Below are 62,682 nucleotides of genomic sequence, written 5' to 3' on the forward strand. Positions count from 1 at the left end.
AGAATCCATTTATTCATGCATAGTAATTTTATGATCTCAATATCTATGAACGTGGTTTTTAAAAGAATTAGTTTCGATATCTAAAAATGATTAACGGCACAACTTGTTGCTCGTTTACTCGTTACATATATGTAAAACTTTTTTTTATTGATAACAAGTTAGTATTAAAGGGAAAAAAAACTGTCAATTGGGAATAGCTCAATTGGTAGAGGCATAGGTGTTGTTTGTTTTTTCTAAAAAACCACTTCTGACCATTTATTGTTGCGCCGCGCAGCACACGTGCAACATTTGGCCCTTCGCAACTATTTGTTTTTCAGAAGACCTTTGTCTTAAAAATAGTTGCGTGTGTGCTGCGTGGCGCAGCACTTTACTCTCTACTTCAAACCTCTTCACACATTACTTTAGCTTATTGCAGCAGTCTGCAGAGGTTAAAAAACAAACAAACTTTTTATTACATGTTGCAGCCGTTTGGTCCCCCTCTTCTGCTACAGAGGGTTGCAGAGGTGGTCCGCAGACTTCAGGCGTTTTCACTTCGAAAAAACAAACGGCACCATAGTCTCTTAGTTTACAAGAATGGGAATACTAGGGTCCGATCTTTGGTGCTAACAACAATTGGAATATTAACACTAACACCTAACCAGTCAGCCTGTTGTTCAAAAAATGAAAAAAAAATTAAAAAAATTTTATAATTGATTATGATTTTTACTAGGAACCCATGATGAATCTGATGTGGATTATACGTTCCTACATGCTTAAAAAAATCATGTTTAAATTTTAGTTATCATAAAAGAAACACAAGACTTTTATCATTAGGAATTTGATACCCTTCAAAACCCTAATCACTGATTTATCAAATTCAAATTCTGATGAGAATTGGACAAAGCAAGACTTAATCTCGTTAATGAGTTGTATAAGGCCTCTATAACTTGTACAATTGATTGTGTATACAGTAATTGATTCAAACTATTGTCATCTAAGCTATTTGTCGTAGTTGTTGATTCATAAGTTAGTGCAAGATGTAATTCCATATTTTCTTGTGAAATTTGTGGTTGAAATTGATGATTTTAGTGGTAATATACCATTGGAATAAATTTCAAACGATTTTGGAAATTACAACAATCACGAAAGACTATAACATCGCATCTTCATAGTGAATGTTTAAAACGTAATTCAATTCGTAAAAACATATTACAGTGTATTTATATGTGTATTATATCTTTAGTAAGTTTTTTTGTACGTACTGAATTTTATTTATATATATTTAAATATGTATTTAATAAGTATAAATACATATATATTTTATATAAAACAATGTATACAATAAATTATGAAAATACTTATTTATATGGTTTATATAAAAAGATGCTTTTTTTTGCATATATATGATTTATATGACAAAATATGTCTTAAACGAAATAAATAAATATTTTTACATATTAATACGTATAAATACATATAGATAGGTGTGTGTGTGTGTATGTGTGTGTGTGTGTGTGTGTATATATATATATATATATATATATATATATATATATATATATATATATATATATATATATAAGGTCCGAATCCGATGATGACTCCAATTTCGGTGAGGACTACGAGGACAATTCTCGACCAATCTACTTCATTGAGGGTAGTTTTGTCACAAAATAATCTAAATGGGCTGGGAAAAATGATTGTGTCCTTGAACTATGTTGAACACCAATCCAAAATCACCATCTTATTTTTCGCCTTCAACTGAGTTATGTATTGAATCATACAACAATCAATTTTCTACTAAAACAATTTGCAGTTCTAATTCAATCAGGTTATCTTCCTCCTATAATTGGAACAATTTTTGTTAGATTGATTACAGTAAGAACCTTAACTGCTAACATATGTTATGTTTTTTTTTTAATTCGACTTCTCAACTAGCTATTTAATTGACGAACTTTTTGTGTTTTTTCTGAAAATCACGTTCTTTCATAATGATGTTGAATATGATTCGATGCAATTGTTGCTTGAAAAACATGATTTAAATTATTGTTTCTTTCATCTACTCTAATTTTTATTTTTAGCTTAAAAATCAATTTTCATCATATTAATAATATTAATCTAATAACACTAGTCGTTTTTATATTGGTTTATATGCAAGAAGATTTCGTGTGAAACTTTGAATTAAAAAGGTTACCAAATTATATTTGATGACATTTTACAAGTGTTTGGTGAAATACCTAAGAGAGTTAAATATTTTTTGTGACATCCTCATTTTCACGGCCAGAAAAGACCGATTTGTTTATGCTTTGTTTAAAAATCAGAGTAACATTTTAAATAAAAGAGTTGCGGAATTTATTCCCAAAACGAAATATGATAAAGATTTATCAAAGCATTTCCGTAGAAATGAATTTCATTAAAAGACTCGGGATGTCATGTTCGATACAGGTCAAAAGCATAAACAGTACAACATAAGCCTTACTACATTACTTTGTATTTACATGCCTATAATCCCTTATCTCTCATCCAAACATCTATGCTCATGCGCCACTACCTGTAATACAAGAAACTGAGTGGGTCAGGCTTGGGAGCCTGGTGAGCACATAGGGTTTTCAACCCACAATAAATAAGTTTATTAACTTTATCAAACCAATCAAACCCGATTACCCCTTCCCGTTATCCTCACTTTACGTCCCTAAAACATCTAACACAAGGGACCTAGTCTAAGGACTTTCATCGGGGTGACAACACATGCTTCGGGGGTTCCTCAGCAATTCATGTCCAATAAGGCAACCATGTGGGGGATGGAGTACTGCTGGTGAGCACACAGTTCAAATAAACACCTACAGGTTGCGAGCCTACTAGCGTTCCACTGGACTATCTAGAATAGTCTGTGGTCGTCATCTATACTCCGCTAGATGATTGGATCATCAATAACATCTATAACGAGGCCTCTCATTATTTTATTTTGTCACACAACAACTATTACATCTACCCATGTTTTACCCATCACATTTTGTAGATATAAAATACATATATAGTTTAAATCATTAAAAACATGTATAAAATCGTTCATCCAGCATAGATAGCAAGTATACAGATAATATGCACACGTAGCACGTAATTTATATAAAATACTTCATATCTATGTGTAAGATGAAAGTAACTATGCACTCACCTGTTAAGGTGGTGATTCCGAACTCGGACAACGCTTCGTTATCTCAAAACAATTTTCCCTTGACAAAACCTAGAATCAATACCACTAGGGTTTAGTCTAACGTTAACCGCGACTAATTAATAGTCTAGCTATTATTAATATTATATAAGCGTTAAACAACACTCTTATATAACTCATAATAATAGCCCAAATAATTATTTTAAGGTCCTAATTGTTGGATTAGTGTCTAAGTCCATAACTATTTTGGTATGTACTTGACCCGATTGTGAGCATGGTCCTTTTGGGTTGCCTTCACCATAGCAATATGTAGGATGAATTAAGAAGAGAAAGGTTTAATTATGATTTATTAATATATTATGAGAATAATATGTTAAAGGAGAAATCATATTGTTTAATTAATATTAGTCAAGAATTAATTAAGAATTGATTTTGTGGCTAAAAGAGATTAATTAAACTTAAGGGGACTGAATTTGTAATTATAAGATAATTGCAATTGGGATATGGATCACCTAATAATATAGGTTGGACGAATTCTATGGGAAGCCCATAAGGAATTCGTCCAAGGGATATTCTAAAGGGGTCCATGGGCTGCTTAGGGCCTAAGCAGTCAAATTAGGGTTTCCTAAGTGCAAAACCCTAATAGCCTAAGTATATAAGGAACCCTTAGGCACCAAAAACATGGCTAATACTGGGATTAGGGTTTCCAGCCGTTTTTGGTGTCTACTCTCTCTTCATTCTTCATCCTTGTTGCTTAGTGGTGTTTGTGACTCCATTAGAGGTACTACACTTGTGGTACTTGCTTTCAAAGCTAAGGAGATTCAAGGAACTAGTTGTTATTACTATATAACAACAAAAGGTATGTAATCTATTCTTCTATGTGGATTTCGAAAATAGTAGTAGCATGACAGGTTTCTTTTTGCGTTCATAAAGTTGTATAACTAATAGTGAAAACATAGATCCAACTCTAGGGTTGCATGCACACATAGGATTGTTTGTACAAAACCCAACAGTGGTATCAGAGCCATTGGTTTTTGTTTTCAATTAGTTTTCTATACAAAAGTATGAATTTGACATATTAGGGTTTATAGCCAATAAACCCTAAAGGCATGATTTTCGAAATTAGGGTTCATAAACCCTAAATTTCGAAATTTGGTTAGGGTTTCCCAAATCCTTTCCTTAGCCTCCAAGATTTCGAATTCTAGGGTTATCCAACACTAGGATTTCGAAATTGCCTCCTTCCCAAAGATAAGATCCTAAATTTTAGGGATTTGGATAATGTAACATCCGGATTTTTAGAGGTATTATGGTGTAGGTTAATCTTGTTATTAAAGGAGGGACTCGACTAGTTGAGGGTCCAACTCGCCGAGTCGAGTCGGGTTTCTCCCGTGGATTTAATGAGTGGACTCGACGAGTCCGAGGAGAGGGACTCGCCGAGTAGGCACTGATTAGAGAAACCCTAATTTCCGGGGTTTGGGACCTATTTAAAGGCACTTATAGCCTCATTTGCGGCCACCATTTCCCTGGAAGCAAACCCTAAAGGTCATTTGAGCTAGAAAGTGAGAGAGAAGCTATCTTGGGATTTTTAGTGCATCATTTGAGAAGAAGAGAAGGAGATCAAGCAAGGATCAAGAGGGGGGAAGTTGGATCCAGTGATAGATCGTCCAGAGCTTCTGAGGAAGGTAAAAGTCTACACCTTTCTCATTATTTTGGTTAGATCTCATGTGTTTGGAGTTCTAGGGCTTTTACCACCTTTGGTTTGGGACTTTGAGTAAAATGGATTAGCTAGAAGCCTAGTCCTCAGATCTGGACCTTGTGAGGTCCCTAGAGTCCAAAGGTCTCAACTTTATTCATCCAAATGAGGGTTGTTGTGCTTAACACCTTAAGAAGGGCTTGATTTGGCATTTTGAGGCATTTATGCCATGCATGAACGTAAAGGTCGAGACTTTATGTGTCTCTGGTGTCTTAAAGGGCTAGATCTAGGGTTTGGAATGAGAGATCTGACTTTGGACGTCTGAATGAGGAATCGACCGAGGGGACTCGTCGAGTCCATGAGTTAACTCGACGAGTCAGTGAGGGTTTGTCCTGATGAGCTTGAGCATGCGATAGCTCAACGAGTTGGGGGTCAACTCGACGAGCTGAGCTGGACTGTCACGAGATTTCTGAGGAAAGTAAGTGGACTCGACGAGTCGCAAGGGTGCACTCGGCGAGTCGGGTCAGACATGGACTGTTGACTCGAGTTTGACTTCTGTTGACTCTGGGGTTTGGTCAACATGAGTAATGGAGACCATGGAGGGGTAAAATGGTCTTTTACCCAATTCAAGAGTTAGAGAAAGAAGAATAGCCCTCATTTATTGGGGTCGTGTGAAGAGTATTGATTAGAGATATTCATCTTTTGTGCTAGGCGGAGGCTAGTTCGAGTTTCCGGTGCGAGGGTATTTACTTGCTGCTTGTCAGGTGAGTCTTCTCACTATACTTTACCTTGAGTGGTAAATAGAGTTATGTGACAGAGTATCTTGTATGCTATGTATGTGATGTGTTGCACTGCATTATTTCTATGTGATTTATGCTGTGTGTATTCCAGAGTTTACAGAGTTAGGACCGGAAGGTCCACAAAGTTAGGACCAGAGGGTCCACAGAGTTAGGACCAGAGGGTCCACAGAGTTAGGGCCAGTGGGCCCACAGAGTTATAGCCTCGAGTGGCTAATATGTGTTATATGTGGTATTTTGGGGAACTCACTAAGCTTCGTGCTTACCGTGTTATGTGTTATGTGTTTCAGGTTGTTCTCAGGAATCGCGGGAAGGCACCGGCTTGATTGTACACACCAGAGAAGTTTTGAGGATCCTGGATTTTTAATGGAGTTGTGTTTTGTAATTTGATTAAACGAGATTTCCATACAATTTGTTATGAAAAGTATGCGATTTTAAAATGAAAAATCTGTTTGAAAAATTACGGTGTTACAGATAATGCCATATCTTTTAATTATCTCTTAATTGTTTAAATATGATAATTAAAGATTTTGAATTATCCCATCCCAAATTTTCGAATTTTAGGGGATAAAGGGATTAGGTTAAATTAATTGTTTAATTTAAATAGATAATCCTCCAAGATTTGATAATTCAAATTAATTGTTTTATTTTGGATAATTATTAAATCGATGTTTTAATATTTAAGATTTTAAAATTAAAAGGTTTTAATTTTCGAAAATTTTAAATATAATTAAAACCCTAGTAATTTTTGAAAAGTTCAAATTACACCCTTATGGTTTTATTAATTAATTAAGGTGTATAATTAAAAGAGATTTAATAAACCCATAAAGTTTTGGTTTACATTTAATTAAATTAAAAGTATAATTTATTAAATTAGACCACCTAGTATTTTAAAAGTGTAAAATACACCCTATACTATATATAACATAAAAAGTCTAATATTATATATGTATGAGTAAACAGTCAGTCTTACTGTTAGTAGGCCTCATTCACGAAGCTGGTCTATAAGGGGTGTTTAAGGAAATTGCCTATAAAATGGCGATTGAATGGGTATCCACTCTTGCCCACCGCACTCTTGACTAGTGGAGGGTCGTTAGCCGAACGGGTAGGATATGACGAAACCTTCCATTATAAGTATAATGAAGTACAAAGTAACTACATGCTTTACAAATTCCCAAATTCTAGTTACTTTAGGCAAAATGTGAAATTGTATGCTAACCCATGGAATTACACTTCACACCCTTGCCAAACGTTAGTGGAGCGCGCGTGGTTAACCGGCACACTAATTTGGGGTTGACATTGGTTGTGAAGGGTGGCTCGATGTTTATCATAGATCAATGGAGCGTGTGTGGTTAACCGGCACATTGATTAGGTGATAGTAGCATTGAGTGCATCACGTAGATTCGTATGGTTATTCACACCCTGTTTGTGATCCTCTGCATCCCAGTCGCAAATTTGAAGGGCATAATCGAGATTAAACATGCCATTGAAAAGTTCAATGAATCTCAAAAGATCTAGGAGTTTCAATTCATTTAAAACTTAATTTCTTTTCGTTTTTCATGGTGGAAATTGGTAAGTCATCATTTACCTACCTTCAAATATTTTGCAACTAGATTACGGCATCCCTCTTCTAGGTTGTAGAGTATTGTGTTGGATCCTAGCTTTGATGTTTCATTTGGGTGTTACATCAAGGATTCTTATCAACCAACTTGAATTTTCTCCCGTTTTGTAGATGTCTAAATCTTACAATGGTCTTCCCAAGTCCCTTGGAACAAGACTTCCAAATGAAGATGACGTTCCACGATACAATCAAGGAAATGAGAGTCATGCTTCACTTCCTCCACCTCCTCCAATTATTCTCCCTAACCCACAAGTTCAAAGGCTTGAAAAGTTCAAGCTCACTCAAGCCCTATTGGCAAGTACACACAAAGATGGGAAACCTGTGTGTGCACACGTCTTGGAGATAAAGTCACACATTGACAGGTTAAGGATGTTGGGTGTCGAGATTTCAGGTGAGTTGGCTGTTGACTGGGTTCTTCAGTCGCTTCCTGAATCATATAGTGAGTTCGTTAGAGAGTACTATATGATGGACTATGACGTGGCCCTCATTGATTTGACCTATTTGCTTATAGCTGCTGAATCAGAAATGATTTGGCGTGCTGATGAAGCAAATTTGTCTGATGAATCAAACTCCCAAACTTCAATGGACATTGAAAATGGTGACATTGGAAATCCAGAAAAGGTAAATTCTGAGATAGTTCCTTGTGCCATTCCAAAAGAGTCCATTTGCTTCTACTGCCAAGAGAAGGGGCATTGGAGACGAAGTTGCCCTGTTTACCTGAGAGATCTAAGAGATGGGAGAGTGAAGACGTATGGCTCTACTTCAGGTAAAATCCACTAACTAACTCTGTAAGTTCCTATTTTTTGATTCTTGATACATGATGTGATAAGATTACATTTTGATGTTTTGCAGGATCGAAGAAAAGAGAGGAAGCTTAAGGAAGAAGCGTGCTGAATCTGATCATGAAGAAATTGATTCTTGATTATGTTATTTGTGGAAATGTCGAGAATTTGCCAAATAAGGGAAGATTCTCATCGCCCAAGTTTCAATTGGACAGAAACTTGGAATCATACAACTTGGTTGCGTGATGAATGAGAAACTTCATATTTGGAAATTAGACTAATTCTTTGACAAAGTGTCAAGAGAAGGACTAGGAGATCGAGTACACTAGGTTGTGCGTTGATCAAGTTCCCCACAAGAGTGATAAAGATATTCTTCATGATTTACTAAAGTTTAGTAAATATGGTTATACTTATAAGATTAAGTATAATTATGAGTTAATTGAAAGAGTTTCAATCAATAGCAGAACGAATAAGAAGAATCAAGTAGGCAGAAAGATAAAAGTTTCTCTATTCTAAGAAGAAGGGAGAGTACCTTTTATTGTGTTTTATGATAAGTCTTAATGATTAAGAACTATTTCTCAATTGGTCCTCTAAGTGAGTCTTAGTGCATTTGTATGTCTAAGAAGAGGAATCGAGAATTATGGAAATAGCTAAATCAATAAGTCAATCATACTTCGTTCCAATATCAAGTCTTCAGAGTCATACTCCAAGATTGTGACTTGAGTGACAAGTCTTAAGTAGGTTTATAACACTCGTCAAATGTGGAATTTGGAAAAGTTTTCTTATTCTTGCACATTTGAAATTGGTAAGTTGTGATGTCTTGGATAAGACAAAGACCAACTAGGACCAATTGTGTGAAGTGTTAAACTTGACAAAAGGCTGCACTAACTCTTGAATATTTGTTTGTCAAGAAATGTTTCTTGACAAGAGAATCTTATATGTCAAGGAGTCAGTGGGAGTCTTAATGGTCTTGAAAAGATTCAAGAACAAATCAAGAGTAAACCTAGTTAATCATCACTAGCGCACGACTTGAGGTTTATAACCTATCGTGTTGACATTATTTTGTTTCTGTGCCATTCCAATTAAGCTAAATATGTATGTGAGTTCTATGAGTTCTCATTTGAATACATAAAGACAAAGCACCTTGATCAATGGAAAGTACATTGATATGTAAGGGTGAGTTACTAAACCAATTGGAAGACATGGTGGGCACTCGTGTTACCATGAGGCAAGAAATCAAGATTGAACAAGTTCAGTCCATATGGTTTTGGATTTGTCGCAAACCTTCGTTTTGACAAATTCACATGGATAGGAACACATACACCATAAAATCTGAGTGTCATAAGATTTATATCCTTCATGAAAATGATTGTGAGGAAATGCTTTCACTAAGAGAGATTTTAAGAAGACAACAATTGTGAAAATTGTATTCTCAAATTCGATTATGATTAGGGCATCCCTCTTCATAGTTCGAATTGTGAGATTTGACAATTAGTCTGAACATCTGGGACTTAGTAACATAAATTCTGAATTGTTTAGACACACATGTGAGCTATCTAAGGCAAAGGTGTATGAGCTTAAAAAGCTTAGATAAAGGCTTATCGAAGCATCAAGTATTAGAAATATGAACTTAAGGAATTCAATAAGCATTGTTTTCTGGAAGTTCAATTGCTTTCTGAATACATGTCAAAGCTAGTGGGAGCATAATTGTTATGCTGGTAAGAAAATAATCATCATGTTAGTGGGAGCATGATTATTATGGTAAATATTGCAAGTTAGCAATATTAATTATAGAAAACAAAGATTCACTTTGCAAAGTTGCAAAGGTTGAAAAGTTGTTTTGCTATAATTAAGGGAGAGAATATTATACTTCGTTTCAAAATTCTAAAGCTTAGATCGAGAAATGTTAATAAATTTAGTCAAGGATACATAGTGCATTCTTAAAATTCGATTATGATTACGGCATCCCTCTTCATAGTTCGAATTGTGGGAACATGACACATAAAATATTATGGCAGAAGGATGATAAAGTATCATGTCTTTATGTGAGACATTATGCATCGTGTCCAATACGCTTCGGGTATAGGATCGATTGCATACGCTATAATATTTGACCATTCTAAAATTTTCCAAATGCCTAGCGCATTAAGAAGGAAAAAGGACTAGAACGGTTTTGGCTAAAATAATCAAACAACTATCAAAGGATGATCTAAGGTTCGCCAAGGATTTGTTGCTTGTGCGTAGTTGGAAGTATAGTGTTGGATGGACCAAATCGACATTATTATGAATAGATAAGATTCTATTAAGAATGAGTTGCCATATGTCAAATATGGAAATGTTTCCATATCGGGAGTTGGAAATTGAGAATTTATGTCTAGATTAGAAAATTTTATGCAAAAGGATGTTCAAATGAATGTACTTTGAGTGAGAGACATCACATATATAGAATTGTTTGTAACAATTTCTGATAGAGACCCTGTAATTTCATTGGCCAAGTCCTGGTGACGTTTGTGCTATGACTTTGCGAAAGGATCATTACATAAAATGTTAGAATCTAACATATTTTAGTAGTGGCGAGAACCTTGTGTTCTTACACTAACGATGAGGATTAGGAATTGTGAAATGAGTATCATTGGAAAAGTTTTCAATTGATCTATTTCACAAAGCATGGACCATAGGAAACAAAGTGTGCATGCTTGGAGCATGGGACAATTATTGTTGTAATTCAAGTAATAAGTTGATTTTCTGAAACAGTAAGCAATGAATAATGAGTAATCAATATGGTGTTTAAATAAAAGTGTTTTATTTACGCTCAAAAGTTTTGGGACCATATAGGATTAATATTATTATTGCGTTTCACTCTGCATGTTTTGACTTCCAGAATAACTGGGTTATTCGAACCTCCACAGTCGGTCATATGATGGAAGTAGGTATGAAGGAAGATTGTCATGAATCTGTCTGTAGATTGTCTAAAGTGTTTAGACATAGCACAAGTTTGCTGCAGAGTTCATGAGTGCTTTGATAAGATTAAAGTATTGAATTAAACCCACGCTCACTTGAATCACTTCATGGTTTTATCACGAGTGATTAGTGAGACGATACCATTGTATATTCTTGAAACCAAGACGTGTGAGTTGTTATTTGCTGGTCGGTTGCACATTGATGATAAGTAAACGCACCAGTAACTTGGTGTTATAAAACTTATTGTTGTGTGTGATTCGATTAGTAGGTGCAAGCAAGCATTTGAGTCGAAGTTTATCCATTCCTTTTACCCAAAGTGGGATAAAAGCGATATATGTGGGCCCCTCGATGATTTAGTGATGACACCTAAGCGCTTGGCCAAGCCGGGACTAAGTTGATGTGTTCAATTGTAGTCTGTTGTCAGTCATCATGAATCGGAAGTCGGGAAACAATACTTAGACAGAGAGAATGATTTAAATCCATGTCTTGTGTCTATACGATATCTTGTAGAATGGAGGAATATATGATCCCTTATCCAAAGGACACGTGTATCTGATAAGATCAGAGTTGACAGCGGCTTTTGAAAGCTACGATTGCTGATCAGGTTCTGAAGTTATGCAAAATAGTTATTAGACTTATCCAAGTGGGAGACTGTTAGATTAGTGTCTAAGTCCATAACTATTTTGGTATGTACTTGACCCGATTGTGAGCATGGTCCTTTTGGGTTGCCTTCACCATAGCAATATGTAGGATGAATTAAGAAGAGAAAGGTTTAATTATGATTTATTAATATATTATGAGAATAATATGTTAAAGGAGAAATCATATTGTTTAATTAATATTAGTCAAGAATTAATTAAGAATTGATTTTGTGGCTAAAAGAGATTAATTAAACTTAAGGGGACTGAATTTGTAATTATAAGATAATTGCAATTAGGATATGGATCACCTAATAATATAGGTTGGATGAATTCTATGGGAAGCCCATAAGGAATTCGTCCAAGGGATATTCTAAAGGGGTCCATGGGCTGCTTAGGGCCTAAGCAGTCAAATTAGGGTTTCCTAAGTGCAAAACCCTAATAGCCTAAGTATATAAGGAACCCTTAGGCACCAAAAACATGGCTAATACTGGGATTAGGGTTTCCAGCCGTTTTTGGTGTCTACTCTCTCTTCCTTCTTCATCCTTGTTGCTTAGTGGTGTTTGTGACTCCATTAGAGGTACTACACTTGTGGTACTTGCTTTCAAAGCTAAGGAGATTCAAGGAACTAGTTGTTATTACTATATAACAACAAAAGGTATGTATTATATTCTTCTATGTGGATTTCGAAAATAGTAGTAGCATGCCAGGTTTCTTTTTGCGTTCATAAAGTTGTATAACTAATAGTGAAAACATAGATCCAACTCTAGGGTTGCATGCACACATAGGATTGTTTGTACAAAACCCAACACTAATAATGTTACTATAATTAATTAGAAGCTATATTAAAAATAGTGTAGGCGTAACTCACTTACATCGGGTTTTATAGAAAACTGGGCTTTGCTTGGAGCAGCGTTTCCGAAATGAAAGACCCTTTTTCTCGGGACTCCGGGAGCCTCGGGGCTTCCTTCGGGTGCTAGGGGTTTACCTATACTTTGGGGGGGGGGGATGGGGGGTTAGGGGGCTTAGAGAGAGAAAGAAGTTAGAGAGAGAAGTGGAAAATGTGCATGGAACTCGACAACCTCGCAGCCCTTTTATAGGCGCCAGCCTCGGACGTACGCTGGGCGTAGTCCTTGGCTACGCGGGGCGTACTTCAGATAAGGGTGCCAGGTGGTGCTCTTCGGATAGGGCTACGTGTTCACTTCTCGGACCACACAAGACCGAAGTACGCTGGGCGTACCTGGTTCTGGACGCTGGGCGTAATGCGAGGCGACGTGTCGTTCATCCGAAGTGAGGCGTAATCAGCAAGCGACAGCCTAGATCATGCCACGTCACCAATTTCGCATCAGTCTCGCAATTTTCCTTTCCGACTTCTAAAAATCATAACTTTTGCATACGAGCTCCGTTTTCGACGTTCTTTATATCCACGCGTAGGCGGGAACGTACTCTACAACTTTTGTTTAGACTCCGTCGACTAATTTTGAATTTATTTTAAATTTATATTTTTAAATGGCCGGGACAGGATTGGTCCGTTAAAAATTCATAACTTCTTCATCCGACGTCCGTTTTCGTCTGTCTTTTTATCGTTACGCTACTATTAACGAGATCTTCGATTCTCGTTTAGGTTGTGTCGGCTAAAAATTGTTCGATCTAATATTCGAACTTCGGGTTGTACACTGCTAAGCCGAAACTTCGAAAAATCATAACTTCCTCATACGAAGTTAGACTTGGGCGTTCTTTTTATGGACGCTCTCGGTTTAACATTTTCTACGACTTTCGTTTAGATCGCTAAGGCTAAAAGTCGCTCTATCGTAAATTCACTATTTACGCTTCCTGGTGTCGTGCCGGTTCCGTCGCGAAACTTCGACGGGTCATAATTTCTTCGTTATAACTAGGATTTCGACGTTCTTTATATCCCCGGAATCCTTGTTTCGACCAATACAACTTTATATAGAGATATCGGGTTTATCTCACACTTTAATTTTGACGCTTATTTTTATTCTTTATTTATTACACATTTATAAATAAGCATATAAAGGCACATAATTCACATAATACTCAAATATTTCATCTTTATTATCTCAAAAAAAGTTACAATAGTTGACCTAGACTATTACATCATCTGATAATGCTTAGCCCCGAAAACCGGGCGTTACATTTTTATAGTGATGTTCATATTTCCTAGTTCACATTTATGATTAGTGAGTGTCTTTTTATTTTAAGTTGTTCAGTTTATGAAAGTCCTTAACCCATTAAGCTTTCCATGAACATAAGTCTACTTGTCTCCCATGCTTTACAACCCATGCATTGTTTTCCTTATTTTAATCAAAAGACCATGACTTCTTACCCTAGCAAGAAGCCATATTTTTAACTAAAAGAATAGAGAAAGAGTTTAAATTTTATAAACCTAAGTTTTATAAAATATAAACTTTGTTTTTAGGTAAAAGACAAAAGTATTTAACTAGTCCAAAAAGTTGTGCATGACTTATTAATTCATACTTTATGAAATAATGTGGTACTTGTATTGTAAAATAATTATTTCCATTAAATAAATATTTTCCCAATTTATTATAAGAGTTTATGAATATTTATTAAAATCAACTTATATTAAATAATCAATTGTATCAAGCTGTTGTTAGTGTGACCCTTAGTATCATATGTTAATTAACAATATCATTCTAATATGACTCTTGAGCATATTAGATCTTTCAACTTCATGTTACTAAAGTTGTTAAACAAACTGTTAAGAACGTTATAAGGTTTACCAAAGAATTGGTTGCTTGTGGACAGTTAGAAGTATGACATTATTTGTAAAGGACCATAGTGACACATTCTGGATTGAGATGATTTTTTATCAGAATGTTGGTCATATGGGAATATAGAAATGTTTTCCATAATAGGAGTTGTTTTCTAAATCTACATGTGAGTTGGAACCTTTAATGCAAGAGAGGTGTTCAAGGAGTGTATATTGAATTTGAAACTTGGTTCAGTCTTTGTGACTCTAGAGCCTCGACATCACAGGATGTCAACACATGTAAAGTTGGAATTCCATTACATCTTAGATAATGATAAAGAATTTAGATTTGTGAAATGTGCGTCATTGGAATAGTGTCCAGTGGATCTGTTCACAAATGAAGGACCATAGAGAGACATAGTAAGCATGTTCGTAACATAGGCATGACTGATGTTATCTAATTCAAGTGGTTAGTTGATTACTCGAAACATTATACAATGAATAAATTCTTAATCACTATGGTGATTAAATAATATGAATTGTTTATATTCAGTAAGTTTGAAACCATAGTTAATTAATTTGTTATTATGTTTCGCTTTCCATGTTTACTTCCCTGAGTAATTTTAATATTATTCAAAATTCCACAGTCGGTTATACTTTTGGAAGTAAGTAGTGAATAAAGATTGTCATGAATTGATTGTAGATTGTCGATTGAGGTTAAAATATTGCAATTGGAATTGCTACGATACTCATGAGTACTTTGAAAATAGATATTTTAAGTATTGAATAAACTCATGTTTAGATATTACTTCATGGATTTTATCACGAGTAATTCTACGACGATAATATCTATTATTTTAAGCGAATATATATAGTTCGTAGTTTACTAATCGGTTGTGCATTGGTTTACCCAAACGCATCTCGTAACTAGGTGTTATAAAGAGTAGTTTCATGCGTGATTTGGTTAGTAAAATGTATCATTATATAGTCAAATTAATTCTTTCCTTTTACCTTAACAGGAAAAGCGATATCTTTGCCCCCCCTCTTATTAATTTGATGCCGACATCTGAAGTACTTGGCGGATGTAACGTCCTGAAAATCATGCCATAAATTTTTTTGTTTTAGATTAATAAATCTTTATTGCAAATCTTTCCCATAAAACCAAGGTAATCAAGATTTAGCAAAACATCATCAAATCAGTGTAATTCACAGAATACGGAAACATGTGGTGTGTGCTCTGCAATCATCTCGAGCTCTTCCAATTGAAAATCGAAGTACCATAAACATAAACTGAAAACCGTAAGCACAAAGCTTAGTGAGTTCCCCAAAATACCATACAACATACAACCACAGATTATCATGCACATACATATAGTTTCCATGGGCTCCCCCATGGTCTTTATCTAGTATGTCATGGACTCCCCTATGGTCTTTACCTGGAATGCCATGGGCTCCCCCCGTAGTCTGACATCTAATTTCCACGATGTAGCATTCTGTTTATTTAATAAATAAATAGATAAAAATTGATGAACGAATAGTCGCACTAAATCTATATTAATTAGTAGATTATTGGTTTCGGGGAGCCAAATGATATATTTTAGACTTTCGAGGGTTAAAGTGTAATTTCGGGATTCATGTTGTGAAGGATTTTGAAGTCGGGGGCTGCTTGGTAATTATTAGGACTTAAATTGAAAGGATTTGAAGACTTAAGAAGGTTGATTGGTAATTTCAGGATTTGATTGTAAGGATTTTCAGAAGGAGGGTTTTAAATGGTAAATTAAGGATTTATTTTGAAAGAAATGGGGCAAGGAGGGACTATTTATGTTATTATGGGATTATGTTTGAGAACCGGGTATATAACCCATGCTATCCCCGTCACCTTGCAACCATAACCCTAAATCTGATGCAGCCGCCACCCCCTCCCTAACCTTCGGCCGTCACCACCCTTTCACTCTCGTTTTCCCGATCAGCAAGGCCACTAGCGACATTTTCTACGACCGGAGACATCGAGGGTTGCCGGGAACGTAACCATCATCCGGGAGATCCACCGAGAGCTGGAGGCGGAGCGAGAGTGAAGGTGGGTCGTGGACCACCGGGTTACTGCTGCCGTGTGCCGAAATCATAGAAGACCGCCGTTGTGCCCCATCGTCGAAGTCATCCAGCTCCTACCTCCTTGGCTGTTGAAATCGGAGAACCACCGTTAGGGCGTCGTCAGTCGGGACATCGTCATTCATGTCGTCGCTACTGTTGTTCACGATTCGTTGTATGCCGGAGACCATGAGAAGAGTGTTGAGCAGGTGTTGTGGTCGTGGGAGGGGCCGATCGGACTTGCTGCATTTGGGTTTCGTTGTGGTCGTCCGTCGCCGCCGTTAGCCGTTAGCTATCGCCGTTAGTCATGGTTGTGGCCACTAGGGCTGCTGTTGCCATCATCATACACCACCAGGTGGGTGGCTGGGCTTATCTCGCAAACAGAAGAATGTGTGTCATGTGTGTGTGGTTGTCTTGGCCGGAGTCACATTAGGGCCACCACCACTACCGTGAGGTGGTGGCTGCCACTCTCTACCACCGTCTGCCGCCAAAAAATGGTTGTGGGTGTAATTATTGGAAGTTTATTTTGGGACATTGTTTGTATTGTGGTAATTTATAACCGGAATAATAATAATAATAAGCTTATAACCACCACCGTATGGTGGTGGCTGCCGCCACCGGCCGCCGTGTCGGGTGACGGTGTGCCTAGTTTGTATTGTGACTCGTTTGGGATGTTTGGACAAAGGGAGTAAAACCCTAATGGACCTAATAAACCTTAATTGACATAATGAAACCCTAATGGACCTAAGGACTTAGCTTTTGGGCCTAATTGGGTTGTGATGGGTTGGAAACCCTAATTAGGGTTTGGAAAACCCTAATTTTGGAAACGTGTATTTGGATTCGTCGGGACTCGCGTTTGAACCATTGGATTTGGGATTATGAATTGATCCCGACCACACTATATGATTGACCTAGTAGATTTATGGACTTAATGAATTAAGTCCTTAATGGGTTAAGTAGGAACACTTAACCCTAATCGTCATTTCATGTGAAAAACCCTAATTGGGTTTTGGGTTCTTATTGGGCTATTTATTGGATCAAGCTGCTATGGGCCTTTGTAGGCCAATTGGGAGCATACTTATGGATTAAGGGAATTATTGGGCCTTAGGAAAAGACCCATTAGAGAGGCTTGGGGGCCCAATTTGGAAAATTGGGCCATAGGTAGGCTATAATTGGGCCTTAAGGATTATTAGCTATTGGGCCATCAGAATGCCAATTTTTTGGTCTAGAATAGTTGGTTGGGCCTTAAAAGTAGAGGTTTGGGCCAAATTTGGAAAATTGGGCCATATGTTGGGCCTTGGCTGACTATTGGGCTTTTGGGCCTTCAGGGTGTGAGTTTGGGCCTTGGATTTGAACCAAGCTAGGTAAGGGGTAAAATGGTCCATTTACCCCAAGTGTGGATTATGGTTGTATATTGGAACCCGATTATTAATTGGGTATCGTTTGATGATTGACAGCTCGGGAACCTGTCAACCAGCAGCTAGAGTTTTATCCACGGGACTTCAGCAGTGCCAGGTGAGTCTTCTCGCCATACCAATGGGTTTAAGGCACCAAGGTCGGCCCATTTTATGTTATGTGGTACACTAGATGTAGTAGAGATATGTGGTATAATAGTTAGCTTTATGCTAAGTGGTATGCTAGTGATTATATGATATTTGCATGGAAGACCCCGGGGGAGCCCGTGGCAGTTGGATATAAGACCATGTGGGGGAGCCTATGGCATTCCTAGGTAAATACCATGTGGGGGAGCCCATGGCAGGATGGTATAAGACCCTGGGGGGAGCCCACGACATCCTTATATGTTGGTATGCATGGCTTATGTGGTAGAGATAGCTTGTATAGCTAATATGATATGTGGTATGTGGTAGAGATAGCTTTTATAGCTAATATGATATGTGTTATGTGGATTGTGTGTGGGGTATGCTATGGGGGACTCACTAAGCTTCGTGCTTACGGTTTATAGTTTTGGTTTCAGGTATCATCGATTTGGAAATGAAGGGCTTGGATTGATCGCAGTGCACACACCTATAATTTACGTATATGTTTTACTTAAGGACGATTTGAAATGTTTGAAATAAATGGTATCAATGTTTTAGCTATATTAAAAAATGAAATTTTTACCCTTGATTTTTGGGTCGTTACACACGGGCTCCCCCTGGGGTCTTCCATGCAAGTATCACATAGACAACTAGCATACCACATAACACGTAATGGGTTGGCATTGGTGCCTTCGACCCATGGATATAGTGAGAAGACTCACCTCACACTGCTGAATCATACAGAAAACCATTGGTTGCTGGCTAAAAGATCCTCGAACTATCAATAACAAAACAACACCCAACTAACAATTAGGTTCCAATCCATAAACACAACTCCATATATGGGGTAAAAAGACCATTTACCCCTATCATAGCCTTGTCCAAAATCATGACCCAAACTACAATTTAAAAGGCCTAAAGGCCAATTAATCAACCAATGACCCAAATTTCCAAATTAGGCCCAAACATCTTACATGGTCCTTACCTTAAGGCCCAACCATTCTTTCTAGTCCAAAACACTTTGCATTCCGAAGGCCCATTAATAACTCAAACATTCAAGCCCAAAATGCCAAAAACTACTCCTGCCCCAAATCATGGCCCAATTTTCAAAATTGGGCCCAAATCCCTTCGTGGGCCTTCTCGTAACCACTATTAGACCAAAACCTAATGGCCCAACAGGGCCCAAGACAAATAATTCCAAAATATTGCCCACGTCGACGCCCAATAAGCAAAATTCCTCACTGACTGAGTATGCGGGGCGTACTCAGCTGTACGCTAAGCGTACATGCTGTTTGGCTTGTACGCTGTGCGTACGGACTTGTACGCCCAACGTACTCCTCCATTGAGCAAAAACCTTTATTAATATCTTAATGCTTGATCCCATAAGTCCAGACCACATATCCACTTCTAAATGAACGTGTAGAACCATAAAGTCACTAACTTGGTGACTTTGCATGCCCCAAGAAGACCCAATCTCAAAGAGTAGCATTCTACTTTCATGAAAAGGACCCAAACTCAAACATGGGTGTCTTTAGACTCTAAAGGTGCCAAGTTTATAGACCTTGAACCTCAGAAACACTAAGATAGACAACTCAAAGCTTATAGAGTGGAATCAAGACCACTAGATCTCATTCTTGGGACCAAATGAACCAAAACTCATAAATGATAGATCTAAGACATAAAAGATAAAATTCAAAGCTTTTTACCTCCAACAAACTAAAAATGAGACACATAAGCAACATCTATATGCTCTTATTTGATTCCCTTCTTTGCACCAAACTCCATCTTCTTGGAAATGGACCAAACACACCAAAAAGGGACACCATAAGCTCAAAATGCCACCATGAAGGCTTAAGGACGACTTCTAGGGTTTTAGAGGGGGGAGGCTGACTTAGAAATGAAGAAAGAGGCTAACATTAAGCTTATATAGGGTATAACCCTAAAATTAGGATTTTTCAACCTGCCCCTCGTACGCCCAGCGTACGAGGTCTCACACCCCGACCCAACTTCTCACCTACGCTGCATGTTCCTCCTGCTACACCTCGCGTAACTCCCTTTGCCTTGGTACGCCCTACGTACCACCTTGGTACGCCCCACATACTAAGGTTTTCCCCCAAACCCTAATTCATGCGAAGACCATAACTTTCTCGATACAGTTTCGCATCCGACCATCCTTATATCCATGAAAAGGTATCGAGACGCTCAACACTATTATCAATTCATACTCGCCATAAGATATCCCAAACGAGAATCCACTTTCCATAAAATCTCGTGCTGACAAATTACCGAAATGCCCCTTTGACCCAAAACTCATATTGAATCCTCGAGCAACCAAGATACATTATCCAACTCCAACTGTGACAACTGACAAATTTCGTGTTAAGCAAGGTTTTAAATGTATCGATGTATAAGCACAACCACTATGTAACCTTGTTGCAATAAAACTTTGAAATCCAAAAGGGCATTGTTTGTATAAGTATATATATGTATATATATACTTTGAAAATCATATTCGTAATAAACACTTAAAAGTCAAATAGTTAGGATTTGATGCATGATTTATGCTATGTCTTTGCGATTTTAGTTTTGGGGACCCAAGAACATGAGATTTCGGTTGTGGTGGGCCAAGATCACATGCCTAGTCCGAAAACACACCAAGGTCAAAACCACTGGTACCGAAAACACCATTTGTGGAGGGATTAGGACCGAAATCACATGGTGTACAAGGTGATTTCGGTCATGCCTTGGCCGAAATCATCAATTTGATCCTTCCTAAGGTGATTTCGGTGGGAATAAAGAGATAAGAAGTTGACTTTATGACTTGATGCTTCACCCTTTTCCCATGCAAAACAATACCCAACATATATCAACGCAATTAACCAACAGTTAACCAAGCAAATATCCCATCAAATTCTACTCCATATCTTTGGACGAGATCACCTCCACAAACCCCACCATTTCCAGTTTACTTCCTGATACTTCATATTCTCTCAAGAACCAAGTCCAAATAATCTTCCAAGTTCAAAATCTCCACGCTTGTTCTTAGAATTTGGTAAGTATTTTATTCAAAATCTAGTGTATTTATACACTTTCATGTTAGTTTCATCTTATTTACACATATTATTATGTGTTAAAACTCTTAGGATAATATCACCTTCAAAGAGTTCATCAACCACATTCAAGTGTTTAGGCTTGGAAATCTTCACATCATCTCTTCAAAACAACCCACAAATCCACTCAAGGTGAGTTCATACCCCCACATTTTTTAGTTTTTCATGTTTTTAGGGGGGGGGGATACAAGTAAAGTATAGTTTTTACACAAATACTTACATACTTCATCTCTATGGTAAATGTAAAACATTATTTGCATGGAATATGGTTACCACTAGACTAGTTTGTAAACAGTTATTTGTGATATATTAGTTTTGAAAATGCAAAACTAACAAAACAAAACATAAATTTTTGTTATCTAATCATAAGGAAAGTTATGATTTCGAAAATACAAAGATTTTTGGGACTTTTTACCAACATATAGCTTTTCTAACAAAAAGGAGTACATTCTAGTTATTTCCTTATTTTGTGGGGTACAACCCAAAAATATGAGGTTTGACCTTACATTTTGACACTAGACAAGATCACTACCATGTATTTATATAAATGATTATATAAATAGTTTCAACAAACAAACAAGATAAACTATAACTCGTATAGTTTGAGAGTCACAAACATTACATTATCATTTCAGGAGAAACTTATAATTATTTAAAGGTATAATTATTGCATTTACAAGAAAATGATGTTTTCAGTTCACGTAAATCGATTGATACTCGTTGTGAGACATTTAGTTTCACCGTACCTACCAGAGTACACACTAAAGTCCTGAATTATAACCAGAGTCTCTTGTAGGGAGAGCGTGACACTTGTGTATAGATCTATACGGGATTGACAACCTCGCACCTAAACTGTTAGCTACAGTTAGACCGGCGGGTCAGGGGTGACAAATGTCGTAACAGTGCCGACGCCTGAAGCACGTCGTTCAGGCCACTAGTCGCATTAGTATGTTATAATAACTCACATAGGGTATCGACAATACATTCGATTTACGGGTTAACATACATTCATGTAGTTTTATATAAAGATAAAACTTCATAACTCCATTCCTCAGTACAATTTTACTTACATTTTTAGTCTTGGGGTTTAAGACTTACAACTCATTTATAATGAAAATATCGGATTTTCTGGAAGCATACACTATCATTTTACTCAGAACAGTTACAAATTCTTATCATACAAAACGCTTATGAACTCACCAACTTAATTGTTGACACTTTTCAAAATCACTTGTATTCTCAGGAAACCACTAAACAGGTAACCGCAAGAGTTTTTGGTGGATGGGACGTCGTAGCATCACGTTATTCGTTTTTGTCATATGCATTTTATATCATGTAAACAATGTTTTTGAGCACAATGTAAACTTATTAAACATTCAATACAATGGTTGTAATGTTTTGATCTCTATTATTCAATTGTTATGATATTGTACATGAAGTCATCCGCCCCCAAACGTTTCCGCCGTTCTGGTTTGGGGGTGTGACACCAACTGGGTCCCAAACCCAATTCCTCGAGGATTCAAAGCCTGATAATACTCATTCCTTGATCACCATCCCAAAATAGGAACGATTCGAAACAAGATGTTAGAGCGGAGCCCATACTAAATTGATGTTTTCAATTAGTAGTCTGAATTCAGTCGTCAAAAATCGGAAAACCGAGAAACAAAATTTTGGACTATGAGATTGATTCTAATCAATGTCTCGCGTCCATACGATATCTTGTAGAACCATGGAATATTTGATCACTTATCTTAGAGCCAATGTTTGATTTGAATCAGAGTTTGGCAATGGCTTTGGAAAGCACACTTTGTTGTTTACTTTACGGTTTATACTTGCAATTGTAGTTATAGACTTATCCAAGTGGAAGACTGTTGGATTAAGGTGTCTAAGCCAATAACTAAATTGATATATTCTTGTAGTTAGAAACAAAGTCCTTTTTGGGTTGCCCTCATAACCAGAATTCAGTTAAAATGACATTTAAAAAGAGAAAAAGGAAATACATTTGTTAGTTTATTATATGATTAACAAATTGTAATAAATGATTTGTTAATATATAGTATAATTAATATATTAATCGAAAATAGACAATTGATTTGTTAATTTATAAGGTTGATAAATTAATGAGAAATCAATTATAATTAATTAACTATTAATCTGGAATTAATTCTGGATTAATTGGAATTAATTAAAGGTCTAAGGGTTGAATTTGTAATTATTCATAATTGAGTAAGGAAATAAAATTCTAGAGGTGAACGACATTTGGGAATGGTATAGGGTTTATGGAATATTTCTAAAGATGATAAGGATACCATATTTGAATAGAATGAATTTGAATATTTTATTATTCAAATATAAGGTTCTCCTTGTCTTATCCAAACTATAAATAGGACCCCAAGGGTTATGATTTTCGAGAATACTCTTCCTAGAAGGATACTTTGGCTGAAAATATTCACTTTCCTCTCTCCTATCTCCTATTGTCTTCTAGTTATAGGGTTTGGGTGTGAGTCATTAGAAACAACATCATTTTGGTGCTAAGTTTTCCAAGATCAACACTACAACGGGGTTAAAGTGATTTGTTTTTACAATAAATCAAAGTTATGTAACCCCAATCTCATGATTTCGGTTATATTAGGGTTTATGCTAGTTTTGTTGTTCATTGTACGTTGTCTTCAAAGTGTTATGGCATAGATCTTTTATAGGAGGCATGTAATCTATTAAATGTCAATTGTTTTCCGCATTTACAATTTTGTTTTATATAAAACCAAATAATATTGTGGAGTTGTCGCTTCTAGTCCTTCACTTTTACTAAACTGTTGATAATACATTAAAAAAAACAAGTCTACCATGAGTTTTTTTTCCGGTTATCATTATTTCTCATTGTAAAATTTGGCAAGGATTATTTGTCTTTTCCAAAAAGAAAAAAACAAACATATCGTCGTCATGGGAAACTATTTTCGATGCATATGTTTTTGTTTTCTTTTTACCAAATATGATACATTGAGTTTATGGAGATGTTTATATGTCTATTTAAATGTGAAAATATCATAACTATTCAACCTAATTTTTAAATACCATATTTATCTTCGTAAATATTTAATATATCATATTTGTCAAAATTATTTTTTTAATAAATTTTAGACAAATTGCAAAACATGTGGTTGCTAAAAAAACTATGGTTCCAATTTTTTTGGTAGTGCATTGGTGGTCTAGTTTTGAATACCTTGTGTGGTTTTGGTCCTTATGGTTTACATTTTTTTGTTGTTTTGGTCCATATTCAATCTAAAATGACTCGTATGCCTTTCATTAATTCTTTTTAATTTCTTTTAATTATTCATTTACTACCTTAATTAAAAAAAAAGAAATCACACCCACCCACCTCCTACTAAGCCACTCACCTCTCACACATTGACTTCATCTCTCTCTCTCTCTCTCTCTCTCTCTCTCTCTCCATTGCTACCGGACACACCACTTGTTGGACCCCCCACCGTCCGTCATCAGACCACCACCCCATGTCGGACCTACCATGAAAAGCCCAAAAAAATCAACCCTCTTTCTCTCTTCCATATCCCCGATCCTACTTGATTCACCAGAAAAAATGGTCATGTGACAAGGCAACATAATGAAGGTAGCCGTCGGAGAACTGATCTAATCGATACTGGAGGAAGTGGTGGCTTAGCAACCGGAGACCAACGAAGAAAGCTCATGCCTGATTTAACTCCCTGGAAGACGTTGTCCGAGCTTACACCTCCACCGCACACTGCCTCTGTTGAATCTCATTAAAACCCACCACCGATTAAAACTAATGTTGGTACCCCACAACGACGATGATTTCCACAACAATTGCGACTTGTCCTCCTCTATGGGGTCACTTCATCTTCATGTAAACCATTACCCTTTTATCTCAAACTCCCACCATCATTGGACAAAATCGGATTCTCATTCAATCCCAATGGAGAAAAGAAAACACCAACTCAAACACTCCTCCGATGAGGGTGGGGTGGGTGTTTATGGATAAGATTTGTATGAGATATGAATGTTGTCTAAGCTTCGTCAAAGCTAGGGATTGACCTCCATGGATGAATAAGATTTTAAAGCCACTAGGAAACCACATAAATGGTTGTGCCAACGGTCTTTAGAAACAGAGCTATGTTTTTCAGTTGGCGGTGATTTCCGACAAGTATTGCAGCACCGACGGTGGTTTTCGAAGAATATTGTTGCACTGACAGTGATTTTTGTTGCTGGTTGTGGTTTCCGTCCGGTCAATGAAAAAGAGAGATAGATGGAATCGTAGTGTGTGTGTAACGACATAAATTTTAAAACAATTTTTCATTTTTCAAACATAATAAATCTCATATAATATTCTCAAAATGTCATGTATCAATGTCATCAAAATAAAACATATCCTAGAATCTCAACACAAAATCTTCTGCCAGTGTGTACAATTCATGCCGGCACCTTCCCGCGACCCTCGCTGATACCTGAAACACATATCACATAACACGGTTAGCATAAATGCTTAGTGAGTTCCTCAAAATACCACATACAACACATACGCCACTCGAGGCTACAGTACGACCCTCCGGTCGATGTGTCTCAGCGGGAACCTCCAGTCCCGTAGCTCGTTGGACCCTCTGGTCCGATCATAGATCGTTGGACCCTTCGGTCCGGTCTGTATCGTTGGACCCTTCGGTCCGGTCTATATCGTTGGACCCTCCGGTCCGGTCTATACAACACATTGCATATATATCACAATACACATAATCTCATACATACACATAGCATACAAGACCCTTCGGTCTACACATAGATACCACTCTAGGTAATGTATAGTGAGAAGACTCACCTCGGCTAGCAGGTGAGCAAATAACCTCGCGCTCGGATCTCGAACTAGTCTCCTCCTAACACAAAGGATGAATATCTCTTATTATTACTCTTCTCACAACTCAGATAATCGAAGGCGGGTCTTTCTCTTTCTAACTCATTAAAGTGGGTAAAAGACCATTTTACCCCCTCCAAGGTCTCCATCACATATGTTGACCAAAACCCCATGGTCAACAGAAGTCAAACTCGAGTCAACAGTCCAAGTTTGACCCGACTCGTCGAGTGCACTCCTGCGACTCGTCGAGTCCCCTCGTATCCTCAGAAGTCTCAAAAGTCTAGCTCAACTCGTCGAGTTGACCCCCAACTCGCCGAGTTATCGCACAATCAATCCATCGGGACAAACCCTGCTGACTCGTCGAGTCAGGTCATGGACTCGGCGAGTCCTTTTGATCTGATTTCTCATTCAGACGATTTCAACCAGATCTATCACTCTAAACTATAGATCTATCATCTCAAGGCTCAATAATTACGTAAAGCTTCGATCTTTACGTTCATACATGATGCTATTGCTTCAAAACGCCAATACATGCTCTTCATGAAGGTTTTTGCTCATCAACCCTCATTTGGACCACTAAAGCTGAGACATCTAGACTCTAAGGACCTTAGGAGGTCCAGATCTGAGGTTTCCAACCATAACTAGGTCTCATTCGACTCATAGATTCAAAAGAATGGAAGCAAAGCCCTAAAACTCCCAAAATGAGATCTAGTACAAGGAATGAACAAGATGAGAACTTTGTACCTTCTCTTAGCAGCTGAAACACTCAATACCACAGATTCATTGCCTTCCTTTGTTCCCCATCAAGAAGCTCTTCATCCTTCTCCATAGAAATGCACCAAGAACCACACTATGAGCTTCTCTCTCACTCTCTAGCTACAATAGCAAATAGGGTTTGCTCTCAGAGGAAGGTAGCCGCAATTGAGGCTATAAATGCCTTTAAATAGGTTAACCCGGGAAATTAGGTTTTCTCTGCCCAGCACCTACTCGACGAGTCCCTCCTCTGACTCGTCGAGTCCATTCATTAAATCCACGCGACAATCTCGACTCGACTCGGCGAGTTGGTCCCTCAACTCGCCGAGTCCCTCCTTAAATCTCAAGATTAACATACACAATAATGTCCCTGAAAATCTGGATGTTACAATTCTCCCCCACTTGAATTAGATTTCGCCCTCGAAATCGCTTCTCAACAACATATAGATCTAATCCAATAATCGAACAGCACCATCCAAAGGATCTCATACCACACAGCTATCTTTCTCTCTGGGCACCTGAATCCAACAGGAACTCCTCCCTGGAAAAGGACAGACTCACTGCCACTACGCTACCCCTCCTGACTCTCAAGAGTCTGGAAACTCTAGTATCTCGATACACAGCCAGACCGCTCTTTTCAGGTGTCACCTCGTTATTCGCTCCTCGAATAATAAACCCCGATAGCTCACTGCACCTCTGATTCTCTGGTGGGGACCGATAAAAACAAGTCCATGCCCAAAACAAGCTACCGATCACTCGTCCCAGACATGATAAACAACCCAGATCATATACCAAGGAATGGAAGGATCACATCACACCAGGGACTCATCCACTGTACTGCAATCAAATCCATCTGAACAACGAATCCTCAACACCCTGACCTCAAACACAGATAATGATCATGCTTGTTCTGAAGCGTCCTCCGACATCTAACAAACATAAACCTCAGCTCCCCTCTCAAAGCTGAGCACCGAGTCCTCACCCGACCCAACAGCTGAACCTCTAAAGGTTACCCCTTGCATGTCCCAAAACGTCTCGTCAACTTCCTTTCCACAACAACTATCTCGGCCCAGTGTGACACACACCAGTCACGGAGTTCGCTGTACCTCAAGCGAATACTGAATTCGACTCACTCTCGATCTCTGTCGTCCACTACTCATTAGTTCCATGCGTTTCACGGTTTTCTCATACCAACGAATTGACCCACTCCGTTCCAAGACACCATATGGAACAATACCCCCTTCCAAATGAAATGCATCTCTGAATCTGGAATCTCATTATGTCTACTCGATACACTACTAGAATCGAACTCAACTCGAGAGTTTGATCCGGCACAGAATTGGAACCACTCGTCCCAACGAACCACTCAACTCATGACTCATGACCCGCAACTCATGCGTTCTTCACTTATCCACTTCCCTTTGGTTGCGACAACCATTACTCAATTCAGAATATAACAACTCCCGACAATTATGGAGATCCCAGTCTCACCCCTGATTCGACCACCAGGCTCCCACAAAACTTAAATATTAGGGCTACCTAAGCCCAAAACTCCTCTGTCTCATGCTCTGATCAGAGAGAACTTCGTCGCAACATTCTCTTGCTGACTAGTGGGTACTACGGCTCCTCGCAGTATCACAACAACCTCTCACTGAATAGTGAGTACTACGGCTCCCCGTAGCATCACAATAACCTCTCACTGAATAGTGAGTACTACGGCTCCCCGCAGCATCACCACAACCTCTCACCGAATAATGAGTACTACGGCTCCCCGCAGCATCACCACAACCTCTCACTGAATAATGAGTACTACGGCTCCTCGTAGCATCACCACAACCTCTCACTGAATAGTGAATACTACGGCTCCCCGCAGCATCACCACAACCTCTCACTGAATAGTGAGTACTACGGCTCCCCGCAGCATCACCACAACCTCTCACTGAATAGTGAGTACTACAGCTCCCCGCAGCATCACCACAACCTCTCACTGAATAGTAGCATCACCACGACCTCTCACTGGATAGTGAGTACTACGGCTCCCCGTAGCATCACCACAACCTCTCACTGAATAGTGAGTACTACGGCTCCCCGTAGCATCACCACCCTTGCTCTTACCACTTCACAATCTCATCCTCAGGTCGACGCCACACTGCGATCATTAACTCATGCCCTGCGGACCAACCATAGGTGTACATACTTACCCAAATTATGCATTGCTATTTCTGACGACATCTGCCATAACAAAACACATTTCCCTGCTGCAATCCACATTCTCGAATAATCCCGTTTGATGTCAACTAGCTGAAAGGGCTCCCACTGGAACCGTAGACACCTGATACACCACTCGTCATCCCATAACTCAAGTCTCAAAATAGTCCGAAATTTAGAACATCATACTCGGATACCTCGGTACACCATCACAGAACCTCATGATGTCCTGTCTCAACCACTGATCTCCTACTTACCGCATCATACACAGATACAACAATGCGTTCCTTCAGGATTCACCACTAATCTTCATGCCACACACGGTCTTCGATCGACAGCCACCTGCCGTGGAGACACTCATCCTTTCCTTAACACATACCACATGCACTATATCGCTCTGCACTTCGCCTTGACCACCAATAACCCTGGTCTCAGGAATCCACACCGCAGGTCTCTATATCTAGTTCTCCAACCATTCTTGAACAATCTCTAATCTCCTCAAAGGTACCCAGTTCTCAGGAATCCGCACCGCAGGTCTCTATGTCTAGAATTTGCCATATAAAGGAAGATTCTCATCGCCCAAGTTTCAATTGGACAGAAACTTGGAATCATACAACTTGATTGCATGATGAATGAGAAACTTCATATTTGGAAATTAGACTATTTTTGACAAAGTGTCAAGAGAAGGACTAGGAGATCAAGTACACTAGGTTGTGCGTTGATCAAGTCCACCATAAGAGTGATAAAGCTATTCGTCATGATTTACTAAAATTTAGTAAATATGGTTATACTTATAAGATTAAGTATAATTCTGAGTTGATTGAAAGAGTTTCAATCAATAGCAGAACGAATAAGAAGAATCTAGTAGGCAGAAAGATAAAAGTTTCTCTATTCTAAGAAGAAGGGAGAGTAACTTTATTGTGTTTTATGATAGGTATTAATGATTAAGAACCATGTCTCAATTGATCCTCTAAGTGAGTCTTAGTGCAATTGCATGTTTGAGAAGAGGAATCGAGAATTGTGGAAATGGTTAAATCAAGAAGTCAATCATACTTCATTCCAATATCAAGTCTTAAGAGTCATACTCCAAGATTGTGACTTGAGTGACAAGTCTTAAGTAGGTTTATAACACTCGTCAAATGTGGAATTTGGAAAAGTTTTCTTATTCTTGCACATTTGAAATTGGTAAGTTGTGATGTCTTGGATAAGACGAAGACCAACCAGGATCAATTGTGTGAAGTGTTAAACTTGACAAAAGGATACACTAACTCTTGAATATTTGTTTGTCAAGAAATGCTTCTTGACAAGAGAATCATATATGTCAAGGAGTCAGTGGGAGTCTTAATGGTCTTGAAAAGTTTCAAGAACAAATCAAGAGTAAACCTAGTTAATCATCACTAGCACACGACTTGAGGTTTATAACCTATCGTGTTGACATTATCTTGTTTCTGCGACATTCCAGTTGAGTTAATTGTGCATGTGAGTTCTATGAGTTCTCATTTGAATGCATAAAGACAAAGCACCTTGATCAATGGAAAGTACATTGATATGTAGGGGTGAGTTGCTTGGAAGACATGGTGGGCACTCGTGTTACCATGAGGGAAGAAATCAAGATTGAACAAGTTCAGTCCATATGGTTTTGAAGTTGTCGCAAACTTTCGTTTTGACAAATTCACATGGATAGGAACACATACATCATAAAATCTAAGTGTCATAAGGTTTCCTCCTTCATGAAAATGATTGTGAGGAAATGCTTTCACTAAGAGAGATTTTAAGAAAACAGCAATTGTGAAAATTGTATTCTCAAATTCGATTATGATTACGGCATCCCTTTTCATAGTTCGAATTGTGAGATTTGGCAATTAGTCTAAACATTTGGGACTTACTGATATAAGTTTTGAACTAGTTTAGACACACATGTGAGCTATCTAAGGAAAAGTGTATGAGTTTAAGAAGCTTGGATAAAGGATTATCAAAGTATTAGGTATTAGAAATATGAACTTGAGAAATTCAATAAGCATTGTTTTCTAGAAGTTCAATTGTTTTCTGAATACATGTCAAAGCTAGTGGGAGCATAAGTGTTATGCTGGTAAGAAAATAATTATCATGTTAGTGGGAGCATGATTATTATGGTAAATATTGCAAGTTAGCGATATTAATTATAGAAAACAAAGATTCACTTTGCAAAGTTGCAAGGGTTGAAAAGTTGTTTTACTATAATTAAGGGAGAGAATATTATATTATACTTTGTTTCAAAATTCTAAAGCTTAGATCGGGAAATGTTAATAAATTTAGTCAAGGATACATAGTGCATTCTCAAAATTCGATTATGATTACGGCATCCCTCTTCATAGTTCGAATTGTGGGAACAGGGCACATAAAATATTATGGCAGAAGGCTGATAAAGTATCACGTCTTTATGTGAGACATTATGCATCGTGTCCAATACGCTTCGGGTATAGGATCGATTGCATATGCTATAATATTTGACCATTCTAAAATTTTCCAAATGCCTGGGGCATTAAGAGGGAAAAGTACTAGAATCGGTTTTGACTAAAATAATTAAACAACTATCAAAGGACGATCTTAGGTTCACTGAGGATTTGTCGCTTGTGAGTAGTTGGAAGTATAGTATTGGATGGACTATATTGACATTATTATGAATAGATAAGATTCTTTTAAGAATGAGTTGTCATATAGCAAATATGGAAATGTTTCCATATATGGGAGTTGGAAATTAAGAATCTATGTAGATTAGAAACTTTCATGCAAAAGGATGTTCAAAGGAATGTACTTTGAGTGAGAGACATCACATCTATAGAATTGTTTTGTAACAATTTCTGATAGAGAACTTAGTGATTTCATTAGCCAAGTCTTGGTGACTTTTGTGCTATGACTTTACGAAAGGGTCGTTGCATAAAATGTTAGAATCTAACATATTCTAATAATGGCAAGAACCTTGTATTCTTACACTAATGATAAGGATTAGGGATTGTGAAATGAGTTTCACTGGAAAAGTTTTTCAATTGATCTATTTTTACAAAGTATGGACCATAGGAAACCAAAGTGTGCATGCTTGGAGCATGGGACAATTGTGGTTATAATTCGAGTAATAAGTTGATTTTCTGAAACAGTAAGCAATGAATAATGAGTAATCAATATGGTGTTTAAATAAAAGTGTTTTTATTTACGCTTAAAAGTTTTGGGGCCATATAGGATTAATATTATTATTGCGTTTCACTTTGCATGTTTTGACTTCCAGAATAACTGGGTTATTCGAACCTCCACAGTCGGTTATACGTTGGAAGTAGGTATGAAGCAAGACTGTCATGAATCTGTCTGTAGATTGTCTAAAGTGTTTAGACATAGCACAAGTTTGTTGCAGAGCTCATGAGTGCTTTGATAAGATTAAAGTATTGGATTAAACCCACGCTCACTTGAATCACTTCATGGATTTATCACGGGTGATTAGTGAGACGATAACATTGTATATTCTTGAAACCGAGACGTGTGAGTTGTTATTTGCTGGTCGGTTGCACATTGATGATAAGTAAACGCACCAGTAACTTGGTGTTATAAAACTTACTGTTGTGTGTGATTCGATTAGTAGGTGCAAGCAAGCATTTGAGTCGAAGTTTATCCATTCCTTTTACCCAAAATGGGATAAAAGCGATATTTGTGGGCCTCTCGATGATTTAGTGATGACACCCTAAGAGCTTGGCCAAGCCGGGACTAAGTTGATGTGTTCAATTGTAGTCTGTTGTCAGTCGTCATAAATCAGATGACGGGAAACAATACATAGATAGAGAGAATGATTTAAATCCATGTCTCGCGTCTATACGATATCTTGAGAATGGAGGAATATATGATCCCTTATCTAAAGGACACGCATATCTGATAAGATCAGAGTTGACAGCGGCTTTTGAAAGCTACGATTGCTGATCAGGTTCTGAAGTTATGCAAAATAGTTATTAGACTTATCCAAGTGGGAGACTGTTGGATTAGTGTCTAAGTCCATAACTATTTTGGTATGTACTTGACCCGATTGTGAGCATGGTCCTTTTGGGTTGCCTTCACCATAGCAATATGTAGGATGAATTAAGGAGAGAAAGGTTTCATTATGATTTATTAATATATTATAAGAATAATATATTAAAGGAGAAATCATATTGTTTAATTAATATTAGTCAAGAATTAGTTAAGAATTAATTTTGTGACTAAAAGAGATTAATTAAACTTAGGGGACTGGAATTGTAATTATAGGATAATTGCAATTGGGTTATGGATCACCTTGGAATTATAGGTTGGACGAATTCTATGGGGAAGCCCATTAGAAATAGTCCAAAGCAAGTTCCAGAAGGGGTCCATGGGCTGCTTAGGGCTTAAGCAGTCAAATTAGGGTTTCCTTGTTAGATAACCCTAATAGTCTACCTATTTAAGGAGCCCCTAAGCCCCAAAAACGTGGTGAATGATCCCCTTAGGGTTTCTGGACGATTTTGGGCAGCCTCTCTTCTTCTCTCCTTCATCCAATTGCTTAGTGGTGTTTGTGACTCCATTAGAGGTGCAACACTTGAGGCACTAAGCTTTCTGAAGCCAATCAAAGCAAGGATTGATTGTTATTGCTACATAACAATCAAAGGTAATTACTAAACCCTTATTTCAGTTCTTATATGATAGATCTAGGGTTTGTAAGTCTTGGAAGTTTATTGCATGTTCAAAGTAGAAAACCTAGATCCAAGCAATTAGGGTTGCATGAACACCATAGGATTGATGTTATGCTCAAAACCCTTCAGATCAGACTAGGGCGTCGACAAATGGGATCATGGAGCTAGGAGCCGCTGCTGAGGCCACTGACACACAGACTCGATTTCTGGAGAGGGACTATGTAACATCTTGTTTTCGATATGTTTTCATTTCGAAATGGTGAAAAAGGGCTGGGTGTTAGCAGGGTTAGAATCATTGATGAAGTCAGACATTGGGCTCATTTGGAGGTGGAGGCTATATTGGATGTTTTGGGTATTCGGTTGTGACTTAGAGAAAAAAGAGTATTTCGATAATTTGTCAATCAGGCTTTATGGGAAATGGATTTCAGATTCGGGATATCTGATGGCAAGCATGAATTGATAATAGTGTTGAGCGTCTTGATGCCTTTCTATGGATATATGGATGGTCGAGATCGGAGATGTATCGAGTGAGTTATGGCATTCGGAAGAGTTAGGGTTTGGGAGAAAACCCTAGTACGCGGGGCGTACTAAGTGATACGCAGGGCGTACCGAGGAGAAAAGGTCTACGCAAGGCGTAGCTGGGAAGAACGCGCAACTTAGGTGCGAGGTTTGAGTCGGGGTGCACAGACTCGTACGTGGGGCGTACAAGAAGGTACGCGGGGTGTACGAGGGTCAGAATGAAAAACCCTAATTTTAGAGATGGACACTATATAAAGAACATAATACCTCAAAGATCAGCCTCCCTCTCACCCTTGGACAACTGTCACGAAACCCTAATCCTTCTTGTGTGTTCTTGGAGCTTAGAAGACCATTAGAAGAGTGTTTTGGTGATTTTGAAGAAGGTGCTCACTCTTGAAGATTCACTGAAGAAGCTAGAGCTTTTAGATCCAGAACCTCATCAGCCATTGGCTCTCATTTGAGGTATAAAGTCTCAAACTTAGTGGTTATTTTCTTAGAACTCTTTTGGGTTGAGTTTATGGACTCTTTTGGTCCCATTGATGAAGTCCCTTGAGTCCATGTCGCTTTTGGAGATTAGAGTTGCCCCTCTCAGTGTTATTTGGGACCTAGAATCATAAAGTTGTTATCTTGGAAGTCTTAATGGATTCATGCAAGAGTTAAGACCATTTTCATGGAAGTAGAATGCCATTTTTGGAATTTGGGCTTATGTGGGGCATGCAAAGTCACCAAGCCAGTGACTTTATGGGTTTAAACGTGATTTGGGACTCAGATTTGTAGTTTGGAGTTATGGCTTAAAGCATTAAGTGCTTAATGGAAAAGTGGGTTTAAGAGGGATGTACGCTGGGCGTACAAGCCAGTACGCGCAACGTACCACTGAGTACGCCCTGCGTACTCTGTCTGAGTGGGTTTGCATATTTGGGCTTCAGTTTGGGATGTCTTCTTGGGCCCGATTGCTGGTGACAGGTTGGGCCATCTGATAAAGGGTGTTTTGGATTAGAGTTAAGTCATGGGCTTTAAGGTAAGGCCCAAGAAAGGGTTTGGGCCCAATTTGGAAAATTGGGCCATTAGTGGATCTTTGTGGACCTTTTTTATCTTGGGCCTTGGTGGGCCCAATGAGTTGGGTCAGTAGTGGGCCTGGTTAGTTGGGCCATCTATGGGGCATAGTGTTGAGGTGCAGCCTTGTATAGTCTTTGATTATAGTGTTGGGTTGTTTTGGCCCAGTTCAGTAGTGCGCAACAACGAAAGTGTAGGGTTTCTCCCGTAGCAGTTGAGGTGAGTCTTCTCACTATACTTACCTGAGTGGTAGTACTGTGTGACCGGAGGGTCTTATATGCTTATGCTGAGTTATGTGATATCATGCATTTGTCTTTGTGATTTATGTTGTATATTATTCTGGGCTTTATTGGTTAGGACCGAAGAGTCCAACCCAAGTTGTGAGACCGGAGGGTCCTCACTGAGACACATGGACCGGAGGGTCCTTATCGAGATTTAGCCATTAGAGGCTACTTATATGTGTGTTTGTATATTGGGGAACTCACTAAGCTTCGTGCTTACCGTGTTGAGTTATATGTGTTTCAGGTACATTTCAAGATCGCGGGAAGACACCGACATGATTGTACACACCAGCAGGGGCGTAGTTTCTATGGGGCCAGGAGGGGCAGTGCCCCCCCTGATTTTTGGGCTAGAAGTAGGAATTATAGTTCAAAAAAAATAGTTATAGACCTGCTATTTTCAAATTTGGGCTTTGGCCCCTCCCGATTCCTCACAGACTGCAATAGTCTAATAGACGAATTCTCCAAGCGACGATTCTTCAAGAAATCAAAATCGGTTCATGCCAATTGCCCAATTCGCCAAATCGATGTGTCTCTTCTCGCTTTCTGATGTCGCTGTGTGCATGTGTTGCTGTCTCGCATTGTGTCGCTGTCTCCGCCTGGTCTCACTCTCGAGTCTCGCCATCGGCCATCGCCAAGTCTTGAAGTCGCCATTCACAGAAATCAGGTATGGTCGTATGGAATCCCGGATCCTGTTCTTTCTTTCCTATTTCTCTACTTCTCTTGTTCTTTCTTTTGATTGTTGATTGTTCCTTGTTGTGTTGCACTGCTGCTGCTATTTGTTGTATCTGAGTTTCCCTAATTCTCTCGGTCCAAACTCCAAATTAGGATTTAGAGTTTCTTTTTTAACTTGGCTGTCATTTGCCAATTAATAACCTTTTTCTAAATCAGCTAGCTACAGTTTAATAAATAAGCATAATGATATGTCTACATGACTACATCTTGAAAGTTTTGGATTAAATTAATTGTTGACAGTTATGACTTATGATTTAATGTAAGCTCTAGGACACCAAAAATGAATAGAAAAATATTGATTTGGTTTTGCTTCAAACAAAACTGAAAACAAAGATATATTTGGTTATTGTTTTGATTTTTGATTTCTGTTTTCACTTAATCACTTTTGATTTCAGTTCACTTTTTTCATTTTTCAGTTTTCACATATTGTTAATTGTTAAATGAGTTATTGGTTATTGTTTTATTTTTTATTTTGATTGAATAATTGTTCCTTCATTTTGATTTTTCTAGATATAATCATGGGAAAGATGAAAACCTTAGATTATTTTTACAAAAGAAAGGTAGATGATAAAGAAACTAATCATGAAAGTGAAGAGAGTAAACGTCACAAAGCATCAACAAGTGAGCCACAACCGCAAGGAAAGGAAAATCTACAAGAGAATGAGCCACAACCACAAGAAAAGGAAAACCCTAATGAAGTTGATTTGAAGAATCTAGAAAGAGATCCCGCTAAACGAAAGCAAATGTGGGATTATCCGGTTAATTTAAGGGAACAAGTGAGACGAGCTTATATGAATTTAGGACCTTTCCAAATACGTCTTAAGGAGTATCAAGCTAAAGGTTCAACGAAACATCCTCGTAGATTCCAATATTCTTGGTTCAACATTTTCCCTAATTGGCTAGAGTATTCTCCAACAACACATGCTTCTAGTTGTTTTATTTGTTATATATTTAATGATAAACCAAGTGTGTGTCATGGTTACGATGCATTTACTGTTAAAGGATTTGACAATTGGAAAAAAGTTAATGACGGGAAAATTTGTGCGTTCTTGAAACATATTGGTTGCTCACAACATAGAAATGTTGTTGCATTCGCTGAAAACTTGATGAACCAAGCATCACACATTGAAAATATCATAGTGAAGCAAAATGAAGCACAAATATTGAAAACCCGTTTACGATTAAAAGTTTCAATTGACACGGTTCGTTGGTTAACCTTCCAAGCTTGTGCTTTACGAGGACATGATGAAACTCCTAATTCCAAAAATCGTGGTAATTTTCTCCAACTACTAAAACTTCTAGCATCTTATAATGATGAAGTTGCAAATGTTATATTAGAGAAAGCTCCTTATAATTCAAAGTATACTTTTGGGGAAATTCAAAAAGAAATTCTTAGTATTATTGCAAATAAAGTTCGAAAGCATATTCGTAGTGAAGTGGGGGATTCATACTTTTGTGTCATGGTTGATGGGTCACAGGATGAGTCTAAAAAAGAGCAAATGGCGATAGTTTTGAGATTTGTTGATGCAGAAGGAATAATACGGGAAAGGTTCTTGGATTTGGTTCATGTTAAGGATACCTTATCATTAACCTTGAAAATAAATATGTGGAGACAACTTTTACACTATCAATTTGATGTTAGTAAAATTTGTGGCCAAGGTTATGATGGTGCTAGTAATATGAGAGGGGAATGGAATGGATTGCAAGCACTTGTTCTTAAGGATTGTCCTTATGCATATTATGTTCACCGCTTTGTTCACAGATTGCAACTAGCCTTGGTGGCTGCATCAAGGGAAATTATTCCGGTACACCAATTTTTCACAAACTTAATTTTTACAATTAACGTAGTTTGTGCTTCCAGTAAGCGTCATGATGAGTTAAAAAATGCAAAGGCAACTGAGATTGAACAATTATTGGAACTAGGTGAAATTGAATCAGGTAAAGGATTGAATCAAGTTGGGACATTAAGAAGAGCCGGTGATACACATTGGGGTTCTCATTTTCGTTCCGTTTGCAGTTTGATTGACATGTTTGCTTGTACTCGTGTTGTTCTCCAAGGAATAATTGATGACGTATCCGCTACTTATTCTCAACGCGGAGATGCTTATGCAGCTTACTGTTATCTGAAATCATTTGAGTTTGTGTTTATTTTTCACCTGATAAAGGAAGTAATGGGAAAATTGATATAGTTTCTCAAGCTCTACAAAAGAAATCCCAAGATATATTCTTAATGCTATGGAGTTAGTTTCAGCAACAAAGGAGGGTCTAAATGATATCAGAAACAAAGGATGGGAGTCTTTACTTGCACAAGTAAAGTTTTTTTTTTGTGAAAAACACGAAATAAATATGCCAGATATGAATGCTCCATATACTTCTACTCGATACCGGCCTCGGAAGACAGATAATCATGTTACTTTTGAACATTTTTATCGAATGGATTTGTTTACAGCGACATTGGACAAACAGTTACATGAGTTGAATAGTAGATTTAATGATCAGGCGATGGAGTTGTTAAGTCTTAGTTCTACTTTAGTTTTCTAAAGTGATTAACGTTGATCAAATTTGTCTTCTTGTTGAGAAGTATTATCCTGAAGATTTTATGGAGCAAGAGAGGATTCAATTACGATATATCTCAATTGGAGATTTTTAATATTGATACGACAAAGAATCCAAGGCTAAGTGGTGTATCGACTATTGCTGACCTATGCACGCGTCTTGTGGAAACTCAGAAACGTGAGACATATTATTTGCTTGATAAAGTGGTTAGGTTAATCTTGACACTTCCAGTTTCTACCGCAACAACAGAGATGAGATTTTCAGCAATGAAAATATTCAAGAACCGTCTTCGCAATAAGATGTCAGATGATTTTCTCGCAAACAACTTGGTGATTTACATAGAAAGAGAAATTGCTGAAAACATTGATTCGAAGTCTTTAATTAATGAATTTAAAGACATTACAGGTCGTCGGGCTGAGTTGTAATCCTTCTTCTATGTGTTTTTGGTGTTTATTTGTTGAAAACAGTTTGTTTTTTTTAAGAATGTTAATTTCAATTTATAATATTTTCGGCCCCCCAAGTTAATTGTTCAAGCTCTGCCACTGCACACCAGCTAGAGATTATGTTTTGAATAGGGGTGTTCACGGAGCGGTTCGGTTCGGATAGTAAGAAAATTGTGAACCGTGACCACGGGGCGGGTACCTCATGCGCACTAACCGAAACCAAACCGAATTGACAAAAAAACCGAACCGAACCGAACCGAACCGTATGAATGCGGGTAACCACGGTTCGGTTCACGGGTACCCAATAAAATATAAACAATTCAATTCAATTGAAACTACAAACTCCATTTTAGTTATCTATTTCTTAAAATTAGTATGTCAAAGAGTTAAAAAAACACAAATGAAATTTAAAAAACATAATGATTATAATTTGTATAATAAATACAATAATAAAATAACAAGAAAATCAAATGAATTTAGAATTACAAAATTGTAGTTTTTTGTATGGATTTTTGTTTGGGCTACTGGTCTCACAGATTAATCGAAACAATACTAATGAAATTATATATATATATATATATATATATATATATATATATATATATATATATATATAACCGTTTGGTTCGGGTATCCGCGGATACCTAAATATCAAAACCAAAAACCGACCCGTTGATATCCGGTTTTTTCGGTTTCGGTTTTTTTCGGTTACGGTTTTTTTCGGTTTTGGATTGGCCGGTTCGGCTCGGTTTTTCGGTTTTTTTGCACACCCCTAGTTTTGAAGATTGTGGAATATTATCAACATTTTGTTGTCTTGTGTTTTGAACAACTTATACAATTGTGTTTTGAGAATTGTAAGATTGTGTTTTATGCGGTTTTAAAAATGAAAATTTTATTTGAAAATTTACAGTGTTACAGACTACCCCCGGACATGCCATCTCATTGACAGTCTCTATGAAGACCTTACCACCGCTCGAGCGGAAGTGAGAGAGTATCGGGAGAGGCACTCGTCTCTCGAGGAGAGGGTGATTGCAGCTGAGCATCAGATAGAAGAGATACATGGCGCCAACAAGCTGTGTAGGGGAATAGATTATGGTAAGTGACTTTTTTTTCTTTGGGTTGTAGGATGTGGTAATGTTTTTACCGCCAGCAAGCTGAGTTGGCAGCTTTTACCGGTGGTGAAAACTGACCAAAGATGTTTTCTTTAAGGTAATCTTCATCAGTAGACTTCTACCGATATCTCTCTCCTTTTTCGGGTTCAAATACATTATTTCTACTCTTCTTTCCACCCTCTTTTGCCAAAAACACCCCCTCAATACTCAAATCTTAATAGGCAAAACATTAAAGCCTTATTCAAGGATCCATCTATCGAAAAAGTTTCTTATATCTTCCGTCCCTTTTCAAGTATCTATCTATCGAACCTACTTCTTATATCTTCTATCCTTTTTCGAGTATCTATCTATCGAACAAAGCAGACTGCCTTCTCGTCACTGACAAAATAGACCAAGATCTGCATATCCACATCGATGCAATATCCAAGTAAATAATATTACTTTCTGATATCTCTATTCATGAATCTTCTTTTCGTGTTGTTGTATCTCTTTAATGATGGATTTCCCTCAGAGTACTCTCTTAATCTTATACATTTTGTTTGTATGCGATTTCACTCAACATCGTTTTATAGGCCATGAACTACAATCACGTTGTGCATCATATATAATCCCCATCTGTAAATTTTTGCTTAACTAATTTTGTTTCTTTAGCAAAACAAATTTATCAAAAAACAATCAGCTTATTGCTCTTAACCTTTAGATATGCCTAGAAACTACAGAAATTAACACTAAAAAATTAGATTTTTTTGGTCAGGTAGTAACAGAAATTCTTCAAAAACTTGATAAAACACTCTGATTGTGCAAAAATAGGCCTAGGTTGTTATCTATGATGAGGTTAACACAGATAACAGTGAGGAAGACGACTAGAGATAAAATCCAATGATCATGTTAAAAGTTTATATGATTTAGAATATAAAGGCACCACTCTCTTCGGCCTTAAAACCTTGTTCTTAAGGAATGTGCCAGGAGACAGGTAACGTCAATGCAATTGGTAAATACATTGAGCTGTTTAATCCTGGCGATTTAAAAAAGGTAATTTATGCTCCGGAAACTTGAATTTCTCTCATTAGCTGTGAGAGAGTTCACCATTATGAAGCAACATTACAGAGACCACATACTTTTATTTTTTATACCTTTCAAACTCACAATCAACATATTAGCATTTTAACGAAATCTAGAGATTTTTTTAAAGCAAGAAGTGAGAAGAATTTGGTGAATAAAAAGAGAGCATATATTGAAATTAAAGTCAGAAATCTCGTGTGGAAGTGCCGCTCATTGCATTCCGATTGATCGATAATGCTGCGTTTGCACAAAGATATCATCATTCTATCAAACGAAAAATTAGAATCGAATCAACAGATTCGGATTCGTGATAAGTGTTCTTCATTAAATCAACGGCTTGAAATATAATTTTCGAGCTATGTATTCAGAAGAAACGGAATATAGATCTGATTTCGCCTGAAATCAAATCCTTACTAACAGTCGAATAGAAACAGCGGTGATAGACAAAACTAAGTGTCGATTCTAAGAAGTGTTCATAAACATGTATTGAAACAGAGGAAGGGAGGTATAGAGAGAACTTGAGGTTCAAAGATGGCTGTGCGGCGATGGTAGCTCTGGAATCTGGATACTCTTTCAGGAACCCTAGCTCCGCGTTTATATAGTTGATGCCTTGTGTAGACGAAGCCCTACTTGATTATAGGATTGGAATGAGTCGCATAAATGGCCCCTTCACTATTGTTAATCGGCATTTTTCTTCTAGATATCAAATTTGTTCCTTGTATTTTTAGCAAATGTCAAGGGGTGTTTATAAAACTTAATCAGACTGACCATAAGTCATCGCGGGCTGTAATGAGAAATATAATACTTAAACGTAAGAGATGACGAGGATTCATTATCTTAAGATTCATACTAGATATCGAAAACAAATGAAATGTTATCACTTATCTATGATATGTTATCACTTATTTGGGGCTCGATCGAACTTAAGGGTTCACATGATCCAACTAGTTGTATGAAGTTACAGTTTGACTATATAAATGTTGTAGCGTGTGTAAGTGAAAGTTTGTTGGAGATATGTCCCAATATGATGGTAACACAAATTGGTTTTCATGGACATGTATGGGTTGAGCCATATGTGACCGTTTCAATGGTCATTTTTCAAATTCAATTATTATTATTATTATTATTATTATTATTATTTTAAATAACCCTATATATACATATCATTTTTTACAAAACCTCATTCACATTTCTTAATATTTTATCATCTTTTTCTCAAATCCTCTCAACATGTTTTCTTTCAAAAAACCTACCAACGAAAAAACACACATCAGAAACACCACAACCCCAAGACCTTCATATGATCAACCGATTTATTCGCCTCCGTATTATCACTATGGTGGTATGCTTTCGTATTATCCACAACAAATCGCACAACCACAATGACCAACACAACTACTTCCACAACCACAACCATAACCCGACCCAGATTTTAATTTGTTTGACTTTTTTTCCTCAACTTGAGTTTGTTCAACAAACACAATCACAACCATGAACAATCATTTCTGATTTCAAACCAGAATTCATTCAAGAAACTCAACCCACTCGAGCACCAAGTAAAAGAAAAGAGAACGCGACTGCTAAAGGATGTGAATCCCTAGAAGTGTTAGTGTTGGCACAATCATGAATCGATATTCCAGAAGATGCGACGACTGAAAAAGACAAAAAACATGATCGTTTTTGGATTCGAGTTTTACATAAGTTCCACAAAGGAATGAACCGTGGAGTCTATCGATCAAAACATCAAGTGTACTCGAAATGGAGGAAGATGAACAAGGAAGTCATGTTGTTTAATGATTTGTATACCAACATGAAACGTCAGCGGAGAAGCGGAGAAAGCGATGATGTGATTCTGCAGAAAGCGCTGAAAGTGTATCAAAAAGAAAACTCGAAGGCTTTCAAGTTTCTTGAAGTTTGGAATCTTGTGAAAGATAACAATAAATGGCAAAACAACAAAACATTCGATGAGCATATCGCCAGTGGTTCAAAAAGCTTAAGAACATTCGAATTTGACTTGTAACACCCTGTTCCGAATTGCTCTCCTAATTCGGGACTGTGGCCAGAAGATGGGTTATCATAAGGCTTAGCGCCTTTGGAAAAGAGAGATCTAGACCCATTTAGAAACGGACGACGTAGTTGAGGTTAGAGGTGGCAATTGATGACACGACACGACAAAAATACACGACACGAAACGAAATTGAAACGAAACTGAAATTCAAATTCGTTTTCGTGTCGTGTTCGTGTCAAGTGTAAAAAAACACGACGCCGTGTCGTGTTCAAAATTTGACATGAAATTGACACGATTTAACATTTATTTTTCGTGTTTGTCGTGTTTTTCATGTTATGTATGAATAAATATTAATTAAATACAATAATTTTTATGTCATGTTATTTTTGTCGTGTCGTGTTTGTCGTTTTTTAATCGGTTCGTTTTTGTGTTAGTTAAAAAAAACTGAGATCGTGTCGTGTCGTGTCGTGTCGTGTCAGATAAAAACACGACACGATGACCCGATTTGCCTCCCCTAGTTGAGGTGATCCGGGGGTTTGGGTTGTGCCTTGGAGCCAAGGGGTATATCGGTAAAGTGGCAGTTCAATCTCTTTATGAATTTTGGATTTTCGTTCGGAATGTTTTGCATGAATATAAGTTGATATATGTGTAGAGCTTCTCGCCACCTTTCCGTGGATATAAAGAACGTCAAAAACGGAGTTGAAACGAAGAAGCTATGGTCGTTTGAAGTTGGAGTAGTTCGGGTGAGTGACCGTTGACTTGTTGACCAAGCTCATTTAAGGTTCACGACGTGAGCAAAGAGTGCTCACGGCGTGAGGAGCGTCTAATGCACTAAAACCCTAATTTTCGGGTATTTAAAGGTATGAGATGATTATGGTTGATTTTCCTCAACCTCTTTCACTCCCAAGACCTCCGGAAACCCTAATCTCAGCCCCCATTGAAGTTCTTGGTCATTTTGGTGTTATTCAAGAGATTTTGGAGGCTTTGAAGCTCATTAAGGAGAAGAAGATCATTGGTGGTGCATTGGTTAGCTTCTTGGCTTCATCATCAGCTAGTTGTGGAGCTTTTGGACCTTTGTAAGTCCTCAAGCTCATACCTTTCCTTTCCTTGCTTGCTAGATCCAAGTTTCCATGCATTTTATGGCTTGTAATGTTGGTTGGCATGCATGGAATCCATAAAGTTGGCAACTTTATGCATCATGGTGGTATATTAAGTCCTATATGTTCTACACCTGGACTTTGGTCATGGTTTTGGACTCAAAGTTTTAGTCTTGGCCCTTTTTCCTTCATTTTGATCTTGGTTGGTGTTTAAGTTATGTATTGGACATATGTTACTGGAAAGCTATGATTTTTATGATCCTTGGGGTCAAGGAAGACCCTCTAGACTGTCCCATGTTAAGGCTTAATGGATTAGGAGCTTAATGCTCATTTTTGGCCAGATCTGGACTCATGACGTGGGGAATGAAGCCTCACGACGTGAGAGCGTGTTCGAGGAAGTTTTTGGGCCAAAGTCACAACCTCACGACGTGAGCATAAGGTGTTCACGACGTGAGCATCACCTGTGCAAGTTTTGGGTTGTTTAATTGTGGGCTAGCTTGGTATTGGACTTATCCTTGATTTGGGCTCATAATGGACTAAGGATTTTAGAGTAATAGACTTCTTGTTGGGCTTGCCTTGCTCGCCTTGCCCTAATGGGCCTTGGATGATGAATTGGCCTTGGTGGGCCCAATGTAGTTAGGCCTTGATTGGGCTCAATGGGCTTGGACTTTTGGGCCATCGAAAACTCATTGTTTCAGAAAAGTAATTGGCCTTTGGGGAAAGGCCCATGTAAGGATTTGGGCCCAATTTGGAAAATTGGGCCATTGATGGATTTTTATGGATTTGATAGTTTTAGGCCTTGGTTGTGAATCCTGTTGGGCCAGGGGTGAAACGGTCATTTCACCTCAAGTAAGGATTATTGGGTTTTGACTAAGTGTTATTTTGGTACTGATAGCTCGGGGAGCTGAAGGATCAGCAGTTCTGGGAATTATCAGTTAGCAGTCGGAGGATTATCCGCGGGACTTCAGCAGTGCGAGGTGAGTTTCCTCTTGTTTGTATGGGTCTACGGCCACAATGCCGACCCATTTAGTTTATGTATGGTAGGAAGACCTAGGGGTTAGCCCTTGGCATTAGTTATGTTATATGTTTCGGATTACGATCCGATGCCGGGGCAAGCCCGATGAATGTTTATATGCTTCCGAATTTCGGTCCGATACCGGGGCAAGCCTGAGGAATGTTTGCATGTTAGATTATACTTGTTGTCTGTGTGGTACTTGTATGTGCCTGGTAGAGAGGTGAGTGTGGGCGAGGTCTCATATCTCATCACTAGCTGAGTATGGACGGGGTTCCATATCTCATCATTAGCAGAGTAGGGGCTGGGCCCGTGATAGGAGAGAAGTGAGTGTCTCACTACCAGCAGGAGTGTGGACGAGGTTCCATGACTCATCAGTAGCAGGACAAGGGCGAGGCCCAAGTTAGGCGAGGCCTTAGGACAGGAAATACATTTAGAGTATGTTTTCTTTATGTGCTAGTATGATTATATGATATTGTTGTATGTGTATAGCGGGTGGGGCCCAGAGACAGGAGGGGCCTAAGAGAAACAGATTTGTATACCGAGCGGGGCTCGATGACAGGCGGGGCCCGATGCCGGATAGAGTCTGATGCCGGGTGGGGCCCGATGTAGGGGCGGGGGCTCAATATATGTGCTTATGTGTATGGTATGTGGTAGGTTGTGGAACTCACTAAGCTTCGTGCTTACGATTGTCAGTTTTGGTTTCAAGTACTTCCAGTTGCAAATAGAAGAGCTCGGGATGACTGCATTGCACACACCAAAATGTTTTAGTCTGGGATGTTTTACTCTGATATAATTAACATGTGTTTTGATATGATACTCTGATTTGATACGATGACTTATGTTTTTGGATGAAATGATTTTGATAATTATGGTTTTATTAATATTTAAAAACGAAATTTTTGGACCGTATTTTTGGGATGTTTCACGACTACACTACATCTGATGCTCGTGTTCAATTCGACCTGAACGAAGATGAACCCGTTCCAGTTTCACCACCTTCCCGACTAATGGGAAGGGACAAACCAAAAAGCAAAGGCAAAGGTAAAGCGTCAGATTCAGATGAGTTGAAAGAAATGAGGGCTGATATGAAGGGTATAAGAGATAGAATGGACAAGATTTTGCAACTTGCTTCCGAAAGAGAGCTTCGGAAACAAAGGGATAATTAACGAATACAAAATACTAACGATGAACACATCATAGATGACTGGGGAGGAGCTTGAAATTGTTTTGGCAATGAAAGCCGATCTAAAAAAACTTTATGCTAATAAATAGGTTTAAAATTTCTAGGTTTTTTTTTTTTATGTTTTTAATTGTTTCATGTCTTTTTTAAAGTTGCAGGCTTAAGTTTTTAGGTTTTTTTTTTTTAAATGTCATGTTATTTTTTTAAAGTAATGGAATGTATGGATTTTTATTTTTAATGAATGAAATGTTATATATTTTTATGAAAATTGAAGTTTTTATTTAAGTTAAATTGTAAAAAAAATGTGGCACAACTTCTTGGGTGCGACAAGGAACCACTTTTTGGTGATGTGTTGTATATGTGGCAGTGTGGCAAAATAAGGAAGTGTGACATCACTATCTTCAGCCTTATGAATACCTTTGTTTAAGATTTACACCTTACTGTCAAGTTTTTTTTTTTCTAATATATATTTATTAACATCAGCCCATGTCAACTATATTGACACTTTATGTACAGTTTGACTACATTTAAATTTTTTCTTGTGCTTTTTTTTACGGAGTCAATGCAAACAAAAAATAAATAAATAAGTTCCAATATATGTATGAATTGGAAATTTGGAGATTGATTCAGATCACCGGTTTATGTTTATAGAGATGTATCTTGTTGATTTATTCAACTTGCCGTGTACCAAAATCATGACCGTTTTTGGATTCGGGTTTTACATAGGTTCCACAAAGGAATGAACCGTGAAGTCTATCGTTTAAAACATCAAGTGTACTCGAAATGGAGGAAGATGAACAAGGAAGTCATGTTCTTTAATGATTTGTATACCAACATGAAACGTCAACGGAAAAACGGAGAAAGCGATGATGTGATTTTGCAAAAAGCGGTGAAAGTGTATCAAAAAGAAAGCTTGAAGGCTTTCAAGTTTCTTGAAGTTTGGAATCTTGTGAAAGATAACAATAAATGACAAAACAACAAAACGTCCGATGAGCATATCGTCGGTGGTTCAAAACGCTTAAGAACATTCGAATCCGACTACACTACATCTGATGCTTGTGTTCAATTTGACCTCAACGAAGATGAACCTGTTCCAGTTTCACCACCTTCCCGACTAATGGGAAGGGGCAAACCAAAAAGCAAAGGCAAAGGTAAAGCGTCAAATTCAGATGAGTTGAAAGAAATGAGGGCCGATATGAAGGGTATAAAAGATAGAATGAACAAGATTTTGCAACTTGCTTCCGAAAGAGAGCTTCAGAAACAAAGGGATAATTAACGACTACAAAATACTAACGATGAACACATCGTAGATGGCTGGGGAGGAGCTTGAAATTGCTTAGGCAATGAAACCCGATCTCAAAAAACTTTATGCTAATAAATAGGTTTAAAATTTCTAGGTTTTTTTTTTTAAGTTTTAAATTGTTTCATGTTTTTTTAAAGTTGTAGGTTTAAGTTTTTAGGTTTTTTTTCTAAGTTTTTTGTTTTTTTTAAATGTCATGTTATTTTTTTTAAAGTAATGTAATGTATGGATTTTTATTTTTAATTAATGAAATGTTATATTTTTTTATGAAAATTAAAGTTTTTATTTAAATTAAATTGTTAAAAAAAATGTGGGACCACTCATTGGGTGCGGCAAGAACCCACACTTTGGTGATGTGTTGTCTATGTGGCAATGTGTCAAAATAAGGGAGTGTGACATTTATATCTTCAACCTTATGAATACCTTTGTTTAAGATTTACACTTTATGTAGAGTTTGACTACATTTAAATTTTTTCTTATGTTTTTTTATGCAAGCAAAAATAAATAAATTAGTTCCAATATATGTATGAATTGGAAATTTGGAGATTGATTCAGATCACCGATTTATGTTTATACTTTATAGAGATGTATCTTGTTGATGTATTCAACTTGTCGTGTACTTAAGTTGTTTTTTCAATAAATTTCAATTATGACATGCTATTTATTTTTATGGTAAATAATTTACACAATATATCACCGAAGTGATCTTTTTTTGTGAAAATTAATATTTTGGTTTATGTTTTTATTAATGTGAGTATTAACCGACCCAAAGGTTGGTTGATATTTGGTCGGATAAACACATATATGATAGTAAACATGCGATAATTTTTTAGGTTACATGTCATTAACAAGTCAATCCAAAGAGGAGATTTTAATTAACATGATTTATTGTCAATGTTTAATATTAAATTTCATGGTCTATGTGTTTATTAATGTGAATATTAGTCGACCCAAAGGTTGGTTGATATTTTGTCGAATAAACACATATATGATAATAAACATATATGCGACAATTTTTTAGGTTACATGTCATTAACAAGTCAATCCGAAGATGGGCTTTTAATTTGCATGATTCATTGTCAATGTTTATGATTAAATTTTATTGTTTATGTGTTTTTTAATATGAGTATTAGCCGACTAAAAGGTGGGTTGATACTTGGCCGAATAAACATATATGTGGTGATAAATATGTGACACTTATTTGATTCCATGTGATTAAAAAATCAATCCAAAGAAGGGTTTGTTAATTGACATGATTTATTTTGTCAATGCTTTATCACTAAAACAAGTATATATCTTGCAAGTTAATATTACTGTCCACAGACTTGATACTAGTGTTGTGTTGATACCTTGTAAATATGTCATAAACTGAATTTATTGATTATAGTTTATGGATTAATGAGCATAAAACTTGATTTGCTTATGGTCAAAACAACAAATTTGAATTATGGTATTATATCTTCTAACATTGATTACTTATATAATTCATATGCTTAATGAGACTAACTTTAGGTAATGAAAGGAGAGCATTATGTTATTTCTCAGTTGCTTAATGAGACTAACTTTAAGGAATGAAAGGAGAGCATTATGTTACTTCTCGGTTGCATGGATATTGACATTGTATTTTGGATAAGAGCAACATTCTTTGAGGATGTCGACTTTGGGGGAGAAGCAAGGTTAAAAACATTATCCTTAAGGAAGGAATCAATCTTGATTCCTATTACTTTCGATAGTATAATGTTATTAAATCTTCTATTCAGAATGAACAAACTCAACAACCTCAACTTAGGATATCTCATCAGTGGTACCACAAGTTTCATCAATTCATTATCTTGTTTGGTTTTGAAGTAAATACAATAGATGATTATGTGTATCATAAATTTAATGGGAGTAAATATGTCTTTATGGTTTTATATGTTGATGACATATTTTTGAGCATCGATTGATTAAAGTATTCTTAAATGAAGGATCTTGGGGAAGCCTATTTTTTTTATTAGGGATTCAAATTCAACAAGACAAATCTCGTGGAATTCTAGGATTATCACATAAGAGTACATCAAAGGTCCTCGAAATATTTTGCATGCAAACGACAAACCAAGTGGCACCCTTGTTGCTAAAAAAGAGAAATTTAGTCTCGCTCAGTGCCCTAAATTTGACGTTGAAGCTAGAGAGATGTAGAAGATTCCTTAAGTTTTCTTTGTTGGGAATATGTTATATTCTCCAATATGTATATGTCCGTATATAATAAGGATGTTGGGCAGATATCTAAGCAGCCCATGTATGTATCACTAGAAAACATCCATATGAGTTTTGAGATATATATAGAGGACAAAAGGATATATGCTCAAATAGTTGAAATCAGATGTTTTGGAGATCATTTGTATTTGGAATTTGATTTTATTGGATGTCAAAATGGTTACCAATCCACATCAGGGTACATTCACATGCAAACAAGATAAACCATTTCATCGAGAGACTTTGGTAGCTTATTCCATAATTGCAACATAATTTGTAGCATGTTATGAGGCATCAAATCATGGAATATGGCTGCGAAAATTTGTCACGAGGTTGTGTATTATTAGTATGGAAAGACCACTAAAGTTGTGACAATAAGTCAACAATATTATATTCTGACAACAACAGAAGTTCTACATAGTCAAAGCATATTGAAATCAAGTTTCTAGTTGTTAACAAAATAAGTGCAAATGGACAATTATTTATAAAGCACATCTAGCCAAACTCCATATAGCGGATCCGCTCACAAATGGATTACCTTCCAAGGTCTTTCATAGGCATACTTCACACGTTGGTATGATAATTTGTTTTAGTGGGAGTTTTATTGGTGCTTTATGTTTTGTTTAAGAACAACTATGTTTTTCTATACAAACTAAGGATTCAGTTTATTCCATTATTACTTGCACTTATTTGAAGTTTGATCTCACTTCAAGCTAAAGAGGAACTCGTTGGAAATATGTTTTGATTTTCAAACCACACATCATGTTTAATCTATGTTGTTAGTTATGTATGTATATGTGACCATTGATAGGTTTAGTTACGTAAATTGTAACAAAGACCACTTTGATCCTATATATGTATAATTAATAGACATGATTGTTTAAGGGTACCAATACTATGATAACATACATTAAAGAGCTAATATGTAACATCCATAAAAATCAAGCCAATTTAAAACTTTTTAAAGCATTCAAAAATCATTAATTATTACAAATTGTTTTCAAAATAGTTTCATGTCAGAGTATCCCAGAAATTAAATCATAAAAATATGAGGAGGTGCACGATCACGCCTTCGCCTTCCCGCGATCATTTGAAGTACCTAAAACAAAATCAACAACTGTAAGCCCGAATCTTAGTGAGTTGCCCCAAAATACCAGCACAACTAATAACACACATACAATAAAAACATACTATGGGCCCAATCAACCATTAGGTTGGAATGCCCAAAGCCCTCAATCACTGATTTACATAGTCAGTCCCCGTTAATTTAATTAATCTCTTTTGATCACTAAATTAATTCCAAATTAATTCTTGATCAATACTAATTAAATAATATGATTTCTCAATTAATATATTATACTTATAATATATTAATAAAGCACATTAACCTCTTTCTCAAATATCCATCCTATCAAATTGTTCCAGAGTGTTACAACCCAAATGGACCATGCTGTATCGAGTCAAGTACATACCAATTATAGTTATGGGCTTAGACACATAATCCAACAGTCTCCCACTTGGATAAGTCTAATAACTATAATTTCAAGTACGACTTCAAAATCCGATTGGCAATCGTAGCTCTCAAAAGACCGTTGTCGAACTCTGATCTTATTAGTAACGCGTCCATAAGATAGGGGATCATATAGTCCTCCATTCTAGATATCGTATGAACTGAGACATGGATTATAATCATTCTGTCTGTTCATGTGTTGTTTCCCGATTTCCGATTTATGACGACCGACTAATTGAACAAATCAAATCAGTCCAGGCTTGGCTAAGCGCTTAGGGTTGTCATCACTAAATCATCGAGGGGCCCACATATATCGCTTTTATCCCACATTGGGTAAAAGGAACGGATAAAATTCGACTCATATGCTTGCTCTATTTACTCATCAAATCACACACAATGATACGTTTTATAACACCGAGTTACCGACGCGTTTACATATCATCAATGTGCAACCGACTTGTAAACTGCAACTCATATCTCTCCATTTCAAGAATATAAGATATTATCGTATCATGATCACTCGTGATAAAATCCATGAAGTGATTCAAATGAGCGTGGGTTTAGTCCAATACTCAAATCTTATTACAGGAGTACTCATGAATACTGCAGCAAACTTGTGTTATGTCTAAACACATTTAGACAATCTACAGACCCATTCATGACAGTCTAGCTTTAATATCTACTTCCAAAGTATGATCGACTGTGGATAGTTTGAATAACCTAGTTATTCGGGAAGTCAAAACATGCAAAGTGAAACACAAGAATAATCGAATCCAATATGGTATCAAAACTTTTGAATATAAATAAAACACCTTTTATTTAACCACCATATTGATTACACATTATTCAGTGTATAATGTTTCGATTAATCAACTTAATACTTGAATTAAAAAAATAGTTATCCCATGCTCCAAGCATGCACACTATGTTTACTTATGGTCCTTTCTTTGTGAAATATATCGATTGAATACATCTTCAATGAAACTCATTTCACAACTCCAAATCTTTATCCCTAGTGTAAGAATACCAAATTCCTGCCACTATTAGAATGTGTTAGGTTCTAACCTTTATGCAATGTCAATGCACCAAAGCCACTGAGACTTGGGCAATGAAATTACAAAGTATTCCACTGGAGATTGATAAAAAAACAATTCCATGGAAGCGAAGTCTCAAATTCAAAGTACATTACTTTGAACATCCTTCTTGCATAAAAATTTCCAACCTACACATAGATTCTTAATATCCAACTCCCATTATGGAATTATTTCCATATTTGCCATATGACACCTCATTATTAATAGAATCTTGTCTATTCATAATAATGTTAATATGGTCCATCCATTACAATACTTCCAATTGCCCACAAGCAACCAATCTTTGGCGAACCATTGTTCTTAGCAATTGTTTAGCAACTTTATTCATATCCGGTTCTGGTCCTTTTTCCTTCTTAATGCCCTAGTCATTTGGAAAATTCAGAACACATAAATATTATAGCTATGCAATCGATCCTATACCCGAAGCATATGAGATATGATTCATAATGTCTTACATAAAGACATGATACTTTGCCATTCTCTTGCTATAATATTTCCATATACAAAATTTCCTTATGCTGAACTATTCCAACATAACATTCATATATATCCTTGACTAAATTTGATTAAAATCTCACAATCTAAGCTTTTAGATTTGAAATGAAGTATGAGTTCCTCTCCCTTAATTATAGCAAAACAACTTTTCAAACTCTGCAAATTTGTGAATTGAAACTTTTGTTTTCTATAATTAACATTGCTAACTTGCAACACTTACCATAATGATTATGCTCCCACTAACAATTATTTCATTAATAGCATAACACTTATGCTCCCACTAGCTTTGACATGTACTCAGATTTCAGTTTGACTTCTAGAAATCAATACTTGTTGACTTTCTTACCAAAGTTCAGATTTCTGATATGAGATGTTTCGATAAGACTTTATCTAGGCTTCTCAAACTCATACACCTTTCCTTAGATAACTCACATGTGTGTCTAAACAATTTTAGAACTTATAGCAATAAGTCTCAAATGTTTAGACATTTTGCCATTTCTCACAATTCGAACTATGTAGAGGGATGTCGTAATCATAAACGAATTTGAGAACGCAATTAACACAACTGCTAACTTTTAAAATCTACTTAGTGAAAGTGTTTCTTCACAATCATTTTCATGAAGCGGAGAGAAACCTTTGTCACTTGGATTAATGGTGTATGTGTTCCTATCCATGTGAATTTGTCATAACCATAATCACAAGACAAGGGTAGTGACAAATCCAAACTCATATGGACTGAACTTGTTCAATCTTAATTTCTTGCCACCTGCCAGCACAAGGGCCTACCATTGCTTTCAGGTTGTTATGCAAACAATTGAGAACTCATAGAACTCACATGTGTAGTCAACTTAACTAGAATGGGCATAAAAACAAGAATATGTCAACACGATAGGTTATGAACATCAAGTCGTGTGCTAGTGATTAACAACAGATATATTCTTGATTAGTTCTTGAAATTTTTCAAGATCTTTAAGTCTCCCACTGACCTCTTGACATATAAGATTCTCTTTGTCAAGAAACACTCATTGGCAAACAAATATTCAAGAGTTAGTGCCGGTTCTTATCAAGAAAAACACTTCACACAATTGGTCTTAGTTGGTCTCTGTCTTATCCAAGACATCACAACTTACCAATTTCAAATGTGCTATAAACCTACTTAATATATGTCACTCAAGTCACAATCTTGGAGTATGACTCTAAGATTCGATTTTGGAACGAAGTATGATTCATATTTTGATTTAACCATTTTAACAATTCATGATTCCTCTTCTTAGCCATACAAATGCACTAAGATGTCCTTAGAGGATCAATTGTGATATGGTTTCATAATCACTAAGATAATCATAAAACACGATACTAAAGTACTCTCCATTCTTTTCAGCTTGGAGAAACTTTTATCTTTCTGCCTAATTGATTATTCTTATTCGTTCTGCCACACATTGAAACTTTTCTAACGATTCAAAATTACACTTAATCTTGTAAGTATAACCATGTTTACTAAACTTTTAGTAAATCATAATGAATAGTCTTATCGTTCTTTGTGGTGTACCTGACCAGCACACGACCAAGTGTACCCGATCCCCTAGTCCTTCACTTGATTCACATATATATGTGAACAAGGAATTAGTCTTAATTTCCCAAAGATGAAGGTTCTCATTCATCATACGATGCAAATCGCATGATTCCAAGTTTCTATCCAATTGAACCTCGGGTGATGGGAATCTTTCCTTATTTGGTAAATTTTGACACTACCACAAACGAAATAATCAAATCCATTTTCCAATATTGCTAACAATATAAATATACAAACATCATTTTTCATAAATGTCATTGCAAGGATAAATGTAAAACAAGATAAAATCAAAATTTTATTTATTTATAAAATGCGGAAAATCTTGTCCTTACAATGCAATTACAAATGAAAACTATGTTACTAAATATTCCTAAGCAATCTATCATAACTTCTAAGCAGCAGCTCAAAAATATGATCATCGAACCATGCGATCGAAATTCATCTCTTCGCGATCATACTTAGCCTGCTATTTCTTTAAGCTTCCTTTCTCTTCTTCGATCCTTCAAAACATCAAAATGTAATCTTATCACATCATGTATTTGATGGGTTTTAGTATACTACAACATCCTATGGTGCACATACAACCCTAAAAACCTTGGATCTATCTTTTCACTAATTATACATGCAAATGGTTTCCAAGGCATTAAACCTATAGCTAGCATGCATTTGACATAAACCATATAAGATACTAGTTAGGGTAACATACCTTTCATGTAGCTTGAAGTCTTGATGTATTTGGCCTTAAGAGCTTAGCCCCAATAGTGTGGAAGCCTCAAATGAAGTCACAACACATCATGGACAAATGATGAAACTTGAGAGAGAATTCATACATAAAAAAACCGTCCATATTCTCCAAGAATACATTCGTTTTGATTTTGGCTATGAAATAACATATTTATATGTAGGATTCCAAGGGTCATGGGTATAACCCAAATCCATACCCATGGGTGTTATGATCCATGGTTCATGTGGCCCAACTCTTTATGTATCCATACATAAACTTGGTCCAACATGGATCATAAGCCCAACACATACAAATATAACTAATTACAATAATTAGTCCCCATAGATTTAATTAGTCTCTTTTGATCACTAAATTAATTCCAAATTAATTCTTGATCAATACAAATTAAAACATATGATTTCATATTAATATATTATAACTTATAATATATTAATAAATCATATATAAATCCTTCTCTCAAGAGTCTATCCTAACAAATTGTCCTGATGATATGCAACCCAAATGGAACATGCTACTCTCGGGTCAAGTACATAACAATAATAGTTATGGGCTTAGACATATAATCCAACAGTCTCCCACTTGGATAAGTCTAATACTATTATTGCAAGTATGACTCTAAAACCCGACTAGCAATCATAACTCTTAAAAGCCGTTGTCGAACTCTGACCTAGTCAAATGACGTGTCTATTAGATAAGGGATCATATATTCCTTCATTATAGATATCATATGGACTGAGACATGGATTATAATCATACTCTCTGTCCATTTGTTGTTTCCCGATTTCCCATTTATGACGACCGACTAATTGAACAAATCAAATTAGTCCAGGCCCGGCCGAGCACTTACGTTTGTCATCACTAAATCATCGAGGGGCCCACAGATATCGCTTTTATCCCTCCAAGGATAAAAGGAATGGATAAACTTCGACTCATATGCTTATACTAACCACTTGTTGAATCATACACAAATGCACGTTTTATAACATCAAGTTACTGATGCGTTTTCGTACAATCAATGTATAACCAACTCATAGTCAACAAATCATATCTCTAGGTTTGAAGAATATAAGATATTATCGTCTCATGATCACTCATGATAAAATCCATGAAGTGATTCAAATGAGCGTGGGTTTAATCCAATACTCGAATCTCATTCCAGGAGCACTCATGAATGTTGCAACAACTTTTGCTATGTTTAAACACTTTAGACATCTACAAGCCCAATTCATGACAGTCTTGATTCATACCTACTTCCAAAGTATGATTGACTGTGGAGAGTTTGAATAACCTAGTTATTTGGGAAGTCAAAACATGCAAAGCGAAACACAAGAATAATACTAATCCTATATGGCCCCAAGCACCTTTGAGAGTAAATAAAACACATTTTATTTAAACACCATATTGATTACTCATTATTCATTGTATAATGTTTCGAATAATAAACTTAATACTTGAACTGAAACAATAGTCATGCCATGCTCCAAGCATGCACACTATGTTTGCCCAAACAACAGTTCTGCCATACTCCAAGTATGCACAATATGTTTGTCTATGATCCTTACTTTGTGAAATAGACCAATTGAACATGATTCCAATGATGCTCATTTCACAATCCCAAATCCTTACCGTAAATGTAAGAATACCAAATTCTTGTCATTTACTGTAATCTGTTAGATTTTAAACTTATATGCAACTATCCTCTTGTAAAGACTATGCACAAAAGTCACAGAGACTCAACAACAGACATTACAAAGTATTCCAATGGAGAGCAATTCCATGGAAACGAAGTCTCAAATTCAAAGTACATTCCTTTGAACATCCTTCTTGCATTAATTTTTCTAATCTTACACATATTTAATGAATAACTTCCACCTATGGAAACATTTCCACATTCCCATTTTGACTATCACTTCTGAACAAGAGTTGCCTCCTTTCAGAATATGTCAATATGGTCCTTCCAAAAATTTACACCATACTTCCAACTGTCCATGAGCAGCCAATCTTTGGTAAACCTTAGATTGTCTTCGACAATTGCTTAATCATTTTAGTCATATCCAATTCTAGACCTTTTCCCCTCTTAATTCCCTAGGCATTTGGAAAATTTAGAAAGGATAAATATTATAGCACATGTAATCGATCCTATGCCCGAAGCATATGGGACACGATTCATGATGTCTCACATAAAGACATGAACCTACACCAGTTTTTTGCTACAATATTTTTTATTTGCCATGTTTTCATAATTCGACTATGAAGAGGGATGTCGTAATCATAATCGAATTTTGAGAACGCAATATATATATAGAATTTCCTTATGTTGAACCATTCAAACATAAAATTCATATATATATATATATATATATATATATATATATATATATATATATATATATATATATATCCTTGACTAAAGATGATTAAAATCTCAATCTAAGCTTTTAGAATTGAAATGAAATATAATTTTCTCTCCCTTAATTATAGCAAAACAACTTTTCCCAATTGAAACATTTTGTTTTCTATAATTAACATTGCTAACTTGCAACACTTATCATAATTGATTATGCTCCCACTAGCATAATAATTACTAGCATAACAATTATGCTCCCACTAGCTTTGACATGTATCCAGAAATCAGCTGGACTTCTAGAAATCAATACTTTATTGACTTTCTTACCAAAGTTCTGATTTCTAATACGAGATGCTTGATAAGACTTTATTAATATCATACACCTTTCTTTAGATAGCTCATATGTGTGTCTAAACAATTTTTAGAACAATGAAAAGGGATGTCGTAATCATAGTCTCAATTGTTTAGACCTTTTCCATTTCTCAAAAGTCCATGTTAGTGTGCCGGTTAACCACACACGCTCCACTAACGACTTTGAGAATGCAAATATCACAATTGCTATGTACTTAAAAACTATTTAGCGAAAGCGTTTTCTCACCATCATTTTCATGAATCGGAGAGAAACCTTATGACACTTAGATTTTATGGTGTACGTGTTCCTATCCATGTAGATTTTTCATAACCACAAGAGGAGGTTAGTGACAAATCCAAACTCATATGGACTGAACTTGTTCAATCTTAACTTCTTGCCACCTGGTAGCACAAGGGCCTACCATTGCTTCCAAGTTGTTATGAAAACAATTGAGAACTCATAGAACTCACAAGCATATTCAACTTTAACTGGAATGGGCATAGAAATAAGAAAATGTCAACACGATAGGTTACAAACCTCAAGTAGTGTGCTAGTGATAAACAATAGGTTTTATTCTTGATTAGTTCTTGAGACCCCTTTCAAGATCATTAAGACTCCCACTGACCTCTTGATTAGTTCTTGATAAACAATGTCAACACGGAGGCTACAGCAGCCGCAGTCTCAGCAATGGCTGCGTATCTGTCATCAAAGTACTACACCATGGCGGTCATGATAGACCCAAACATCTCCGACAACTGAGCCCAGAACAACTTAGCAACCTCATCATGCAGGATCTCCCGAATCCTGGCATCCAACTTATATGGCTGATAGCCTTGGGCTCTGCTAGTGCACCCTGACTGCCCTGTCCTGATCCCGATCCGGATCCGGTCACAAATCGCCCCGTAACCACCATACTTAAAATATACCATAAAGATATCAGATACTCTATATAACAACGGGGAACCAATTCCTAACAAAGCCCTAGGGGTTGTGACTTCCATGCTACGCGTATGAGTCCTGTGTTTTCCGTAGTACGGGCACATACTACCTTCCACACCTACTCATATTTGTCGCAAGTATCATCACAACACCCTAACAATACACATAAGCATAGGCGAGCACTCAATCCTCACTTCCTAGAGGAAGGCTAAATATCTCATAACTGGCCGACTGACCCCGCACAACTCATCCATGAAACTTTCACCAACCCTGCAACACTCGTGTATGCTAGCCATACATAATGCTGGACCCTATAGACATTCGAATACCTGATCCTACCCTAAGCCCTTCATCAAACAAGAACAGGAAATAAGGCCAAACCAAACATTCTCAGGCTATAAGATATTTGTTATATACAACCGTGATGCATACACTAAGCAACTACAATAATGATGTCAATTTCATATTAGGAAAAACCCTAGGCTATCAGGCATCGTATAATCAGGAAAATCTATCATGCAATTCCTGAAGATCCCTAACCTAGTACTAACATGTTGTTCTAACATATCACAAAATCAAATAATCTGTAAGGTATTTTGGGGTCTACTTACTGGCTCCGACTGATCGTACACTTTGCACCCTCCTTTAGTATTTTGAAAACCATTTGAAAATCTTGTCCTTAGTTTGAGACTAGATTCACAAGAGTGTTCCTCCAATTCACTCAAACCAAGGATCTGATACCAAATTGTAACATCCATAAAAATCAAGCCAATTTAAAACTTTTTAAAGCATTCAAAAACCAATAATTATTACAAATTGTTTTCAAAATAGTTTCATGTCAGAGTATCCTAGAAATCAAATCATAAAAATATGAGGGGTGCATGATCACGCCTTCGCCTTCCCGCGATCATCTGAAGTACCTGAAACAAAATCAACAACTGTAATCCCGAAGATTAGTGAGTTCCCCCAAAATACCCACACAACTAATAACACACATACAATAACAGCATACTATAGGCCCAATCAACCATCATGTTGGAATGCCCCATGCCCTCAACCATCGAGTTAGAATGCCAATGTACTATGGGTCCAATCATCCTCGGGATGGTATACCCTCGGCCCACAACCATCGGGTTGGAATGCCCCGGTCTGTTGGCTCATGCACAAAGCAGATAAGCCTCAACCACCAATCAATCATGTGCATATATATCAGATAATCACATAACAGTCTATAGACAGACAAACGGATCTACAGATCACTAAGCATAACAACATCCTATCTACCAGGATACCGATCTAACTAATCATAACCACATAGAACATCCTATCTACCAGGATACCGATCTAACAGATCACACTAACAATAAAACAGGATAACAATCCAAAGGGTCGGTCTTGGTGCCTTAGACCCTTGAGTATAGTGAGGAAAACTCGCCTCACAAGTAGTGCTGAACTGGACTGAAAGTCTCCGACCGTTGTCTCACCGAAAATCCCGAACTATCCAAAATAACGAATACTAAGTCAACAATTAGGATATCAATCTTGACCAAGGGTCCCACATAGTCCATTTTGCCTTTTCTCTAATTTGGGCTAAGGCCCAATACCAAATTCATTATCCAAAAGTCCATAAACATAAGGCCCATCATTGGCCCAATTTTCCCAATTAGGCCCAACTCCCTAATTGGGCCTCATTTTAAGATCCATTACCGAAACTGGCCCAAAACACCTCTATTCAAAAAGTCCAGCAATGCCCATGTCAAACTGGCCCAAAAAGGGGCCCAATCCCTTAGCCCAAATCGCGAAAAGCCCAACAGAGGGCGTATGCGGGGGGTACTCCGCCTTGCGTTGACCACCATCGGGGTGGTTGACTCAGTACGCTGGGCGTACGCAAGTTTCACCAAAACTCTAATAAGTGCTTAATGACTTAAGCACTTAAGCCCAAACTCCAGATCCATCGACCGCATGTGTCTTAGAACCACAAAGTCTCGAACTTTAAGACTTTGGACGTCTAGTAAGCTCTTAATACATGGTCTTAACCCATTAATACCTTTCTACTACATGCGTGGAACTCTTTAAGCCATTGGGACATCATTTTTATTACTTAGGACCCTTTCTAGGGTCTAAAAGCACAACTTATTTCGTTCAAATCATAACATGCACCAACTTGGGACTTTTGGGACAAGAAATGTGTAACATCCCCCTCTGGCACGTATCACAATATTGTCCACTTTGGGCTCCCAGCACGAAAACTTCCCAGGGGGTCACCCATCCCTGATTTGCTCTCGCCCGGGCACGCTTAACTGCAGAGTTCTTATGGGATCTGCTGCCCTCACGGCTTTGAAACGCGTTGTGATAGGGAAGGTATCCACACCCTTTATAAGGAATGCTTAGTTCTCCTTTCCAGCTGATGTGGGATCAGGTGCAACCCACCTTCACCCCCATTATAGGGTTTGGCGTGCCCGTCGAACACATAGACTCGTGCCCCAGCTCTGATACCATTTGTAGCCATTTTTTTTAAAACGATGAAGCTTCTAAAATTAATTTAAATGCTTAACTAAAACTGCCATCAATTATCTCCACTTCATACTAACAATTATCCATAAACAATTTTCAAAATCATACTCCATAACACAGTGGATTAGACAAATTATATAAAAAAAACATTCCTTAAAATTCCTTGTCAAATTGATTTTAGTTGGACGAAATTGGGACAGTAGGTTGAACCAAAATACGTTTAACATGTATATAAACCTATCTAAGCAACTATATCAAACTCAAAATCGAGTGGTCATACCTTGATTTCAAGAAAACTCCGAAAACTTTTCAAGAACTCCCAATCCCTACTTCTCCTTTGATTCTCAACCGATCTCAGAAATTTATGTGGGGTTTCTACTCGATTTTTCGTGCTACTTATAATTGTTGGGTTTTGAGCATTCTAACAATCCTATGGTGTACATGCAACCCTATAAACCTTGGATCTATGTTTTCTCTATTATACATGCAAATATTAACTATTCCAAGGTTTCATCCTAACTAGCATATTATGAAGCACCTATACTACAAAGTTCTAGTTAGATGACATACCTTTTGATGTAGCTTGATGTCTTCAAGCTTTAAGAGCTTAGCCCCAATAGTGTGGAAGCCTCAAATGGAATCACAAATCACCAAAACACCTTGGAAGAGCTTGAGAGAATATGTATGCACACTAAAATCGGCTCACTCTTATTTTCACACACTTGTGCCCATTTTGTGAGCCAAGGACCCCTTTATATATTATGGAGGATTATGGTTACATCCATGTAAAACCTAATACCCATGACCTTTCATTTACATAGGATCCATGGGTTAAAAGCTCCATGGACCATCCATGAAAGCTTAGCCCAACCTAAATGAACTTGGCCCATTCCATATATATAAGAG

At 37.0% G+C, this 62,682-nt stretch overlaps 1 protein-coding gene and 1 non-coding gene across 2 annotated transcripts; one reads left to right on the forward strand and one right to left on the reverse strand.

Annotated features, from left to right (window-relative positions):
- The first annotated feature begins 35,991 nt into the window (after positions 1 to 35,991).
- LOC145139427 (uncharacterized) lies at positions 35,992 to 40,406 on the forward strand. The gene is made up of 6 exons (XM_079073251.1): positions 35,992 to 36,131; positions 36,756 to 38,317; positions 38,649 to 38,709; positions 38,781 to 39,128; positions 40,109 to 40,293; positions 40,324 to 40,406. Exons 1-6 carry the CDS (start codon positions 35,992 to 35,994, stop codon positions 40,404 to 40,406), a joined length of 2,379 nt encoding a protein of 792 aa, XP_078929377.1.
- Positions 40,407 to 41,265: 859 nt separating this feature from the next.
- Positions 41,266 to 41,410, reverse strand: LOC145141501 (small nucleolar RNA snoR137). Its single transcript, XR_013722709.1, has one exon. It is a non-coding gene; the product is annotated as a small nucleolar RNA snoR137 (small nucleolar RNA).
- Between the last annotated feature and the right edge of the window lie 21,272 nt (positions 41,411 to 62,682).

The sequence above is a fragment of the Lactuca virosa genome, chromosome 9, assembly GCF_052849685.1.
Source record: "Lactuca virosa cultivar CGN04683 chromosome 9, Lactuca_virosa_CGN04683_v6, whole genome shotgun sequence".
In the NCBI taxonomy this organism is placed as follows: Eukaryota; Viridiplantae; Streptophyta; class Magnoliopsida; order Asterales; family Asteraceae; genus Lactuca; species Lactuca virosa.

Coding starts and splice junctions, on each gene's coding strand:
- LOC145139427 (XM_079073251.1), top strand. CDS start 35,992: ATGTGTCTCTTCTCGCTTTCTGATGTCGCTGTGTGCATGTGTTGCTGT. Junction 36,132..36,755: donor TCGCCATTCACAGAAATCAG/GTATGGTCGTAT, acceptor TTTTTACAAAAG/AAAGGTAGATGATAAAGAAA. Junction 38,710..38,780: donor AATGATCAGGCGATGGAGTT/GTTAAGTCTTAG, acceptor CTTGTTGAGAAG/TATTATCCTGAAGATTTTAT.